Source organism: Falco cherrug, chromosome 2 (assembly GCF_023634085.1).
Source record: "Falco cherrug isolate bFalChe1 chromosome 2, bFalChe1.pri, whole genome shotgun sequence".
Lineage (NCBI taxonomy): Eukaryota > Metazoa > Chordata > Aves > Falconiformes > Falconidae > Falco > Falco cherrug.
In genome coordinates this window covers 81,866,786-81,929,420 of record NC_073698.1, presented here as the reverse complement: position 1 = coordinate 81,929,420, position 62,635 = coordinate 81,866,786, and the positions used below count along the sequence as shown (strand labels likewise).

At 41.3% G+C, this 62,635-nt stretch overlaps 1 protein-coding gene across 4 annotated transcripts; it reads right to left on the bottom strand.

Moving 5' to 3' along the window:
- Nucleotides 1-5,212: 5,212 nt before the first annotated feature.
- On the bottom strand, nucleotides 5,213-60,495 carry LOC102058351 (amine oxidase [flavin-containing] B). Of its 4 annotated transcripts, none has more exons than XM_055701410.1 (16): nucleotides 60,332-60,495; nucleotides 40,326-40,420; nucleotides 39,219-39,356; nucleotides 26,824-26,928; nucleotides 25,991-26,082; nucleotides 23,064-23,205; nucleotides 21,610-21,759; nucleotides 20,812-20,971; nucleotides 19,298-19,394; nucleotides 18,466-18,519; nucleotides 14,180-14,237; nucleotides 13,113-13,210; nucleotides 11,900-12,011; nucleotides 10,215-10,277; nucleotides 9,642-9,802; nucleotides 5,213-6,717 (listed from the first exon to the last, which is right to left on the bottom strand). In XM_055701410.1, the coding sequence occupies exons 1-15, from the start codon at nucleotides 60,375-60,377 to the stop codon at nucleotides 9,647-9,649; spliced, it is 1,566 nt and encodes a 521-aa protein (XP_055557385.1). In that variant the 5' UTR covers nucleotides 60,378-60,495; the 3' UTR covers nucleotides 5,213-6,717; nucleotides 9,642-9,646. The 4 variants fall into 4 exon arrangements, with proteins under 4 accessions (XP_055557385.1, XP_055557386.1, XP_055557383.1 ...); XM_055701411.1 differs by having other exon boundaries at nucleotides 5,213-6,678; XM_055701408.1 differs by having other exon boundaries at nucleotides 5,213-9,802.
- Nucleotides 60,496-62,635: the final 2,140 nt, after the last annotated feature.

Here is a 62,635-nt window from a genome sequence, read left to right as displayed (position 1 = left end):
CAAAGGACGTTATTACTGCTTGTGCTGGCATTTGAACTTTCACGATCAGACCATTCACTTGAAAACTCCTTGGAGCATTTTCATCAAAACATCAGTTAAATCGCAGATGTCTGACCCAAGTACAAAAGCCAGAGCCACTTGCGGGGCTACTACTGTGGGCAGACACCAGCTGCAGACAGCTGTGCTGGAGCATGGCCGGCTGCCTGTTTGCACAGCAGCATGGCACAGCGGGCTCAAGGCTGAGATAAAGGCTGCCATCTTCCGGCTATGTAACAGCAGTATTTCATCACCTCACAAACAAAAATGTGGCAGAAGCTTAACATTTTGATTTGCAGAAAGGTCTCAGTGGGTATTTCTGCACTGGTGCTTACCAGTCCTGTTGGGTACCCAAAATATCAAACTCTGGAATGGAAATACACTAAAAGAAAGGGATGCAAGTCCCCAGCTTCAAGCCCCCGTTCTCACCCATCTCCAAGCTCAGATATGTCATGCTGGAAGAAGCAAAGGCACGCTCCATCCCTGCAGCTTCCATCCCTGCAGCCTCTGTAGCCAGTCCCTGGCAGAAATCAGGGCAATGAAATGGCTGCTGCACCACCCCTCTACTGGCACCCCAAGACTTCTTCCGAAGGGCAGCATGAAGGAGCTGGAAATCTATGAGTACAGGTCCTAAATGCACCTGAACACTCGCCTCCTCTGAGAAGGGGCTTTCTTTGGAGGCAGTTTGCTTTACAGAGATAAATAGAGGTGATGGCTCAAATATGAAAAAAAACCAAACAAACCAAAAAACTCTGAAAAAGCACTTCAGCCAAATGCCAGCTCGTAAAGGAATTATTGGGAAATAACATAGTTTCTAATTTAGTTTAATATTTTTGTTCCACTTCAGGCTGAATTGGCAAGTGGAGGCTGGAGTAACATCTCCCCTTGATTTTGATTAAGTGCAAGCATGCATTTCAATTGTTTTAAGATAATGACTGCACAGCCCGATGGGATATATCACTGCCTCAAACCTGGAATAGAAGTTTCCACATCTGAAATTATAATGTAATTTCTGCTAAATGCAACGCTGCTGTGCAAAGTGTTTTCTTTACAACTTGGAGCATATGCAAATTGGGAGTGAACAGCCTGAGAGCTGACACGGATGCCTCAGTGCATTATTAATACACTTCCTTTTCTTCCCTCCTTCCCATCCAAGCATCAGAGCATAGTCGAGTGCAGTGTTCAGTCCCATTAGACGATCGTTCAGGAGCACACTGAGTCATTTGACAAACCCAATTAGCCAAAGGCTGGTGTTTCTGCTGGGTACTGCTTCCTCGAGCACTTCATCAACAAGTCTTTGCTGCCACAGGGAAATGGCACTCAATGAGACCCCCCCCAAGTTTACTACTGGGGTTCAACGACATTATGCGCTTGGGCAGGTCTGTGTTGGCTCATACCCGTTCTGCTGCAGGTCAGATGAATGGATCACTTAGATTTGGATGAGGTTTCCCAGCCCCACTCCCCCACCCCCAAGTTTTGGGGTGAGCCTGTAGATGCCAGAGTAAATGGATCTGGATGGATACTGATGATTTTGTTAGAGCTGTTCTGCTAAGGAGGGACTGTAAAAATGGCTAACAGAAAATACCCTGTGCACATAAATAAAACCAGCCCTGAGTGAAAGCTAATAATCTTTTACTTCTAAATTAGAAAAAGTATCTCTTACATTCTGTCAAAACACAGAGTGAGGCTGTCTTTGACCTACAATGGATGTAAAAACTCAAAAACTTTCTTTGCCTCTTTCAGCAAGACCAGGAAGAGTGGGAAACTGGGATGAACCAGCATGGCACTGGGTAAAGACGCAGTGGACAAGACCCTTAGTGTGCGTTTCACAGCTTATCACAGCTATTCAAAATTAATTTTTGAGCTTTTTCTAGCCTAACTTCAGAATAGCTTGTTGCTACTGACTGTACAAATCATGCAGGCTAAAGTCAGCTCACAAACCCTCTTACTCAGGTGTTGGTTTTTTTACAGCTTAACTTGGCACTCAGCTGCTAACTGAAGGCTTTTCTAGCAGACACCGCTAATATTCTGACTAGCATACCATGACTTTGTTTTTCCTTCCAATGACCAACAAAACCACTATAGCCTGCCTGCATAAAGGACAGCTATCTATTAATATATTGCATGTGCAGCTGCCTATTAACATGCAATTTATTAACTTGCATCATATTAGATTCACAGGGCCTGCATTATCCCTGTTTGCACTTCTCCAGAGCTAAATACCCCAAGGAAGCATTTAAGTACCTAACTGCCATCAGCAGTGGGTGGGAGGGAGAAGCTGCCCAGTTCGGTACCCAAAGAGTGCCTGTGCCACCTGTGCAGGGCTGGTTTAGGACACATGGCCTCTGGAAGAGCTGCCACCTTTTGGAACAGCAGCTGGATGCTGGACAAGGTGCCCTCAGACACCTGAAAGGCACAAGGCAACCAACTATGCTTTGGCTCCTGAATTGCTCTCTAGGTGGGTAAATACCACACGCCCTTTGAAAACACCTAACCTGGCTATTAATGTCTTTGCAGAACAACTGAAACACATGTGTTAGATATGAGTTAATCCCATGTATATGAAACATATAACTGAGGTACTGAAGTTAGAAGCTGCGTCAGTTTAGGTGTCCTCCCACGCAGACAGCGAGAGAGGACGCGTCTGTGGGGCTCCTTCCAGTCCTGCACGGACAGAACCACTAGGCGAGGAGCCCCTCTCTCCCCGCTCACCATGCAGAGAAGGACCAGCCTGACAAAAACTCTGTCTGGGCAGCCCTGTTGACAGAAGCACCTCAAATGAGGTGGCAAAAACTTGGGCCTTAATGCGTTGGTCTAAATTAAGCAGAAAGCCCCCCCTTGCTTCCTTCCAGTAGCTACCAAACTGTACCTTGGTTCTGCAAAATCTGAGGCCAGTTTTGCCTTTCATTCTCAGATGCTTGGCAGTCCTGGGTTAACGGTTGGACTTCATGATCTTAAAGGTCTTTTCCAGCCTAAATGATTCTATGATTCTGTGCTTTTTTTTTTTTTTTTTTTTCTGAGGCAATGCTACAGGCCCAAGGGGAATTTATCCTGCCTTGAGCCAGAAGGAAAACTCGTCAGTCCCTCAAGCATTTTGGGATTTGCTTCAGATGAGTAGATCAGTATGATTATACAAGGTGAGAGGAAAAAATGATCCTCAGTTCTCATACTGGAAGTGAGTTTTGTATGATTTAGTCATATAATGTGCAAGTATATCCTACCCTCTGCTAAACAATGAGTGGGACTTCTAATTTTTTTCCTCAGGAAATCATATTAATGTTTTCTATACAAAATATGCATTTCTCCTGTATTAATCTGTCCAAATTAATTTTCTGTACACTGGACTGCTGAAAATAATGAAGCGCCCCTGTCTGACGTAGTCTCTTTGACATGCACACTGAAAGCTTTGTAAATAAATAAATAAATAAATAGATAAATAAAAATACCGCTATTTCAGTGCCTCCTCTGAGATGCCACAGGATATGTATGAACAAAGGGTTAAAGAGGAAGTTCAAATCTGACCCAGGGCAGTGATGTTTAAGAGTCATAACCATTTGTGAGCTGCTTTGAGGGCCTGTGAAATGCATTGCTGCTTCTGATACGTTTCTAGGGGACGGATGCTTTATAGAGCATGGAAAGGATTAGTTGAGGGTATTTGCTTTCATGGTATTTATGCTCTTTTATAACTTGTAAGTAATACTGAAAGTTAAGCTTATACAAAGAGCACCGCATGCTTTTGACGTGTTTTTCACATGGATGGTTATGCTTTTCCAAGTATTCATAGACTACGGTTTTGTGAAACACAGGTCCCTTCCCAAGGCTAAATTTGTTCTTTGGTTACATTCTCTCTCTAGCACTAACACCGAGCTGCCAGATGAAATTAAGCCAGTGATTTTTGCCTCTTTTCTTTCATTTTTTTTTATGTTTACACCACATATTATTTGGTATAAAATCTGTTTCTTGCCATGTTCAGTTACAGCCGCATGCCACCTGCCCTTGGCTCTTATGAGCAGCTATAAAACATGTCCCTGCCCATACGTATTCTGGTAAACAAGATGCTGTAAGAGGTATGTTTATGATGGGAGCACTCCAAATCTAAAACAATAAAAAATAAGTCTTAAGTGTAAGGCAGTTCGCTATCTGTATGTGAAGTACTGAGGTCTGAGCAACAGGTCCTGAGCCAAAGCTGACCTCTAGATGAACCTGCCAACCAAACATTTTTTTTCTATAGATATATATATAATCCAATCATTACCAAATATGCATGATCATTAGTGAAAGATGTAGCTCAGATAGAATTTAATCATTAGCAAAGACACAGTGCGTCCTTCCTTGCTTAGAGGCAGGTAGTCAAGGCTATGAAACCAGGCATGTGGCCTTGTTTGCAAACTGGTAGATAAAATGAAGTAGATAAGGAAGATTCCCTTGGTTCCTCCCTGAGCCCTGGCCAGGCTTCAGTGGGATCTAAGCGGAGTGTGAAACCAGACATGTCCGTGTTTGAAATTAGGTGAGCTTGTTTATTCAACAGTATAAAAGCTGGACCTTCTTACAGCGACTTTGGAAACCTCACCTACGAGTGGACATACCGCACAGGGCCTCCAGCTGCCGGGAAAGGCTCTCCAGATCCCCGCTGTGACCGGGGCTCCCCAGCCACTGCAGACCTGGACATGGTAAAGTATTAAGGCAATTGGTGATGTATCTTTCTTAACCACTATAGTCTGTCATATGTAGCAGTGATTAGGCACATTACCTTGCCTTGTTTTATTCTTGCTGTATTCTTTCACTTAATATTTATTTCACTTACTATTCTATTGCTTTAAATGTAAGTAAAGATAAATACACTTCTTTAACTAGGCATCTGTTTCCTTTGTGCTGACCCCATCTATGGGCAAAACAATATGTTAGGAAGAATTATTACCAAATGTGGTTTGATTTTTTTTGGTGTTTGTTTTTTGGTTTTGGTTGAGGGTTTTTTTGGTGCTTTGGGGCTTTTTTGGGGGATTGATTGGGTTTTGTATCCTTCTCTCCTTCTTTACAGAGCTTTCTTTACTGAGAAAAGCTGAACATACCTCACTGGCTTCAGTATGAAATGCAAAATGTTGTGTTACTAAGTAATACTCACCATCACAACCAAGTCAAAAGGGGCTTCCACAAAAGAAAAGCCTCAAACAGTAAATGTGACATGACAATATTTATTGATTCTAATTAAGGTTAAAAAAAGTTCACAGCTGTCAGATAAAAATATCTGCAGAGCCTATTGAAAAGGGAGCTTAAGAAGGAAACCAAGGGAGACAGTCACCACAGAGGCACTTGAGAAAATGCTACAGTTATAAAAGGCACAAAATCATCACATACACAGCATATATATTCCTGCAAAGTGAGGTCACTCTTTTTTTCCAAAACACAGAGGCAGGCATCACTGAACACTGACCTGTACATGACCACAGTAGACACGCTATAAGCAGCAGTCTATGACAACTTTAAACGATTTGACTGTAGAGATACTTTGAAAGCAAGACTGCTTTGGTCATCCCATTATTATCTCTATTGAAGATTAGACTGTAAGATCAAGATGATCTTAAGGTTGCAGAGATGGGAGAGGGAACGTTAGTCCATTTAAACACAGGTCAGGTTTATTTGTGAGCATTTGTAATCTGTGATTTAAGTGGGTTTGCTTCTTGTAAGAGAGCAGTGGCTGATCTGTTGTCATTTAATCCTGGCTCCCTTTTGCATCCAAGTGGTTTAGAGGACATACTTCTTCCTCAAAAATATTTTCACGTCTCAAAAAATAAAAAAAATTAACATTTCTGCACTTCTGTCTACCTCAGTGAAAGAACAGTCCCACTGAGGATACAGGAAGATTATTTTAATAGAGGCCTTTAGCTTCTCCTCCACACCTTAGGTTCCAGTGATGGGCAATGCTAAGACATATATTCAATTGTGATTAATGTTTTTGTTGTATTGACAGCAGATGTACTGTTTGGAATCAAGATCTGCACTGAGGAAAAAATGCACAAGTTAAAGGAAAGACAAGGGGCTGCCTCAGGTTGCTCACTTCCTTGTAATCGTTAAGTAGTTTATACAATTAGCTTTCAAGTACTTTGGTTAACACAGATTTTCATGCCATGACCCAACATCCTTTGCAATACACAGTTGCTATCACCACAGTATACAAGCAAGTAGACCTCTTTATTTTGCAAAGTCTGAAGAGCCTTACAAAATATGCATGATAACACAGATCAGTTCATAAGAGACAATTATTTCCATGGTTGTTCCTATAATACATTTTACGAAGCTGTTAAACTGCTGGAATTTCCATGATAGCAGATTTCTCATCAAAACTTTTTCATTTATTAAGACTATAGCACAATGGGTTACCCGTTAAACCAGACTTCATTCCTCTATTTGAAGGGCTGGCACGAAGGAATTTTAAAAATGTAAGCCACTGCTAACAGTTCCCTTTACCCATGGGAAGCAACTTGATTCTCTACCTACATCAATTTTTCTACCACACTGGCATCCACATACACAAAGTGCCACATATTCCATTTATGTGGAAGATGTCAAGAAAACAGCAGCAAATCCTTCTTTTTAGTCCCGTAGTGGTGATAAACTCCACAGCATAATCATAGCAAGACACGGCTGTAAAGACAAAGAGAGCATTCCTAATGCTTTGGCAGTCTGGAAGGAAGAAGACAAGAGACTTTTGAGTGCTAATACAGATGTTGCAATTCAAAACTCCCAGCTCCATCAGATTTGGCTAGAAATCTCAGGGGATCCAAAGTTAATTTGAGATTTCAAGTTGCACTTACTTATAGTTACGGCAGAATAACATGAGAAATGCTTTGTGCATTTGGGGTTTTTTTTCCTGTTTTTGTTTCATTCTGAAACCAAAAAAAATTTATAAAGACTTTTTTTTTTTTTTTTTTTCCAATTGCTTCATCTCATGAAAAGCTTTGGATATGATTCAGTTCAGTTCTAGCTACATCCAACTTCTGTTTTGCCTTGGATTTTCTGCCCCTGCGGCACACAACATATTCTTGTTAGACTGGGAAAGACCTCTTCCAGATTCAGGAGCAAAGAACTACACACATTTTTGACATGAATAAAACCAATTTATCCTCATTAGTCTCATGGATCTGCTCCCCTTTAGACCTGGAGAATATTTCTAGGGCAGAAGCAGGACTTGAATTCCAACAGTTTTGGCAGAGAAATCATCTGCAAATGCAGCAGTTCTTTTATGTTAAGTATGTATTCACCATCTAGCACTTACAAATATTGGGCCAAGACTTTAAAAATGTCTCCCCAAATTTAGGTTTGACTGTTTATTTGTGGCTTGAGAATTGTCTGAGTTGCAAAAGCTCTGAACTTACATAGTTCCCATTCAGCTTTCGGTTCCTAATTCATTTAGTAAATAAATCACACAGAGAGAAAGCCACACAGAAACACTCTGTGGCAGGTAAATGTCCCAGCCAATTAGTGCTCTATGTGATACAATGAGAAAGGCCATATGTACACTGTTGCACTGTTCTTCTGACTTAAAAGATCTTTATGTCTGAAAAGTTCCCCTATGCATTTTAAAAAGCTGTTATGAGGATATGCATTTGTGATAAAATCCAAGCTGCTGCTGCTACAAGATTTTTAACTGGCACATTGAGCTAAAAAGAATGAAACCTAAGGGTCAGAAATGGATGCACTGCTCACAAATATAACGGCTTTATAAGTAGTTCAGTGGATTTCCATGGGACTATTTGGAGAATGAAGTACTACTCCACACAAGCAAGATCAGATGCTAGCCCAAAAACGTCTGCCTGAGACTGGTGATACAGTTCCTCTACCGTCTGCTCACACTAGTTGCTGAATATATTATTATACTTCTCTCCATGGCCTTTTACTGCAATATAATTTTTCTACATATACATTGGCTGGTTGAAGAGAGAAGTGCAGCAAACAGGCTCAGAATAATTCCAGACATCTCAAACTTCACGTTCTCAGTTATACCCTTGTCTTCCTGTCTGGTGCTGCGCAGATGTAAACCAGCAGAACTACCTGGACAAGGTACCATCATGTTGACAGGTAGGCACCTAAGGTTTTGGTGGTAGGGGGTGTGTGTCTTTTTTTTTAATTTTATTTTCTTCTCTATCTCTCTCTCTCTTTTTTTTTTTTTTTTTAATACATTCTTTGAAAGCTACCAAGCTAGGGTGGGCAGAAGCATTTGCATGTGACTATACTATCCATGGTTCTCTTTCATTTCTCTATCATTTAGATCCTTGATTGGTTACCAAAAGTGCACAGTCAGTACAACACAGCACAGCAGGAAGAAGTGGAAGTGCTAATCCCATCAATATGGTTTCTAGGACAGACTGCAGCTCTGAATCAGCTAAGCTGCATTCAGCATGAAGTGGTTGGGGAGCAGTTAAGTTGAGTTTTCTTCTCAGTTTAACGCTATTGCTATGTTTTTGAGCCCACTGTGCCCTACCAAGCAAGTGACAGCTTCAAGGTGTTCAAAGTATGAATTTAAGTAAATGAAAGAAAGGAAGGAGATAAGAAAAAAAAAAATATGTAAGAGTTTTTTTATGGACAGCTTTACAACTTCCTGGGGTAGGCAGAGGTTAATTTGTTCTCTTGCTATCTTGCAGTAACTTAAGGAGTTAAAAGAGGACCTTGGAGGCAAAGAAATATCAGACTGGGTGTAAAAGCTGTGAAAGGCTCTATCTGTACATTAGCACAAGGTTCCCTGTTCACACTCAGGTCCAACAGCCTGAGCTGCCACACTCCTGTACCTATCAGCTATAGTCTGGAGCCTGCCACATTTCTAGGCAGGGGAGATCTGATCCCACACAGGGACTGATGCGACTGGGACGTGCGAGCTCTGCTGCTCCAGGCAAGTGTGAACACAGCTGGGGAGCCTGAAGCTCAACCACATTGCCAAAGGCAGTAAAAACATTGTCCTTTAACTCACCGTAGGACAAATATACCACTGGAAATATCAGCCACCTATAGCCACACTTGCATAGTAGTATGGATAAATCTAGCCTGACTTGTCCCTTAAGTGTCACCTGGGCTCTGGACATTTGGGTGAAAAATAAAAACACTAAAAAGATCCTTACCAGTAATTTGCATGAACTATTTAATTATTTTTTTACACTATTGATTTCTTCTCTCAGTCTACTACACAGGAAGACAGAAATTCTTTGTTTATAACTAGAGATGGAAGTGCCTGTGAAGACTTGGGAGTTCAGGGTCTGGTTCAGATAGTGTAAAAACAACTGCAAATCTCACCAGAACAGGCTTGGTATTTTGTCATTTCTGGTCTGAGACCTGGATAAAAACCTCAAGGTAATAACACTTGGCAGGGTATCCTAGAAATTCACCAACCAAAAAGTTACTGCTAGAAGTAGGCCTGGATGCAAGGGGTTCTTTTTCACTATGGATCCCCTTCCTTCATCCCTCCCCTCCAGCCTCTCCTCTCTATTATTTTCTCTCTTCCCCAGCCCTGATCTGAATTTGGAAACAGAGAAGTGCATGCCAAAAAAAAAACCTAAAAAAAACCCCTAAAAAAAAAGGAAAGAAAACCACTCAAATGTGAGGCTTTGCATTGGCACCTTTTTCAGTTTCGAACTAGAAGTCCCTTTTTGTAAGCAAATAACCCAGCCACAGCCACAGAGGTGAAGAATGTGGAAAATCCAATCAGCTTTAGCAGTCCCGGCACAGATGGCAAGTTCCTCTCCCAGAAGGTTGTAGTGATGGGCAAAGCTGGAACATCCTGCAGGGAGAGCATCCATTATGAACATAACACTTGTGAGAAGCAGGATGTAAATCAAGAGAGTTTTGCAGCAGAAACGGAACCGAGTTGAAACAGTTCACGTTATCAGGAAGGACAGTGTATCAAAATTTTCTTCTCAGTTAAAGGGAAGAAGAGACACGGAAAGGATTCATAGCCCAGCTAAAAAGTGCAATCCTTTCTAATCCCATGTTACAGAGTTGTCAGATGGGTGCCCCCTCTGGGTTTTGATCCGTTCCTGTTCATGGAAGGGCAGTTTTGGGGAGTAAAGGAAAGTTTGAAAGTTTATTGTGGCTTTTATTAAGTGAACTTAAATAAAAACAGCCAACAAAATTTTATCTCACCAGCAAAACCATAGGAAAAAAATATCCATTTAATCTACAGAAAGACTTACAACAGATTCAGGTTCTGGCTTCCAAATTTCACTGTCTGGGATTTTCCTCATAGCAAACAGTATCTGAAAATAAATAACATTCTCTAGTAAGTACCATTCATTCTTTGAAAGGGAAAAAAAAGCTGGCTTCATTTTGTTTTAAAATGGCATGATGAAGATAACAACCGAACACATAAATTGCTGTGTATTCAAATGTTAAAAGAAAACTCAATGGTTATACAACTTATTTCTGGGGAGGCCTGGTATTTAATAAGACACTGCTCCTAGTGGAAAATAGAAACAGTAACAGGAAAACCGCTCTATGCCTAGTTAGTCCATGCAAGATATTGGAACTTAACTGGTCCCATGGGAACCTGGTAATATGAGTATGACAGAGTTACGTATACACTCATGGCAAAGTGAGGTGTGCGTAAACCAGCTACTGCATAGGCGAGCCATATAGCCACAAGTAGCTGGTTTTGCTAATTTTACCGTGATGTCGGAAGAGGAACAGAATCCTGTAAGTGATGACAGACCACCACTTTCAACCAGAGAAAAGCAAGACTAAAAAGAAAACCTTCACAATGGAAAAGTAACTGTTCAAAGTATCAAAGATACTTGAGATCAGTAGGATAGCAAAAATTATCTGAAAAGAGTCATGAAAGACAGTAAGATTAACTTCTACAGTAAAATAAAACTGAGGTGCTGATATTGTTTTTCCTGTACCAGGCACTTGCAGATTTAAGATTTTCTGTCTTTTACGATGAGCTTTTATTCTAGACAAGATTCCGGGACCCCACCAACTTTTCAATACAGGAACGTGAGAAACACCCTTGCACTAGATTTTAAACATATTTTCCTTTCACAAGTAAACGAGGAAAGGAAAGCATCAAAATTTTTACCAGTCAACCTCCCTTGCCAACTTCCCTGCTGAGGCCTATGAAGGTTCTGCTGCAATGTCCCTGCATTAGAGAGGCTCTGCAGGTTTTCTGGAACAGGTTACGTATAACCTCCAAAAATGGGACAGTTGATCTCTGTCTTTTGGGGCAGGTGTAGGGGCTACACAAACTCTCCAGATCCCTTCCAGGCCAATTTCTGTTCAATTACTGTAGATTTTAGCCACTAGGTTCCCTCCAGCTCATAAAACAGATGGAACTTCTTTTGCTGCTTCATAAACTGCAATATTCCTGGAAATACATGAGGAATTGGCATTTTTTCAGAAGGAAAATATTTTAAGTCATTGTTTAATGACTTTACATAAGGCTGTCTCAACGGCATATCACTGTGTCAATGGTATTGTTGGAAAGAGTTGAGGAAGAGACTAGCTTGGTGTGTAGAGCTGCAGAACTGAGCTGTTCCTAGTGAGGCTAATGGCCGTGATCTCTCAGTATGATGACTAACAAAGTGCCCATTTGGGGGGAAAAAATACTAGGTGAGAATGTGGGATTTCCGTTAAAGAAGAAAGGATTTAGATCCTGGAAACAGAGAAGAGTTTGACGAAATAGAGAGCCCTTACTAAGCATTCCAAATCTAAGTGCAAAACCATCATCCTTTTTGAAGTCTATCCCCTTTGCAGGGATTTACATCCAGATTTCAGAATGCCTGAAGCTATCAACACTCAGTTCCCATTTCACCTCCAACCAGAACATCTTTCATTTTCCATAGGATATTTGACAGTGCCACCTGTTTTGGGCTTGAATCCATACCTCTCTGGCTGCTCTTTCTCCAGCCTGCACGGCCCCCTCCATGTATCCACTCCACTCTGTGGCTGTCTCTGTGCCAGCAAAATAGATTCTGCCAATGGGCTGCCGAATGATCCTGGAGGGGGAGACAAGCACTAAGTCACATCAGCCATATCAGCAAAGAGAACTGAAATCCTTGGGTTAATAGTAGAATAAAAAATTTAAATAACAGTGAGCACATAAAGATAGTAATTCCTGGTAAGTTCAGCTGGAAAGGTAGTCTGCATTGCATTTCATTTCTTACAGTAAACACAACAGTGTTCATATTTACTAAACATTTACACTGCTCACAGGTGTAAAAGACAATGCATTTGAGATGAGATTTATTCTGTCTCATGATTTCAGTTAGTGCCATAAATACCCATGCTAGACATTACTGGCACAGTGTAGCATTCTGAAGTACATCCCCACGATATCTAAAGTAACAAGCAAATAATAATAAAAAAAAGTTGTTTTACTCTATTTTTGCCAGAATTTGCAATAAATACCATTAAAATTACTTTAAATACTAAGGCTTCCATATGGTCTTCAGTACAACTGCTTTATTGCTCTAAGTTCTTTTTAAATTGTGAAAACTTATACTTTAAAAGTAAGGCTATGCCACCACATTAAGAACTATGTATCTGAATCCAATCACCAGTTGGACCAGTAAGCCTTTTTCTCTTTGGTAAATCTTGTTTTCATGCAAAAATAATTATGTCAGAGACGACTGTGTACAATGGCACACTGATTACTATATTAAGCCTTGACTGCTAAACAGAAAGGAACAGTCCAAAGAAATCACTCATCACTGTCAATGTTGGCAAGAATTAATTCACTGCCAGTATTTATAAAATACCAACTAAAGATGTGCTGGAAACGGTAACGCCGATCTCAAATACCCAAAGCTAGTTTTGTAAACAGATTGTGAAAGCTTCCCCAGCTCCCTTCCGAGAACCTGCTCGGCTGTATTCACCAAATAACAAACGTGAATAAAACCCCCTAATGATACTGTACTCATCCATCAAAAAACCCAACCAAGACAAGTGGAAGGTTATGATACTGGCTTAAAATGTTCCCCAGTGATCTTAAAGGTATAAAGAAAACAGTGACAGAGGATTTATGAACCTTTCTGAGAATATTTATTAACTTGGTCTTATCTTACCACTTCGAAGCCCACTATAAATAGACATTGTACCTTCCATACTGAGTCATTATGCCTGGTGGGAAGTAGGCTGTGTAGCAGCCCCCAGAATACTGCTCTTCACACCAGTTCTTCTCTTCATAATGCACTGGCTGTAAAACAGATATTAATCCACTCAAGGAAAGGACAAAGTCCTGAAGAAGCTAATAAAAGAACTAAGGAGACAGCAGAGAAGAACAGCTTATGGTTTGTTGCATGTCAACACCTGACAAAATGAGCACATTTAACAAGTCTCTTAATGCAACATGGATCTGGCACAATAAGCCTTTAGTTTTAGATGCTGCTAGCTATTCTTAAAAAGACCTAGCTAATCTGGCCACTGTAGAACATAATCCTCTTAATCTATCAATGTAAATTTATGCTCTGAGCCATGTAAAGCAATATTAACCTCTGGTATACACATGTATAATGCTTGTAATATATGCATTGGATACAAATATATACTGTTAAAAATGCAAAGCATGGCACTTGCATGGTTCTGTCTACAATATCATGTTTAAAATGATGTAATCTCGAGACTGGTGTCTACAACATTTAAACCATGTAAAATTGCCGTTAAAGGGTAAATGGCATTGATCACATACACTAAGTGTGAGATCACACAAATCCTATCAGGTATTTACCATTACAGGGAAAAGGCGGCAAGGAAAATGCAAAAACACCCCAACACATTCAGCAATGGATCTTAGCAACTAGTAAGAGAGAAGAAACATCATGATCAACATAGCCTGAGGGGGAAAGGCAAGCCTGTCACATTTGAAAACAGCTGAGGTTTATGGTGGTAAGCACTGTGAATGCTACCCATGAAGCTGTACAAGAACATACCTGCCTTTTAAATGTTTCGGAAGCTCATTCTTATCCTCACTGTCAAGCACAGCCCAAGACTTACCATAATTCTCTCCACTCCTCTAGAAAGGGCAGCAAGTGCTCCCATAGAGGTACCTTTTCCAAAAACACTACACAGTGCTGTGCCACAGCACTGCTGAATTCCAGTTTCATTCTGCCCTTCCCAAGCTCAGCAAGTCTGACAAGAGATGCAATGGTTTTGATTTCGTGCTTACATGTAAAGCTTCCTCTGATCCCAGAACCTTTGCGTAGAGCTCACACAGCCTCATCTTCCTGCAAGAGAAGAGCAACAGAAGATTTCTGTGTGAGGAAAGGAGAAAACAAGCCACCTCTAGTATGTCCTAGTTCCAAGAGAACAAGGAGCAGTATCTGCTTGAACTTCAGGTTCCAGCTTTTTGAGATCTGTCTTAATTAGTCAGCCTCTGGGTCACTAGAAATAAACTCCTGTGCTGTGTAAGTGCTGGTTTTACCAGCATTTATGCAAGTTGTTCCCTGAAGATACCTCTAGCAGCCCAAATCCATACATTATCTGAAGGTTCTCCAGACTGCCAGGAAAGAAAAGTAGTAAGTCATAGCAATTTTTTGTCTTGTCACATAGACTAACTTACGGTTTGTTCCTACAAAGATGCAGGTGTTGATAGACTGAGGCTCTCAGGGAATCGGTACTTTATTTCTGTATCTATAAAATTTCCTCCTGTTTCAGTTTATGAGTCTATAAATCCATGAATATACCTCATTCTGTAGCAAACCCCAAGTGCAAGTAAGTTTCTTCCTACGAGTCTTACTGTTTACTGTTAGCTGCACACCAATTCCCAAACACAAGATCAAAATGAAATAATAATTAACAACTGTGAAAAACAAACATCCAAACACAACACTGGAAAGGTGTTTACTTCCAGAAGCAAATCCTGTGCTTCACAGAAAGCCATGCTGGGCACAGAAATAAACCAGTCCCAGCTCTGTAACTGTATGGGCTACGCTTGCAGCTATGTAAGTATACAAGGAAACCGTACCCGTACTGCTGTATGAAGCAACCCAACTATACAGGAGCCCAGCTAAACCCATGAGCAGCTGGACTCAAAGAATGCTACAGAAAGGGGATGAGCACAAAAAAAATAAAATAATAAGGAAACCTGAAGGGCCTTGAAGAAGGTGCCCTCCTGTGCAGGTTGGGGCTTGAGCAAGAAAGTGAAGGCTGCTACAGTTCAGGAAGAGCCATGGGGTGATTTTGCTGCTGGCACATATCAAGCCCAGAAGCAGCAGAGAGGACAGAAGCAGCCCCTTCCTTGTGCCCTGGGGCAGAGGACAAGGGTCACCCTGCTTGAGAAGCAGAAATGCATGGTGACACAGTGACTCAGAGGAGGACTGCAGGATCTATCTACGAACATCCTCTCTGCAGTCAGAATCCAGGCACAGCCATAACAAAAGGGAACATTTCTTCCATATCTCTCTCTCTGTCTCTCCCTAAGTGAGGTGACCACTGTGCCCCGCAGACCACCAGCACCTACCCAGTATCTGAACAGAATAAAGCAATTTTCAAAGCATGATCTAGCAAAGCCTCTGCTGAGGTCTGCCCACCACCTCTCACAAATGCCCACCGGCTCCTGATTTCAGGGCAGGTCAGCACCACAGAGCTCCACAAGGAAGTGGGTTATCACCTTGGGACCTATCTGCTTTTGCTCCTCCCAGCACCATGACAGGGATGAAAAGGACCCCTCTAGAGGTGCCTGTGCCCTGCCTTTTCTTCACATGTGACTTGCAGACCCTCCAGGGAGCCTGGAAATGGCATACCAGAGGCTGGTAGGAATTCTCATGTACGGCCAACTGCAGGGCTCCAAGGAGGTGCAAGTTCACTGCTGTTTGCTAACTACATTGCAAACAGATAAAAGTTAGTTTAATATAACCATGCAGAAGAAAATATTAAGCTTCAAGTCAAGGGCATCTTCAGACTCTTCAGAAATTTCAACCTTGGAAGGAATTATTTATCAATAATAAGGTATTATTTGTCAGGAAAAAAAAAATCACAGAAAAGCAGTTTCTAAAGGATTGAATTGTACCAACAGTAATTTATCACCGAGGATATTCCCACAGTAAGAGCAACCCTTGCAGATGTGCTGGTCTCTCTGCAACATCTGCACTTTTTGTCCTTGAATAGTTTAAATAAATGCATATTTATGGATTGATGGTTAATGCTAGCATTGAACATATGAAGTACACAGCAAGTAAAATCCTTATTTCTTGTCTTTGGAGTCAGCTGTGAAATTGCCACCAGCACTAGATAAAAGGAATGTGACGTCTGGAGCTACCTAGGTAAGGTCCTGTTAAGAGTTGCACTGTGCCCTGAGTGGAAGAAGTGCACATGCAGACACTCAACCCTTTTCCCTGGTTTCTTATTCCATGGCAGCATGTGATGCCATCACCTTCATTGCACAGCTGTGAAAGGTAGGGCACAATCTAACCACTGTAATTACTCATTGGCACCTTGGAAGACGAGCTGGACGGCAGCAGTGAGTTTTATTCTCTTCAGTCTGGCTTAGGCTGTAAAATGGTTTCCATCCCCTCCCACAACTGCTGTTCCCAGCCATGATTTAGGACAGCTGCCATGGACTCTACATCCTGTTCTTCATATGCAAGGATTACCGAAAACCTTACCCTGTCATCAATGCAATAAAGGGAGAGTCCAGCTTGTGTTGATAGGCAAGCACAGCACCTCAGCGAGATGCACTCTTTGTAGGGTGCCACAAGAAGCCTGTCCGCAGAAGAGATCCCTCCCTGCATAGTCCCCATCTAAACAACACAAACTGGTTGCACCCTGAGGGTACACCGGGAGAAGGTCCAGGTTTGCACTCTGCCTTCTGAACTCCAATTTCTACTGGAAGGAGACTTGTGCTCACGTACAGCAGATGAGTTGCAGCGCAGCCCAGTGGGTTCCTGCCTCAGCTGCTTGTAGCCAGGACTACAGAAGCCAGAAAGCTACCCCTGCAACAGGGTACCTCTGCTAGGTACCCATGTAAGTATATTTCATAACCATTCTTTACTAAAGCAAAGTCCTCCTAGTCTATGGTTTGTTCCCTGAAAGACAAGAGTTCAAAATCCTTTTGTTTAAAACTTGGCTGTAAGCAGCAGCAAGGTTAGATAATTGTGCTAATGCTTCTAAAGCACACAGGAAAGCAACCTTTCCTTCATGGGACTTTGCAAGCAGCCAGGACAGCCCTTCATTTCACAGAAGCAGCAACTGTTCTCAAAACTGCAAACGCTTAGTTGTATCCAGTGTATTGACACAGAGTGTAAGACATCATCTGGTGTTTAATGATATTAAATCGATGGTTTAAAATACTGGGCACACTGGATTTCAGAATACCTACACTACCACTATTGTCAGTCACCTGCTTGGGGTCTATCTCAAAGCCTGAGTGCTGAGGAGAAGGCTGCCTTGTCCATTCCTGCCAAAATTAAAAGTATTCTGCAGTATCAGGCTGTCATTTCAAAAGACTGGGACATTGACAGCCCCACTTACACCCATTATCCACAGACTGCTAGACTACCTGCAAACCTAATCCGAGATGACTACATCTTCTCTAGTTAGACTAGCTAGTACTGGAAAAATGTTTACTTGGACACCGTATTTCTTGTGGCATGTTTTAAAAACAAATGCATTTTCTCCATGTCAAAATGAGGCTCTCATACCCACACTCTTTACTTGTAGCTTTAATTTGATCAGATACTGTGAATCAGTGTGATGGAAAAAACTCATTACTTTGTAAATTCTATTTTAGTAATAAACCAAAGAGCTGTACTGTATGCAGAGATTTGTTTCAAGAAGACAGTAAAAAAGACTTTCATCTGTGCCTGAAGGACATTTTTTCCCCCCATAACTAAAGGTGGAGAGCTGGAGGCAGCTTTTTGACCCCTTCATGATGCTGGAGTCTTGTTCATGGCAGCTACAGCAGCCTCAAGGTTCCACTAAGTTACAAATACTGAAAGGATCCTCCAGGGTGATTAGAAAAAAAAAAATAAAAAAATCAAGCATAGTGGCCAAACCTGTCTTTTCCAACAAGCTTTCAAAGAGCTCAGTGCAGTTGCAGGAAGCCAGCGAAACAGCAGGGCAGGGCAGTGGTGGTGGTGTCAGGGGTGAGGCTAGCACTGGACCCTTCCCAGTGAGGGCAGCAGAATATCTACACTACTTTCATATTCAGCAGCTTAAAGCAGTTCTTTTGCTAGAGCCATATAAGCAGAGCAGCTCTGCTGGAAAATGAGAACCAGGACCACAGAGTTTCCCAAGGGCAGGGGCTACCTGCCACATCTGCTGCTGGTTTGTGGGAACCCTGTGGGGCCTTCATCCAAAAACAAGCAATACCTTCTTCCTTAAAGTGACATGTCTGCAAACTGTCACAAGGTTACAGACACATTCCTTCAAATCGGGGCATTTTTTTCCTGCTCTGGTCATTTGTAACAAGATTTTGATGCAGATTCCATGCAGATCTCCAGTGTTTGTGCTTACCTTTCTTCTTTTGTGAGACCTGTCAGCCTTCTACATTTCCGAGCAAGAATGAAGCTGTAGGAAGACCACAAACAATTTACTTCCATTATGTTACTACATTATTTAAAATGCCAGTACCCTATGATGGGATGCTGCAATTCATAATATTAGCTTTTGGGTCTCCATCCAAAATACCCATTTCACCTCGCTGTACAATGTTATTTGCTTTGCCGGCTGCTTGAAGGACTCACTGTGGAAGGAATTACTCTGAGATTCAGGCTAGAATATTTGTATGAGCTGTTTCCCAATGACCTTAATTTTACACAGCAGTGGGTGCAGGCATATAGCAACAAGAGATGAAGCCTGGGATTGAAGTGGAAATTATCATTTAATAAACTTTCTAAGACTGATCATGCTTTCTGGCTGTTTAAAGAAACAGAACCAAACAAACTATAATACTAGAAAACAATTTTTCACTTAAAGAACTGAAAGATTTGGGGGAGGTAAAATATTTGGAGAAAATTTTACATTTCTGCAACAACCCCTTTTTTTCTTCTCCTTCCTTTCCTCTTCTCCAGTTTTGTACTTTGCCACAGAAAAAGGCCAAAGGTGACAGTTAGAAAAAGAAGAAAAACAGAATTTAATTTTTTAAACTAGCGATTAAATCATAGAGATAACTTTTTTTGAAAGAAAAAATCATAGAATATATTCACCACACACTGAGAAACTCAACCCTTTTAAAGTATTAAAAAATTACTATTTTAAAGTGTCTCCCTTCAAAAGTAGCAGGTTCAATTGTTGCCTCTAAAACAAAATAAAAAGGCATTAACTAGACACTTTCTTTGTCTCTTACCCTATTATGGCAGGAAAGCTGCCATCAGGCTTAGTATCATCAAGTGTTAAACCAATTGCAGCATCCTCATCTTCAATGATCATGGTACCACAATACCCTGTTAAGCACAAAGTGTAAAAGAAGTTAGGATCCAGGTAACCAAACGCTGGAACAAGCTTCCAAGGAGTTGTGAAATACTCAGAACTTGAATGGAAAAGCCCTAAACAACCCGACCTAAATTCACCTTGCTTTGAGCAAGGCATGAGACTAGATGACGTCCGGAGGTCCCTCCCAATCTCTGTCATTCTCTGATTCTGATTCTAATACAGGGAGAAATGAAAACAAAGGAAAACAAAATAACCAAGTGACCCACATCAAGTAACAAAGATTAGCACACAGCTCCCTTGCTGATCTGCAAGGCGGTGTAGTGTGGTGTTGCCTTGAGTCAAAGAAGTGCTAGATGATCTCCAGAAGGGAAAGTTTAGATCTGAGATGTGCTGAAAATCAACAATACTTTTCAAGCATCTTTAAAACAGAAAGTCAGTAAAGGAATCTCCTATTGTTGAATTCATGATAGAAAAATAAATTATTCTGTAACCCAGTTAGCAAGGTAATTATTAATTGCACTGAAACAGATTGCTCTCAGATTCTGAAGATGTTCAAGCGCCACTACCACAGTTGTTTCCATATATGACATTAATGTTCATACATTGTTTTGAAAACACAGTTATTCTTACAAGAAGGGTTTGGAGAAAATAAATTGTTCTTAAAAGAAGAACAATGGTGTTAGCAAAGCACAGTATGCATACTAGTGGTTCTATCAGGAAATGGGAGTCACCTCTTGCCAACCCATCCCAAACCAAATAGCCAGAATATGCCAAGATACAAAAGTCTTAAAATCATTCACAAAGATGAAGGATGGATGACATTTGTACACAAATGCAGATGTGGACTCATAAACCAGTGATGAGAAATGGGTGCTATTACACTGCACTTTGTCTTAGATTTGGTACGTTCTAAAAGAGAGCTGAGGAATCATGATGGAAGTATTCAGCATGTAAAGAGAGTTCAGGATGACTGGCTCAGATGGGGATCTCTATGTGAGGACACCTTAAATTAATCCTGCCCAGTGCATGCAGAAGGCAGAATTTCTACAGGCCGATAACCAATGGTATAAAACCTCTTTCCATCACACATCACTTGTACCTTTACATTACTGTACAAGTGGGAGAGACTCATCTCATACCCAGGTGCCACTAAAAGAAAAGGAAAGGATAACAAAGAACAACCAAGGCAATAAGCAACAGGAATGAGTTATCCCTTCATGCCAACCTCCTTCTTTTTATTCCCCCATCCACCCTCTCTTCCCAATCGATCTCTCAAGTTTCTCAAACAAGGGATGGCAAAAATGGCATAGAAGTGTATGAAGTCTCCTTCTAAGGTCCTGCATACTCTAAACTCAAAGTCTGCTCCGTTACCACGTACCCTCTTTCCCCTCTCAGTCACTACTATTCCTTTAAAAAAAAATGTAATACCCTTCTTCCTCCAGAAAGTTTCCTTATAGTACACAATGCACTTGATGACCGAACCCATGGGAATTCGGTTGATGAGCTGGTTTCTCATTGGGGGCAAAGGTGGGTTGAAATGAATCTTCAAACCAAGAGCTGGGGGAATGGCACTGATCACATATTTGCCCTGGAAAAGAAATTATACATAAGCCATTATCCACTACTTCATTCTAAACATACTGCTCTAATGATCTTGGCAGACACCTGGGCAGGCTGCAAGGCGTATCTTCTGAAGCAATTTTGGCATTTAGCATAAGAATTGCAAAACTGAACCCTCACAAAATCTTGCTTGTTAAACAACAAACAAACATTATATAAACAGCCATCTGTTTGAATGATGGGCAGCTGCTCTTTCTCCAATGTTTCAAAAAAAGCACTATGTTTTAAGAGTCCATTGGTCTCCCTTCCATCTGGACTCCTTTGTTACAACTTGGAAGCAAAGCCTGCAATGTTTTTCACAGAAAATCTATTACTAAGCTGCATTTTTTTTTACCTTACAGTTACCCTCTAATTTGGAAGGTAACTGAACACAAAGATGAGACACTAGCAAAGGAAGAGTTTGAATTTACACTTTGCTTTTCAGGCATCACTTTAAAGCTCTATCATTGCTATTTCTTTGACACAATCAGGAAGTGTGACTTCCTCTCAGTCAGTTAAATCTGCTGCATTTTTGTACAGGATTTTGGAGATGTCGAAAAGGAAAAGCTAAAGTTTTTCTAGCTATCCCAGCACTAACAGTTGCTTAAATGTTAAAGGTTTCAGTACCTCATATAATTCATGATCTAATGTTTCCACTATGACACTTTCACCCAACTGGTCGATGTGGACAACTGGCTTCCTCAGCTTCACTCGGCTTCCCAGGCGCTCCATTATTTTCTCACTTATCTGGCCAGAGCCCCCAACAAACTTCCTCTCCTGAAACACAGAAAACAACTCAGCAAAGCAGATTCAGCAGACTGGCACTTGTGAAGGGTGTATCATGAAAAACATTTTGCTTGGCATCGAAAACAAACCCCATTCTTCCCATTGTTATCAAAACATTTTTGGGAAGTTTGGCAATCTCACCAGGAAAACACATCCGTGTTATTTTCTCTTTCGGTGAGCTCCTCAGGTACTTCCCATTTTTGACCACCAGCCAAAACTAGAAGTATCAGCAACTCCATGAGAAAATCCCTTCTCACGTGGTCTCCAAATGGATTTGACAGGCCTGTGTGAATCAGCAAGACTTCTGAAAAGTGCTTAAACTTTTCAGCCCTTCTCTGAGTTCACTCTTACCCCTGCGGAGGTCTGTGTATCAGAGGTAGGACCCCTGATCCTCACAATAAATAACAAGGTATAATGACGTAGCTCACTCCAAAAATATCTCCTGCAGTATATAATTTGACTTAATTTAAACTCAAATTACCTCTAACGTAATACAGAACTCAAACAATATTTTATTAAACATATTTGCAGTTACATTATCTATCATTGTTGATTATATATGAATATTTATGCATTTTAACATGTTTTAATGAATTTGTAATTTTAAGTATTATTTATTATTAAATAATTTGCATTTCCAAAAATACAATTGTTTCTCATACAATTAGTAAATTTTGCATTTCTCAAGTAGAAGATCATTAGGAGCGTCTTTACTTCCTCGAAATGCAAAAGCAGCACTAATGCACCAGATTTCAAACTTTTCAAAGGAGTATCCTATTTAAGCAGGGGTGTTCAATTTCTTCAGAATTATTTTAAAATCTTAAGAATTGTAATCCTTGGAAGCTTGCATCTTTAGGAACCCAGCTCTGGGCTATATTTTCAGTATTAATGTGGAGCACTCTACAGATTTGTGCAGCTAATATTGACATCTCCATTAAGTGCTTCCAAAGTGGTAAGGCTTGCTTCAGCCTCATGACAGAAATAAGCATAAGTAAAACCTTATTTTGTCAGCATGGATAGGCAAAGTACATGTTCTAAACAGAGCCCAAAAGGAAGCCAGAGTCGGGATACAAATCTGCTGATCCCGGGGCCAATGCCTTCAGCACAGGAACAGCCTTCAACACTATTTTGCAACATCCAGATTAATGTGTAAATGAATAGAACTAGTTATCAATGTGCTACTGGCTCAAAATCATGGATGGCTCAGTTTGCCCTCTGAACTAAAATAAACAAGCAAAAGAATGAAATCAAGACAAGGCCTGTCACAAGCCGCAGAAGGTGATGGCTGACAGTACCTGTCCTCCATTGGTCGTTGAGAATATCCTTGCTGTCCCACCACACTGCTTCACATACCACAAAAACCAAAGGGCAGAGACCTCGTGGGGTTCAGAAGTGACATCCACATTCACAAACAGAGTTGCAAAACTCTTGGCAGCACTGCAACAAAGACAAGAAAGTGAGTTAATTTAAAAACTGAAGAAGGGTGACAAGATTGTTTTTGAGTAGGGGAGAGACTGTCTTTGGCAACCTCTTCTTTCACTGTGGGCAAAGGATTTCTTAATTTCAGTTGAAGTAGGAAACTATCAATTCCCTTTATGCAACATTTTTCAAGTAACCCTACAAAAAACTGCTAATCAAGCACTACTGTATTCCAACTGAATTAGGGCTTCAGGAGACACAAGAGCCCATGAAGGCTTTTGTCATTCTATGTTACTAATACAATTTGCTTGTCACCCTAGATTCAGAGCACCTGCTAAATGCCTGCCCCTCAAGCACACAGCACAAAGATTATTCAACAGTTGTCATAAAAAAAGTTAGTGAACTTTTCTAAGCTAATTATCTAAGCTCTCTGGGTTAGTCAGCATCCTCTCACTGCCTGTTCCTCTGCTGTGCTCAGGGAGGGTGCTGCAGATGGAACACAAAAAGGAAAGAAATGTAAGTAGGAAGCCAGAAGCAAAGAAACAGCATATACACATTCATGCAAAAGTCTGGCAAGAAAGGGGAAAGGATACTTTTGGTTCCTCAACTCAGTATTTTAAATAGTGTTCTGGCAGCCAATGGTGATGAACACAGAACTGAAAAAGTGGCCTGTGTCTGAAAAAGGATCATTGCTTTATGAACTCTGGTTGGTGCTTTCACAACAGTTCTACTGAAAATCACTGTATAAACCTATACAAGATTCTGGGGTGCACTAGGACAGAGTTAATTAAGGCTCAGGGAAACATTCCTCCTGTTAGAAGTAAATACTTCCTCTGCCCTCACTCTGAGGAGGAATTTAAAGGGACATAGACAGGACCAGGAGACGCTCTGCTTAACTGCATTGTGATTGACAGGGTCTGAGATTCTATAGGCATTTCATATGCAAGGCATCAGGCAATCAATAACTTCCAAAGCCAGTGCAGAATTGACTTAGTTGCTTCTTTCTTTCTGCAGTCTTTGAACTTTCCAAAAAACAATACCCCCAAAAAAAAACCAAAACACCCACCCCACCCCCTCAGAAATAAGATTTCAAACAGCTGTAGTTCTATATAGAAAAAAGGCATCCTCTGTCCTTTCTAAAAATGCAAAGTCCCACTGAAGTAAAAAGCTGACCCATTTTCTGAAATATGGGTGCATTCTGGCTTCATTCTCGACAGACAAAAATAATACAGAAAATATGTATCATTTTTTGTCTGTATAAACACATACTGTAAAACATGATCAGTTCTGAAAGATATTTTGTCTAATGGGAGAATTACTGCATGCATTTATTAATATTTCATAAGCAGAAGCTATTAGATGGTGGTTAAATTCTCCTAGTTTCTGCCACCTCTCATTGCTTTTCAGCATTTCTGTTCCCCAGTTTTTCCTGGGATTTTACCTAGAAATGGCAGTATGATTTCAACCAAGAGCACTTGGGGTATTTCCAGCCTGCAACTCTAGCCAAAAGCAAATTGGTACAGTCTGTTAGATGGCAGGAAATAGTAGAAGATTACCCTTCTGGATCATTACCTTCCAGGCTGGGAAGTTTCTATGGCATGTTACCTACATCTTGAACAAACTGAGCAAATCAAGCTGAGATGCACATACAAAATCTGAAAAGCATCTTGGAATTAAGGGAGGCTGACAGTTATGCCAATATTCAGGTAAAATGTCAAGTCTTATTCCATCAGAGTTTGAAAAAATCACTGTAGTCCATGAGCTATCAGACCCTGAATGACTACTGATGTGTGGCGTTTTGCTAACTTGTATAGTTCCTTACCAAATCAGAGGTTCAGATGGCCAGCAAAACTAAAAGCATACATTTCTATCTGGTTTTACTAAATATGGACAGTGATACAAATGACAAAGGCTTTCTATATGCTTTTATGCAATTGTCACTCTTGTTAAAGCAAAACAACCAGAACATTAAAAGATTTTGGACAAGAGCCTACTGTCCATTAACAATGATGATGTTTCTCTCTAGAGGCTGGCTGAAGCTGTAAAAATGCCTCTGTTGAGGACAGTGTCAGCTTGAGTGGGTGCTAGCAGGCTTCTGCACCAAGCTCGTGCAGGTTCACGGCAGCCGTGTGTCAGGTGCTTAGCAATTCTGAATAGGTTGCTGTAGAAATTGAATTGATTTACAGCGAGGCAGAATTAATGATTTTTTTCTTCAGCGCGAAGAAAACCAATCAAACCGTCGTTGAATGGCAAGTAAAGAAAAACTGCTTTGATATATACATAAAAACAGGAAGCATTTTCAGTTTCCCTAGTTGGTATATGGTACAGCAGTTAAACAATAGAATGATAGGTGTTAAAGTGATTTAGTGCTATTTCAAGACAAACGTTATTTTTATAGCAATTTGGTAAAATCAGCTGGTCCAGCACAGAATAAATGTGTGTTGTTCCATCAAGTTCGATTCAAAAACCTGCTGTAGCCAGAGCATTCCTCTCTTCAAGGTTAGCCACACAGTAAAGAGAAAAAAAGTGCACGTTACAGATGAAGGTACTACCCATATCCCTCCCCAAATACATTTTCCTTTTATCTTTATTCTAGTCTAAAAAGTTAGGGAAATAAAACAGAATCTACTGTGTGTGCTGACATGTGTTGTGGTCCATTATTACAAGATTTTATCACCCCATTTCTTTAAAAAGGCTGTATTCTAGTGGTAGTTATATCTGTTTACACAGCAGTAACACTTACTTGGAGCTCTAAGGTATATGAAATATAAGCTATTATATTTTCTATCAAAGAGTTTCTTACTTTGTCCAGCAAGTTTTATCTATGAAATCTTGCATAGTCATTTTGTCCCATTCTTCTGCATGTGGAGCCTTCCATGGAGCTTCACTGGGAATCTAAGGAGACATAAAAGAGTATTCATCATCAAATGAATGAGTAGCATAAGAAAGAGACAACAAACACAATCTCATCTTTACATGGTAATTCAGCCTGCAAATTCCTGGCAGGTAATATAGTGAACTTAACAGAGGATGCTTTTAGGGGTTTTTGTTGTTTGTTTGCTTGTTTTAAGATTTATTTATTTATTTTTTATTAGGAGATTTAGAGAATAATTTTAGAGTTATGAACTTTGCCTAGAAAGGCAAACTACAGTGCTGGGGAATGTCTCTCCCATTCGTCTATGCAAGTAACGGCAACCTCTTCCCAAAGCCCAGTAGCTCAGTCAATGAAAACATACGCTACTGGTAACAAAGTAAAATGGGCAAGTTGAAGATGAGGGCAGAAATGGGCATACATTTGAGGTCTACAAGCCTTTTAAACTATTACTTACCCAATCGTCAGGCAAAGTGCTAAAAATCACATGCATAAATCCTAATGTTCATATATTCAGAAAAGCAAAGGTATGACCGCAGGCAGCTTCAGCAGCATGGCCTTCAGTAGAGCCTGCAAGGATGCCACTTATACACACACTCTGACCACCAGTGCACACCAAAATGCATGGCACGATGCTGCTCTTGCCAGTACCAGGTTTGTTCAAACTACAGTAGCTTTGTCTGCATCTTAGCCCCATCTTCACTCTGCCCCTCATGGAGGTAAAGCTGAGCTGAGACAGTCAGCTACAATTGCTCGTGCCATACCTCCTTTCCCATTTCATCCATGGTCCTCCATAAGTTGTTGTAGTCCAGGTAGGCCAACGGATTCCACATAGGAGGAAATGGACCTTTAAAGGGGTAAGACTTACCCTACAAGATGAGAAACAAAAACATAATCAAAACTAAACTCCCCCATAAATCATGGCTTCTATGCATGGGAAGCTGCACCAAATAGTTAAGTGTTCACTGGAAGGAAGTACAAATTTAATCAATACATGTTAACAGCCTCTGACAGATTGTGTCTGTGTGCACACGCAGAATAAGAGGCAGTGGGCACAAACTGAAACATGGGAGGTTCTTTCTGACCATCAAGATATACTTTTTCACTATGAGGGTGACCAAGCACTGGCACAGGTTGCTCAGGGAGTTTGTAGAGTCTCCACCCTTGGAGATACTCAAAAGCTGCCTGGACACGGTCCTGGGCAACCAGCTCTAGGTGACCCTGCTTGAGCACGGTGTTTGAACATGATGACCTCCAGAGGTCCCATCCAGCCTCAACCATTCTGTAATCCTGTTATTCCGTATGTGCGACTGAAGCGTGATGCACAGTTGATTTAAGTCAGTTGTGTGCAGAACTGATACTGCTTTGTATCTTCAAAGCTTTATACTGGGCACTTCTGCAGTAGAGTCACTAAGATCAGACCAAAAAAGTGAGATGGAACAGCACCGCACAACTGAGATGAAAAACTTGCTATTTGTTACTGAAAAAAACCATATGTTACATTTTTTTCTCCTAAATGTTCACGAAAAGACTGAACTGTTAATTTTATTTAGTGGGCTTTTTTTTCTTTCAAAATCAGACAAAAGCAGCTGTGATGAGCTTTACTACACACTAAAATCATAGCTCAGAGACCTTCCTGGAAAAAAAAAATGGTTTCTGATAACATAAAAATCCCCAGCCCTACAGAAAATGTAGCATTTACTATTAATGACTCATTCTTCCTATCCAACACCTTAGCCATAAATTCCAGAAACCAATAGTGTGACCAATACAAATGTTATAATTACATCGTTACATACTTAATACTTAAATGTTACATATCTCTATCTCCACTACTAGATATTCAGAAAGTCTAGCTTAATTATGAGTACAAGCCAACAGGTAATTTTAGAGCTATTTTATTCACATGGGATCTTTCTGGCTGACTATATGGATGGCAGCATAACAGTTTTTAAAATTCAGGGAAAAATGCTCATTAGCATTATGTGGTTACTCATTTTTTCACAGTGTATTCTGGACTCCATAAAATAGATAAACAATACAGGCCATATTGTGTGCCACATCTGATTTTTCAAAACTTACATTAAATTATGTATTTAAGCGGGCAGTGCATCAGCATGACTGTCAGTTGGTGGAAGTACTAAATTCTAATAGATATTTGACTCAACGCCACACCGATTCATCACTAAAAAAATATTTACACTAGCTTAAAAAGAAATACTGCATCAAGATTTAATTATTGAACCAGATATAACAACAACATTGTGTCTTGCTGAGGAGAAGTATGCAAATACCACTTACAGAAAGGAGTGGCAGGCTTGATCTGATTTAGCCTCTATTAATAATGTGAAGGAAGGGACAGAGATTGTATTATTCAAATACGCAGCTGTTTACAAGCACCAGAAGGGACAGTAAAAGGGCACAAAGGGATCCTGAAAGAGTAAAAACTCGGTCCAGAAAAAACATAATGAGATATAACCTAGGAAAATGCCGGCTAACAACTTCGAGGAATTCTAATTCAGAGAGAGAGATACTTCAAAAGCAGTAAGACCAAAAATCAAACATAAGGAAAAGAATAAGAGAAAATTAGTTTACAAAAAAAATCCCAGCAGGTTAGAAAAAGTGAAGAAACAACGGCTTTTTCAGCTAGTATTTGTACAAATGCAGAACTCTAATAGAAACCTTGTCAGAAACAACAAGGTAATGAAAGTTAGAAAGTAAAGTGTGGGAGGAAAGGATTTCATTCTTTGGTACATGGACATATGAAGAAGTAGCTGCAAAACTACAATTTCATTTTGCAGTGCTTTTGAGGATAGATTATGGTTTGTAAAATGCCAAACATCAAATTTTAAGAAGTTTTCAAACAGCAGTTTTGTCAGAGCCAGAGTAGATGTCCAGTCACTCCATGAACCAGAGGCACCAAGGCTGAAAACCTAGCGTCTTCAGTTTAAGAATGGACATCACAGCACACGTTCACATACTCCAGAAAATAGAGGATTGGTTTTGGTTTTGGGTTTTTGTCTGTTTGGTTTTGTTTTGTTTTCATTCAGCATGGAACAAAAGTGCATTTCTACAGCTCTTGTGCTCAACCATACTAAATACATTAAACTGGAATCAGGAAAACACATACCCCTGTAGATGGAGATTAACTCAGCAAGTTCCATTAGAAACATTGGTCCTGACACAGACGTTTGGGTACTATCAGGGAGTCTCTCAATATGAAATTAATTTGAACTGGGGCATACCTTCATACTCTGCTGCCAAAGGGCTATGAATGAAAAGCAAATGCTCTCAGACTCAGTACCTTCCTACCCCAGCTAGTAACATCCGAACCATGTTGGTAATTACCTCTTAGCCTTTTTGGGCACATTAAAATTTTGTAACGAACTCCAATGGCAGCAAGAAGTCAGTTCTACTGTGCCGCCTTCTGAACACTGGAGCCACCCTTCACTACTCTGAACACCATCTCGGTATTCCAATGACCAAGCATATCAGTTCGGTTTTAATTACCTCGCATTTCCCAGATTTAGGTTTATAAAAACACATATACTGCTGTGCTCAAAAAAACAGGACAGTATCAGACTTGTTTATTCCAATAATTGATTTTGTTCTGAGCTTCCTGCTCTGCCAGAGGCAGTCCTGAGTTATCCCCTCTGAGTTAACTCAAGTCTTATGAATTCCCTGTAGTGCTTCCTCATGAGTGCACAGCTAAGAGACACAGAAAACATGTCTTCGTTTCAGTATTCTTCTATTTCACTGCATTTGAACAGCTGAAAGGGAAATCTTAGGTATGTCTCTTGTGCAGAAATCTGGGATGACAAGTCCCATAAAGCATAAGAACAAACTTCAATCTGGAAAAATCAAAACAATCATCAAAAGTTAGGAGTCTCCTCTGAAAGTTACTTTCAAGAGCTCCTAAGACTTTACCTAAGGCCTGATCCTTACTTCCTACATAGACAAAACTCCAGGAGCTGTCAGCGTTTTGTTTGAGAAGAGACTGCAAGACTAGGCTTTACACAGAAACAAAAATAGCAGTGCTACAGAAAGACTACACATAGCTCTGAGCAGTCTCCAACAAAATTAAACGTTTCAGCTCTACTTCTGATGAACTTGCACTTATGCAAATACAACCACCTTTTTGATGTTTAGGCAAAATTTGCCTATTTCCATCATATTGTTGGGAATAGCATTCTCCATTACTTCCTGGTTCTTTAAAATCTCTAAAGAAGAACACAACACAGATGAAAAATATGCCCCAAGATGCTCAAAATATTTCCTTTTCAAATATTGTTATACCAAAATCAGAGTAGTACAAAAGCAGCAATAATAACCACCTCTTCTGATCATGTGACATATTTTCAACACTAGTATATAAGGCTCAGAAGTATTTCTTACCTTTTTTTCTTTTTAAGGGCTTAACTGTACTTAATACAGACACATACATTTTTTAGAAACCATTTCATGATGCCACTTGCAATGCTTCCAAAGACAGAACACCAGCATCAGCAGTTAGAGGTCTACCTGCTATTGTATGGGTCACTTGCTGCTTACAAAGGCTGTTGCCGCAGTATGGGCTACAGCATACTGAAGAAGCTGAAACTATAGGGAGGAAACTCTTGCAAGCCAGCTGTCTCAGGAATAAACAAACAGGGAAATGAGAAATCCAGTGTTTCTCACAAATATTACAATTCCCAGTAGATTTTCTCATCCATCTGTTTCACGTCAACCAATGTTTGGCTCAGTTATACTGGACCCATGTAATATAAGTAGTACAGAAATAAACTTTCTGCATACATCAGCTCTGTTTCAGGTCAAATAGTTGACATTAGAAGTGGGTTATTACAGGGAGAAAAAACCCCACAGCATGGCAACTGAGTATCAGTAGCCCCTTGAACATCAGCCCCAGCATCCGGGAGGGCATAGGGACTGGATCCCACACACTTTCTCCTGTCAGAGTGAGTAGATGATTAGCTGAGAAAGGACATACTCTGCCAGGAAATACCACCAGTACCTCAATGCAGAGTAGGATCTCAGGAGAAAGTCTGCTTTTGCAGGCACAAGGCAACTTCATGCTCCCCTAAACACTACGTACCAAGGCAGTGCCTGAGTGGGATGCAATACTGTGAATTGAAGCCCCTGGTGCCAATGATCCATGCATTTTTTATAGCACAGTATAAACATCTTATAAATACAGTCAGCTTTCATTGGAAGAAACAAGATGGTATGGTGCATTCTCTGCATCGCTGCATGAGCACAGATACTCCCTCAGCTAAATCGTCTAAACCTTGGAGTAACTGATGCTAACTTCACCAAGATGTCACTCTGCATGTTAATTCACAGTTACATAGGTTTATAGGCACATAGTGCCCTCTGCTGAATCACGGCACTGGTACCTCACGCATGCCTTGGTCTCTCAACTTAAAAACCTAGTGTCATTCATGTAAAGCACAGAAATGTTAAGATACAAAGATGTGAGAAGGAAAATAAGAAACAGAAAAGCATCACTTCAGGCTGTAACTCTGTACCTGTCTCTGACACTCAGCTTTTCATCTGCTGCCCTGTGGGAAACTATCCTTTCAGTTTGGTTTGTGGGAGTGGTTTTTGGTTTTGTTTTAACCCATAGCATCTAACAATATGTGTCTTTGGGGCTAAGCCTCTTGTGTAATCATAGTTCTCAATAAAACACAGCAACTAGCTGGACCAAGATGAGAGGTATACAGGACTACTTGGAAAACTGTAACAGTGTTGAACTTCATTAAAGTTCCCTTCTTTGAGAACTGTTCAGGAGCTCACATGCTCAGCTGTTTACAATACTGCCAGATATCCTACAGGTAAAAAGATATACAGCTTAGAATATATAAACGCAGCACAAGAAAACCTGGATAATTAATGGTGCAAAGCTACAATATTAAGTCACACCAAAATATCCTCCAAATATCTTTCAATATCTAATTTGAGATTATCAGCCATGGATGCCAGAGTGTTTTGCGAAATTTGGTCAGCAAAAGTAATTCCATTTTAAGTGTAGCACAGCTAGACATATTGGCTTGAAACATGCATCCTGAAAAGGAAAGAAGATAATTGGGAACAATATTATAGGAATGATGTCCATCTTCACTCTGCCATATCAGCCATGCAATCCCTTGAATACTTGTCTTTCCTGAAAAAAAAAAAGGCAGAATGAGAAGAAAAAAGCCAACACTGAAGCGATTTAGAAAGGGAAATTGAGGATCTGTTCTGAATTTAAAAGTGAATATAACTATTTGTTCCAATCAGCTGAGAAAAGTTAACTGAGTCTCCTTCCTACTAGAATGGGATTTTTTTTTGGTTTGGACACTAAACCCATCTTTCCAAAAAGCATTTTGGTGTCTTGTGAAACACAGATTTATAGGGATTTTGTTTCTAAACACTCTTTGAAACCAGGCCTGCATGTGGCTTTCAACACCTAAATTAAACCTAGCAACAAAGCGGATAAAATCAAGAGAAAACTTCTCAGTACTTCTAGAATTAGTCTTAAAAAAACCTTCCTTCCACTCCTAAAAGCAGGTAAATGGGCAAAAATTAATGGGAACAGGAGAAAAGAGGAGTTTCATTTGGGAGAAAGACATTAAATGAGCATGTGCTCCTAACATTTCTGAACATATGCTCAGCACACATGCTCTCTCACAACTAAACTACTGCCTTTAAAGCAAGAGTAACACTGGCCTCACTAGTTTTGTTTCTGAGATACTCCAGGTTATTAAATTTCTTGCCTAAAACCAGTGAAACCTCACATAAAATTTTACAGACGTGTGAAACCCAGTATGCTCAGCCAGATGTTCCTGTATGAAATACACATTTCTTTAATTGTTTTTCTGTAGACCTCAATCAACTTCTCAAGGGAAACCAAAATTGGTTCTTACAATCAGATACAATTGCTTGTCTCCCAGCAGCCTGAATTAAAGAAGCTAGGTGGGAGCATAGCTCCTTTTCCTTATCTCCAAGGGAACAGACCCTGGAGTCTGGGAGAGTTAAGACTGAGGAAGTTTCTTTCCATTCGGATTTAATTAAGAAATGCATACTTTATTTCCAGTTCATTTCTCTTACCGCTTTCATCCTCGTGCTACCATTAGGTCACAGCTGCCAGTCTTCCAGTCAATCTGCTTGATCCATAAACATACCTTGGAAGATCTTGCTTTACAGTCTCCTTTGACAGAGATCACTTTGCAGATTTGCTGTATATAATCTTGCTTCTTTTAGGCTGCTGTAATATAAATATTATCTATCTTTTTTTTAATTAAAAAGGCCTAATTATGAACTTCCTTCTTGCAATTACTGCCAGGCGGCTAGCACAAAAAAGGAAAGATGCCCATTTATTTACAGGGCAGGTTCAATGAGACTGAATCATGACCAGCCTTTCCTACACTCCTGCCAATGACTGCTCTTCATTCACAAGCGAGGACATCCTTTGTGGGAGTCTGGAAGATGCCATCACCAGCCTCAGCCTATTCAATCCTCAGACTCGCTTTTGAGGCTACCAGCAAATTTGATTAATGATGCAGCATCTTGTGACAGGAATGCCCACATCCTCAAATCTAGTAAAGAGTTAAAATAACACAGATGTGCATTCCAGTAATAACACCTACCAAGGCCCTGTAGTAACTTAACATCTTTGAATTTACTTGGCTTCCTTTTCAAGACACCAGATGCCCAGCTTCTGAAAGATTCAGAAGTATTCTTCTCAGTTCTCCAAGGTCTTGCTTACAAATTGTCAGCAAAAAGGGGAAAAAACAAAAGATGTGATGTCATTTTGCCTTGCTTAAACTGATGGCAACTGAGAGTCTCACAGACTTTCCATTCTCTGACTGCACTCTAATTAAGATATACAATGAAAAATGAAAGCATTTTTACCTAGTTTTCCAAAGATCCCTTTAAAGCTCATGGGCTCTATACTGCAGACTATGACAGGAGATACTGTCCTTGGATTTCCAGAGAACAGGACAAAAGCTTAAATAAGGCACATTGTTTAGCTTCAGCACACATATCACTGATATTACAGAAGAAACACCACTCAGTTCTATAACTTTAGATACAGCAGTCACTTATCCAGCTGCTAATTAAATCCCAATACAACATGACCATCACATTTTTTATTCATAAACAAGACCACATCTAACTGCATTTTAATAAGCACAATAGTGCTGAAAATTAATGACACCCAAGAGGGCTGAAGAATTTTTTTTTTTTCTGCAGATCTGTTGTAGATCAGTATGTAACCTGGTGACATTAGCACAGGTTTATGGTCCTAGTCAAAAGTACTGCATATGTAAGACTAAATATTCACCCTGTTGCAGACAGGGTTCACATTGGTGTTCTTCCCAAAGATGCCAAATGTACATACTTGTATGAAAGTGATGCTAAACTTGAAGAGGGCAGGACATGCATTCAGACACCTCTAGCAAGAGCTGCTGACAGATGAGTATGAGGAAACTCCACCCTCTTACAGGGAACTTAATTGAGGCAAAGAGGTATTGGCAAGTTGCTGTCAAGAACCTGTCCAGTGACTTGGGAGGGCTTGCTTCATGTGTCACCCAGCATTTTATCCTCTGGATGCGCGCAAAAGACAGACCCCTCCAGGTATATGCAATGCCAAGTGTTCCTTTTGGTACTAAGGAAACAACTAGCAGGACTTAATTCAATTATAGCCACATGAGGATTGTTTCAGGTGTAACACACGGTCAAAATAGCCAGCTACTTAAGCCAGCTGTTAGCGTTATCCGCTGGCTGCAGAGACAACACAGAGATTAAGAGGAGTAAGTGTTACTACCACTTTCTAGCAACTATGCTATAATCTGGGGAATTCCAGGAAGGATCACAGTATTATCCCATAGCAAGTTCTGGTGGAAAAAACATCTAGAAAAAATTACAAGGAGCAATAATGGCAGTGGGGGGACATCTACCAAAGACTAATGATGCTATTTTGACAAACAAGCTTTGTTGGTCTAACGTAGCCAGTAAGGAGTCTTGTTGCCATTCTCTGTTGCCAGGTTTTCATGCAAGCTCTGCATCAACAAAAATGGGATCAGAGGATGTTCAGATGGTACCACAGCAGGACAAAGAGTAGATCATCCTTACTGTATATGAAGGAATCAAGTTCTGAAAATATTAATTTGGCAAACCAGTCATACAAAGAGATGTTTCTTCACACAGGTTTAGGGTAGCAGAGTAAACCAATTCCACAGTTATCTTACTTGGCAAAGGAGCCTGTGTTACACTTGATAACATTGGTAGATTTGTGTTTTACAATGCAGGAAGTTTGCACAGCTATTGGGACAGCACAAAAGTGAAGGGCAAACTGAATTAATGAAGAAAATATGTTGATAATTAAACCTTCACAATAACTGACATGTTTTCATATTTCAAGACTTGTTTCCAGGGACTGTTAGATGGCAAAGGTAAACATTACCTGGACTTTATGTACTTTGGTTTCTTTTCTAAAACAAAAGCTGTCATTTTGGTGAGGAAAATAAACATACTGCAAATTTACCTATCTAAGGCAAGGTCCTGAATGCTCTCTTGGGCAGCTAAGGAAAAGTCTTATTTTAAAAGTGTTTTACATCTGCCTACCAGTCCAATGGGAAGACTGTTAGATGATGACTTCTCAGATAGTTCTGCTTTTGCTTCTTAAATTTGGATTTATGAGCCTAACTTCAGTTATACTATTGAAAAGCAGTGGTGTTTGAAGCAGCAGTTTGCCTACCAAATGCTACTTGCATAGCTAGACTAATTTTTCAGCTAAAGCTGATGAACAAGTATTTACACAAGTGAAAAGAACATATTGATGTCCTTTCAAAGACCATGAAAAAGGGTGCTTAACAAGTGGAAGGAAAGAAAAAAAAATGTAGGGCAAGATGTAGGGCAAGAAATATAATTTTGACTTTCTGTGAAAATATCACGCACAATATAAGTGAGACCAAGAATAATCTCACAATAGAACCTGACATTAAAAAAGATTAAAAGGGAAAAAAACACACAACCCAATCATGCTGGTAAAGCCTAATTAGCAGAGACCCACCCAGAGATCAACAAAATGCATTCTTTTCATTTTGTAGTACAAAGAAGCTGCATATATTATTTGTATTAAAAAGCCTCTAAAATGAATTTAATTAACTATGAAAGGCTTGATTTTGCCTTTGGAAATATGTAAAACCAGCAGCTGATTTTACAAGATGCACTGTGATGCCTAATTGTGTAGTGAGAGCAGAATTAAAACCTTTAGGTTTCATTGCCTCTCTGGGTTCAGATAATTTTGTGGTCCAGAATTTAATTGCATTTGGCCACAGTCACAAAGCTTCAGTCAGCGTGTGGATTCAAATCCACACAGGGGTGACAGACCTTTGTATATTTTGGAATCTAGTTTGCACACTATGACTTGAGAGCACCACTTAGATTGTAGGGAGCACACGAGAGCATTGTCCATTTGCAGGGAAAGCATGGGCAAGCCACATGGCTGAAAGTTTGAGACCTGTAAGGAATGTATTACAGACACATGAAATGTAGAAGGCTGAAGATTATTACGCTGGTTTGGCCACACAACGTTGCATATGTTAGACATATGTGCCCATGCTGCAATTATTTAACTGTGAGTAATTCTTCAACAATGTTAATACTTTTTCACAGTTGTATAAACACAAAACCAAAAAATAAATGAAAGATTTAAAACAAATGAAACTAGGAGATTCAAAGGAGGTGCCACTGACTGTGGAACATCTCGTCTCTTTACCTCCTGCTTGGCTACCAGGGAGTCCTGGCACACACTTCTCTCCCTCATCTCCTCAGGAGCTCTCCTACAGGCAGTCACATTGGGAGCCTGAGACCACAAACTGCCTAAATCCAACCTGCAGGCTCCTAGCCTGCCTTGGGAGCAACTCAGCCAGCAGGTGGGATCTCTCTGCTTGGAGACATTCAATGCTTGACTGGGAAGGGCCCCAAGCAACCTGACCTAACTATGAGGTAAACTCTTCTCCAAGCCCACAGCAGAGTAGGAGCCTCCAAGGGTCCCTGCCAGAGCCACTTTTGCCATGGCACTATGCCTTACACAGAGCCAATCTCACACATGCCTGTCAGCACTCAGACCAAGACACCTGCTCGCATCAAATTGCCATGGATGCTTCATTGCCCAGCATATGTAAGTGCATAACCTGTCATCTGTGAGCATCTCTGTAGGTCTTAGCACAGGCACATGAGTGCTGGAGCAATCCCAGGCCCTCAGCCTCCCTCACAGCTCCCCCAGGATCTGTTTGCACAGATGCTGGCCTTAACCAAAGTAGCAAGCACCCTGTATCTCCAGGCTTGGATGGCTTGAATGACTCCAGGAGCAGAGTGGCTTCACCCAGCTCTGGATTTCTGGATACAAGTCACACTACTGTATAGATTCCCGGGACTTGTGTCCTAATGCCTTAGTGTCCCAATTCAAGGCCCTTTCTACACCCAACATACAGACAAAGCCAAGGCATGCCCCTCTCCAGCAGCCTGGGTTACAGCCCTGAATGCCAGCAAGTTTCCTCCCTGGGTAGGGAGGAAAGCTTAGAACCTTGACTAATACCAGCACTCCCCATCCTGGGCCAAAAAGTATCCACAGATGATGGCAAAAAGCTATGTGCAACCTCTGACACTTCATGCAGTAAGACACTTGTGGTCAAGAGAAAGACAGACTGTCCTTGACAAAAGCCCAAACTTTTACTTTTGTGCCATTTGTTTTCCTCACTCTAAAAGCCTATTGGAAAACAATAGGCTATTTCAACCTGCATAGTATTACCAATATCTCCTCACAAGCTTGGTTCCTAGAGATCCTAAAAGAAAATAGGGTCTAGCTCACCAAATAAGCAGCCACTTATTTGTGGTTAATAAGCTAACAATAGATCAGGCCAACATGTCAGCTTCAGCTTTGGCTTCAGTGACTTCTGGCAGCATTCTGGAATGTCTCCATGCTAGGCCAGCAAGGTTGTCCTGCGAGCTGGTCATCCTGAATGGCCACGTCACTTGTCTTCTAACATTAAGGTTTCCCCTCATGGCATGACCTCCTATTGCTGTTGAGGAGACTCTGAAGGCTAAATAGTGTGAACAAGCAGAACATTTTGCTTTGAGGATGACGACAGAGGCACATGAAAGAGAACAGTGTGGATGTACCCACCAGTTCTGCCACAGCAGAAGTAACTGTGGACAGTCACCACAGCAAATCCCTTTGAGAACATACTTTCTTAGAACAATTGTGTTCTAAAAATGAGTGGAAAAAATATTGGAAAATATATGACAGAACACCTTTTCTCTATTGCTGTTTTTAAATCTGTCAATGTTTTCTTTAACCTTTGATCAAGCACAAACTACTGTCTCACTAGTATTTTGCCAGTCATTGCACAATGGCTTTTCATAAGCATATAATGAAACTCAGTGTTATTTTCCTCAGGACTAATATAAAAATTTTCCCTTCTGTGGGAGTGCAACACTGCTCTATATCAGAAGAGGAGAAAGTATGCTCTTTTGGAGAAAGCATATTACGAATACTAAGAATATGCGAGCTTTTTAACAGCTTTGCCATAGCTGTCCTGTTTCAGATTGCGAACAGATAGTTTAGATCTGCCTGCACCAGAATGGCTCCCAGAGCCTTTCACAACGACTATTACAATGCCTTTTGCTACTCTGCATGTTAGCTTTCTCATCAGCAAAACCAGACTTAACTCTCATGTTCTTTCAGTTAGGATAATAATTGTCACTGGTTAGGAAGTCCTTCCCGAAAAATATTTCAGCCTGATGGAAGATACTTCTAGGACTTCTGAAAGGGAGTTTTAGACACTTTGGGCAGTGTATATGAGAGCTGACCTGTACGAAAGCATTTACATTGTTTGTAAACAATGAAGCTTTTTGAGAGCTTTTAAATAAGAGCTCAGACCTGAACCAAGGCATCAGCTAACAGGAGGCACCTACAGGGTACACATGTAGACGTGCATGCATACAGTAATCTGTAGGAGTTCTTCATTACCAACATACATATTTTCCTCCCAGAAACTCAAATAATGCATATTTAAACAGGCACACTCCACTGTAGCATGAATGGAAAACAATGAGAAAGGAGATCACTACAACTTGCCTGTCTACAGCAGCACACCTGAGAGCATCTTACCTTGACATGATGTATCAGGTGCTCGTCTTCATTCACTTTATACGTCTCTATTCCTAACTCTTTAGATAACCGCAGGAGACGATTTTGTGTTGGCCCCACATACGCTCCTCCAAGATCCACATACTTAACTTGATTATTCTAGTTTATCATAAACAACACACAAGGGGGTGGGGGGGGTGGGGAGAAGGATTAAAAAAATATAAGCCTTATGTAAATAGCACACAAGTTAAAAGAGCAATTCAGATTAATTCTTTGCAATTCAGATTAATTCTTTAAATGAAACACTACCAAAATATTTTGGCCAAGATTCCTTCCCCCATGGAAAATTTCAGTTCTTTGGCAAAGTTCTCGGCAATTACTGAAAATCTCAGATAAGGAATTCATAACTATCTTAGCTGGCCTGTTGTTACATTACAGCCTGAACAAACACAAAAGGAGAGAGCCTGACAGGCACAGAGAGAAGGCCAGAGACATCCGTGCAGCTCTTGCTCAGTCGAGCATCTCACCAATGACTAGTTCAAAACAGACTGTACTAGGAAGTAGCACAGGTAAGGTTTTCTGATGGACAAACTGGGAGGGGGTCTCCCAGGTCCAGGCAGGGCAGAAGGTAACAGATTGAAAGGAGACATGCTGGTTCTAGTTCCCAGCCCTCCCTGCCATTCCTCTAGCCTGTGTCACTCCTCACAGGGCTTGTTACGGTTCAGCTCAAGGCTATGGTTGGCCTTATAGCTGTTTTTTCATAGACATTTCTCCTGTGTCTCTCCCCAGGAAATTATTTGGAAACTTAACTAATCATGTTCTCCTTCCCAGAGGAAAGGACTGATGAGTCCAGAGCCTGCAGATAACACGGAAATATTCTCTGCCCACCATCATGCCAGTCTTTCCCTACTCTTGCTGGTTACAATATCAAGAAATTTCCCACCTGCTAGTGCTCTAGAAATTTTCCCAGAAGTGGGTCCTCTAGCAGGAAAGATAAATAAATATATTTATGTACACTACTCATATAGTATGTGTATACTATACACCATACACGTGTATAATTATACATATGTATAGCATATACTGTATGTACGTATAGGTAGTATAAATGGGTTTGGAGATAATTACCCTTACAGTGAAAGTTCTTCCACCAACCCTGTCATTGGCTTCCAGCAACACCACATTCAAGCCTGACTCAGTCAGCAGTTTGGCTGCAGAGAGACCTAAAAGATAACAAGAAAAACAAGGAATATTTCCATATATGCGCTGCATGGCTTTTGTGACTTGATGTGTAAACACTTACGTAGGTATCCATCCAAATCCTGAATTTTTCATTGAAATACTTTGCCAGGGGGGTAAGGCAGAATTACAAAAACCACAGTAATCATGAAATGGAACTGAAGCCACATATTAAAACAGTCTGTGGTCAAATTTTATATGTACTGAGCATCTTTTGCACTCCATGCTCAGCTCTTCTGATGCATAAGCCAGCATTTGTAATGATAGTCATCGAGTAAGGCAGAGAACTTGGGCTTTCTGTTTTCTAGCATCAGCATGTCTTCTTTTGTAAACCCCCCCCCCCCCCCCAAAAAAAAAAAAAAAAGAGAAGTGAAGTGAAGTTTTATTAGGACTGTCCTAAATTTCAAAAGTTTTCCTGTAGCTTGTTGTATGTGTCTGCTTTCCAGTTTGAATATTTTGAAGCACATTAGCAAAGTTCCCACAAAGCCAGGTCACAGGTTTCTTCTGAAGAACATATAGTCTGACTCAGAAGAGACAAAATGTGTGCTTGTGTGTGGCAACAAGAAGAGAAAAATATGGCTAAGTCTACCCCAAAAAATTGTTTCATCCCTCAGCTATTTTCTTCATAATACTTTTATTTCCATCTTGCAATTCTTTTAAGATGAGACACCAAGAGAGGGAACAATGAGAATACAGAAGGGAACATATAATTTTAGTTCCGATGCCCTAAATCCTTGATTGCAGAGAAAAATATTAACATCAGGCCCTGCAGCAAGTGTGTCAAGCTGCTATAGGAATGAAGAGAACAAGAAAGGGTGCACAACACAAAGGGAATACAGCCCACAACCTCTCAACTTCTTAAGATCACCTCTGCCTTTTACTTCAGCACACGAACTGAGATTTGTATAAACTGAGGTTCTTACTTTGGCCACATGTGAGTGAATTTCTAGAGGGACAACAAAGTGTTATATTCTAGAGGGTTGTGTCATCTTCTTGAACTGCTAGGATGTGTTGGATAAAGTTCAGCACAGGCCAAGCAAGAAGCCTGCGGTGGGATGACCTTGGCTGGACACCAGGTGCCCACCAATCCACTCTATCACTCCTCTCCTCAGCAGAATGGCGAGGGAGAAAATAAGATGAAGAAAAAAAACCCCAAAGTTTGTGGGACAAGATAAAGACACTTTAACGAAAGCAGCAGCAGCAAAAATGGTGCACACGGTAGCAAAAGAAAACAAAATAAGTTATTCTCTACTTCCCATCAGCAGGTGACGTTCAGCCGCTTCCCAGGACACAGGGCTTCAGCACACATAGTGGTTGCTCCAGAAGACAAATGTCGTAAATAACAAATGCCCACCCCCCCCTTCCTCCTTTCTCTTAGCTTTTATATCTGAGCAGATGTCATATGGCATGGGAATATCCTGTTGGTCCGTTTGGATCAGCTGTCCTGGCTATGTTGCCTCCCAAGAACTTGCCCACCCCCGGCCTACTGGTGAGTCACAGGGAATGTTGGAGAGCCAGGCCTGACGCTGTGCTGGCACCGCTCAGCAGCAGCCAAACCACTGGTGTGTTATCACCACCTTCCTAGTTACCAACACAAGCACAGCACCGTGAGCGCTGCTGTGGGGCTCAGCCAGGGCCATTACAAAGCCATATACACATCATAGTTCAGCTATCCTTTCTGGCTCTCTGCCTTGTTGCCATCAGAAAGCAATCAGTTTCTTCTCGGTGCCCTAGTACATGCAGTTTTTGAGAAGGATTTGTCCAAGCAGACTGTTCCAAGCATAAGGCAGCCATGGAAGAAATGGCAAAAGTGCTGGCAGGAAAAACAGATGGCCAGAGCTAGCATGGCAGGACTAAATATAATGATAATGAAGAAAATACAGCACCCCTGGATAGGGAAAGAATATTAATGAGAGCTACTAAAGGTGCTACAGAACATCCTGGTCATCAACTAGCGGCTTGGGAGTAGGAGAACCAGGTCCTGTTCCCAGCAGTGCAGTGGACCTGCTGCACTATGCTGGTTAAATCACTTAAGCTTTTTGTTTCCTTATCTGTAAAAAAAAAAGAAACAACGATATAGACCTATCTGTCTAAAGGATCTGACATTGTCTGAAGAAAAGCAGATGTTTCCATTAAAAGATCATACTGTCCTGCTTTTATTTCTAGTTTCATGGGCTTATTTATCTTGGGTTTTCACATGAGTGTTAGTGAGAAAACCAGTAATGACACTGATAAATGTCTTTCCATACTTCCTTATTGAGGAAATTATATTGCAAAAACATCTGGCTGGATCAGTGGCCTTAACTACACTCACAAATATTTGAAGATACCAAGGAAGAACAAAATACAGAAAACAGTTATGGTATGCAAACACAAACCAGTCCTTCAAAAAACTTGCCAAAAGAGGTTGGGTCCTGAAGGAAAAATAGTCCACAAAACTCCTAAATAAATCTAGCTTACCAGTTTGTTTCTTTTTTAAAAAAGTTGCTCTTCAAAAAAGATAAATGTTTCAGTACTTGGGATTGGATCAACAGTAGTTATTAATAATTTAGAGAATGAATGCATAATCTGAAGGATGTTGTCACTGCAGGCTTCTGTTGTCTTATGCTAACAGGTACTGACTAATCAATTAATAATACTCAGTTACCAACACTGATTAAGGAATATGAAATTTGACTTGCTTTATTAAAATCTAATGAATAAACATTTCAGTACAGCTGGGAACAAAGGCAGTTTAATTCCCAAGAGCTGAGCAGACAGAGAAGCTTGTGAAAGGATAGCTCTCTAGACTCAGATGAAATGCAGCTGATTCACAGCGATCAGCCCAGATACCACCTCCTTGTTTCCTTATGCACCTTTCATCCACCCTATTGCACCTATGTACTATTTACTCCCTACTGTTTGTTTTGGAGCAGGTGCCACTATTTTTTCTTCCCATACATTCACAGATGTACCTGTTAAAGACAGGTAACAGTTTACCATTTCCTGATGCAAATAAAAAAAATCCAAACAGTGTTGAGGGGAGGATCAGGCTCATTACTATCTCGCTGCCATCCTCCAGCAGCTCAGATCTCTGCAGAGGGAGGGATGTGTCCTTGGGGTTTGACCCTATAGTGGAAACCGTGCAGTCCACAGGGCTCCCAAACTAAGCACTTATTGACCACTTCTTTTCAAGAGCTAGTGGTCCACCCCCTTCTTTCACCTACATGACAGCTCTGTTCTGGTCCAAAGTTTGTTGGAGAAATTATGCAGATAATTGCTGACAAAGGCAGGAAACACAGTCAACCTCTAGCTCCTCCCCTTCCTCACCACAAACGTGTAACTGGTGAAAAAGGTGGAAGAAGCAAAGGCAGAGTCTCAGGAGGGTCAGATGGCACAGTGAAGAACCAGATTAAGTCTTACAGCACGCACAGTACAGGATAAGGCAAGACTGCTGTCACAGATACCACATTACAGTGCAGTATTGACAGGTGAGAATGATGCTATTTTTGGTATCTCACAAATTTGGAATCACAGTACTGCCACATCACCCCATAACTGTTCCCTGGAGCTGGACTCAAGACCCCAAATGGGCTCTTGAACTGTTACTATAATAACAGCAAGAGGACTCGGTGCTGCACAAGGAGAGCTCTGAGCCAAAGTGATACAAAGGCAGATAAGGTGCCAGGAACAGCAACAAAAACATATTGAAATGGGAATGAATACTAGCACATGAATATTGGGGCACAAGGTCGAGGTTTGCTTTTCAAAAACCAAAAATTGTTGCAGGAAACTTCTACAAACCACAGCTGCTTTTCTAGGCAAGAGTCACAGCAGCCTCTCTGTGCTTAATACTCCAATTGCTGCAAGCAGAGCAGGCACAAAACCTGTGAAGCAAAACCTGGAAAAACCTATCATACATGATATAAGATCTCTTCTTGAGAAGTGCAACCCTTCACAAGTTTCACATTTCAGCACTGCCTACGGTTTACCTCTTTGATCTCTTGCACATCACTAACAAAAGGCAGATCTTTAATATTGCCCCCATTCCTCACAAAAGAGGCAAACAGGCACATTCAAATACAAAGTTCATCCAAAAATGTGACTGATGCTGTTATGCTCCCACTTTGTGCACGATATTTTGCCACCCAGTGGCACCTTCCCCTCCTCCCAAGAAGCATTTCAACAGAATTAGATCTGAATTGCAATATAAGGGCTCAACCACTTTTGCCACCACTTCACAGAGGACAGTAATTGGGTCCAGTTTCCACTGCAGGTCAGCTTTCTTCAAGGAGCAACAGAGCGCCAAATATATATGGCAGAAAACATATGGTTAAGCAGCCTCAACTGCAGTTCTGCTCAGAGAACTGATAGGCAGATAATTAATGCAAACAAAGAAGCAAAGATGATTGGTCTTATTTGAATCCCCTGACTGAAAATACCATTGTGCTTAGAGGAAAGCCGGCAAGACTTCATCCGTCACCATAGCAACCTGGTACCCAAGCACTGCCACTCGGAGATACTGGTGAGAGATTGTCTCCCCCAGAATTTCACAATGCAACTTCAAACCACAAAAAACATTTCTCCATCGTGCAGCACTGCATTCACACAGATATTACTCAAATGTAATAATCACACTAATTATTACACTTCACCTTCAGTTTATTATTTCATCTTCAGTTCCAGCTTCTTTCCTCTGATACCTCTGTACCTGCTACACATCTTAAATCGCACCATCTGATTAAACAGCTTCATTATAACCTCACTTCCTAACATTAACAGCTTTCTTATATTAAGAGAACAGCTAATTAAGAATATATTTTTTTTAAAACGGTAAAATCTTAAATTTCTGTGCGAGGGCAGAATCCAAGCACATGTTTGGAATATAAGGGCAGAATCCAAACACGCATTTGGACTGAGAAATGTGACAAGTCATGTTTTTCATCTGACCCCCACATATTATGGACTACAATGAAGCCCTACAATCAAACACATCTGACTACCTAAAAAAACATTTTAAAGTAATTTTTTTTAAATCTGATTTAAATTTTGTAACACCACTCTTGATTTTGCCTGGAATCATCAAATTTACTGAAATACCCCTTTTACCTTAGCATTTCTGCAAAATTTTCACCAGAAAGGATATGATTGGAAGTTGTACCTCTGATACATGTCCAAATGACACTTGTGTCTTTTTCCATTTAGGTTTTGGGTGTTTTGGTTTTTTTTTCCGTAGAACACTTCTGTCATTCTCTGGACAGCTAGGCAGCCAATACACAACAGCAAGGCCACCAACAAGATTTTATTTCTTCCTTGGGCTACACCCAATTCCCTTACAGCATATGAGGGACAGGGCAGGTAGCCTGGAGGGGTTTAGGTTATAAAGCTGTAAATAAAGTTTATTTCTGAAGGCGTTCCTGCAGTTCCTGAAGTACTTTCTCTGTAATATTCACTACTTTATCATGTTCCGCCTATATTTATTATCTCCTTCCTCAGAAAAAAAAAATCTCTTCTCTACATATGTAATTATAAAAATAATCTACAAATTCTAAACTCTAATTCATGTAGGGAACAAAGAAAGAGCCTGTAAGCCACTGCCATTCATTTACTAGTGTCTAACAGGGCTGTCAAAAAATTTGTTTATCACCTTAAAAATTTCTCTCTGAAACTAAAATTGTAAGTTGAGCAGAAATAAAGGCTGCCATCGTATTGTACTAACTTGCAGGTCTTATTGTAGAACTTCCATGTCTCATACTTATATTTCCTCAGATCTGTAAAATTTGCTGATTTTTCTCTCTCCTCCTTTGTATTTTTTTATTTTGACACCAAAAGTATGTTTACAAAGTACTGCCCAGGGGAGTTTTAACATTTATAACAGATGTCAGACACTTGGGCTCTGCACACAAGTATGGGCTGTATGTGTAGATTAGAAACATCCAACACTTAAAATAGGCAAGAAGCTTATATACCTTTATACCTTTGTTGTGCTTCCACAACTTGGATATACATGTGTGAACAAGCTCTACACTGGCTCGGTTAACTGCTGACAGCATCCCCCTTGACATCATGTGTTTGAGCAGTGGCTAACACCTGGTTTTCCCAGTGTATTTGCAGGTAACAGCTGCACTGCAAAGTCATCCTCCAGGCAGTCACCTGAAGGCTCAAGCAAGTCTGCATGAGAAAGGGCTGCCATAACATACCTTGTAAATAAAGGCAAAACTGACGAGTTTCTTGAGGACTTTTTCCTGGCTTTCAACTGTTCAGCTACATCTAAATAACTGTCTGCCAAGATGTCAAGTAACAGCTGCTTCTTCACCCAGAGCCAGTGGGCAGAGCAGCCCGCAGCACCCGAGCCTGAGCCTGAGCACCCTGATGGGATCCAGGGCAGTAAACAAACACAGCATGAGGCTCAACAGGAGGGATCTGTGACAAAATGTACCTTGGAAATGGCATCATACTTTGCCGCAGAACAAGCACAGCCTTGAGGTCAATGGACAAACTGTGGCATGTAAAAATGTTTCACAAGACTGATAGCAAGAAAAGGAAACATACCATATAAACAAATAAGAGCTGAGTTCAGGGTCACTGAAGTAAATGAACTCAAGTATTTCTTAACATAATTATTAAAAAATATTAGTCAGACCACCTTTGTCCATGGACATTTAATATTTTGAAGCTGTTATTTTAGAAATGTCAGGATTTATATTATTATTATTCTTGATCGGGAGACTAAGTCTCATTTTGACCAGAGGGGCCAGGAATTTAATTTCTTTTCTTAATGAAAGTGGTGAGTCTCACAAAAATCACAAAACCTGAACTAGCTGAAATGTTAAGAAAAACCAGCAAACCTGTAAAAAAAACTATAAAAAGTTACAGAAGCTTGTATCCCTGTGGGATCACATGGGAAATACAATTTCCCTCACTATTAGATTTCTTTATACGGCAGCCTTACCTACCATCTCTGATGCTCAGAAATACATACAAAATGCATACAGCAAATAAATTAAGTTTGGCCAAAACTGATGTACTGTACCCAGTGAAACAAAATCCATCAACCCCTTTGTTACTGATCAACACAGCTGCAGCATTTGACCTAGGGCAACAGGAAGAAATAGAGGAATATGCCCCAAGCAGTTGAGAGAAATTGTGGGGGAAGCAAAAATCCATTCCTTTGACCAGGAATACTTTCTGGGTAAGTTCCTAGTATCTAAAAATCGAATCAGTTAAGATCCAGTGGAAGAATCCTGTTTGCTGTTGCTTAGACCTAATTACACTAAAATTCAAATAAAACCCCTCTTTGTTTATACTCGGGGTTTTCTGACTTCCTTTTAAGAGATGTCCCAAAACCACCATGTTCAGTGCCACTGGTGTAATACTGTTTGTATGCCACTGCGACACTGAAGGGATGGAGGGCAGAACAGAGAAGAGGCATGTTCTTATCTGCAGCTAGGCAGCCATTTTGCACCAGTAGGTTTTCTCCTTCAAGTCTTCTAAAGTTTCTCTATTGCATTACTGTGTTAGAAACTGCAGTTTAATAGCATTGCTTTTGTTTGTGTTGGCTGCTCTAATGAACACAATCCAATTACTGCTTTTCCACTGAGAGATTGAATCTGGCGCTGGTTACCTTTACTTCTGTCACTCATCATTAGCCAGCTAAAATGTTTTAATTGAAATAATGGCTTGAGACAATAACGCTTGTAAGGCATTACAGATAAGGATTGTAAGCAAAATAAAAAAACCAAAGCAACAAATAAAAAAGCAAAACCAACATTGGCCCAGGGTCTGGGTGACTTAAGGTGATACAGGCATTTTTTGTAATTTTCATCATGTTATAGAAAGGTCAAGGGATTTTGCTCTTGTGAAGAATACTATCCCTTTATAAACTCGTGAGCATGATACAGAATTGTAATGGGAGCACCGCAACAGAGATAGCTAAAAGCACACTGCCTGAAACTCAGTTCACATCAGGCTGGCACACTGCTATCAAAAATGGTGAGCATGAACAGTGGTCAGTTTTCCTGCTTCACTGATTTCTTAGTCCTCTGCAAGACAAGGTACACAGCATGCAGACTGCTCCAAGAGTTGTCTAGGTGACGATACTTCTGAAAAGCACAGGGCTACAAACCTGAGATACCGCAACCTGACAGTACCTCTTGTTAACTTGGCCCCACACCTACATCCATATGCTTTCAGGGTGAAGGTAACCTTTTAACTTCTCTAATTTGGGCAACCTTTACACAGGTACTTTAGATATCTGACTCAATTTCATGGAAGAAAGTACAAAAAATATCATTCAGAATCTAAAAACATGGTAGAGCTGGGTGTCTGTACATTGTCACTCTTGGATATCCTCAATGTCTTACCTTCACGTGCTGAATAGTACAGTGCAAGGTATCAAAGCAACTCTTTTTTGATACAAGTATTTTGACCATGGGGGGAAATACTCTCCGTTCTTAAGCTGTTTCACTGTGCAGCAATGAGTGTGATTAAAATTAATATCACTCACCTACAACATTCAAGAACTTAAAAAATAATAAAACAATACAATTACCATTTCACAAACCCCCAGGAACAAAAAAAAAGACATTATCGATCTGCCTATCTGCTTAAAACGTACATTTACGTAAAATATTTGTACAAAGGACATAACATTTCTGCCTAGGATACAGTGCTCTATGAGCAAATATAATTTATTTCGGTTAGCCTTTCATTGTCTAGCCAAGGCAATGAGTTTTGCTGTCTGAGCACTGGTTCTGTAACCTTGTCACTGAGGTCAGTATGAGCATCCCCATGAGTTAATGTGACTTTATGTAAGCATAAACTCTAGTCCCAACTTCCTGTGATCTCTTCACCCTGGCAGTGCTCTTAGATGATTCATCCGTGGTGCAGGGAGCAGTATTTATTAAACAGAGTTCTTAAAACCAACATTAAAAACATTCAGTCTACATTTGCCCCAGGCATCGTACCTGGTTAAGTGATACAGAGCCTGGCCAGCTACAAGCAAGACAAGCAAAGTGGTGGTGCCTTAAGCTCAAGCCCTGCCAAGCATGGCATGAAGACAGCTTTTTGTGTTTGAGTGGAAACCCAGCACCTCCAGTGCAGTGGTGCCCAGGCTCAAGTGCTGAAGCCACAGCTGCTCTGTCCTTGCCCAGGGCTTCCCTTTAGTTTCCATTGCATTTTTACATTTGACATTTCCAGTGAAACTTGAGATTGACAAAACTGGGGACTCCAGCATTTCAAAGGATGAGAATTTCTAATATCAATAATTTTCCCAGCATTCTGTTCATTTTATGGACTTGTCAGGTCTTACACATGGAGCAGTACACCCATTCAGTGCCCACCTCACACTTCGAAAGCAAGAGTCAGGAGCCTGTTTCTAGGCTTCAATCAGGTAAAAAAACCCAAACAAAATAAACAAAAATCCCCCAATCAAACACCACCACCACCACCCCGCATTCTGCATATCCTTTTGTTATCATCTGTACTGCAGTATTATCTCACACTTTCAATCGCGGGGCCTCCCTTGGCTTAGGTCATCCCTTTCTGCTAGTTCGTAACCCAGCTGCCTAAAACCACAACAGACAGAGGGAAGAAACTAAGGAGATAAAGAGGACTGAGGAGGCAGCGGTACAACAAACATACCATAGCACTGAACAAAGCTTAGCACAATGAACTGGCTGAGGCAATATATGGGTAATTTACTAAAAGCATCCTTTTAGGCATTACTATTATGAAGACATATACAAGCAAATAAAATACCAGTCAGATTCATTCTGAAAAAGTTTTGCCTTCCATATACAGCAATGTGGGGGAAAAAAGACAAAGCTAGGTCTGGAAAATTTTGCAAAATTATGCAACAGTTGCCTCAGAAGAGAATTGCTTATTTGTTTTGCTGTCTTGCATGTTCTCCAGCAAGGAATTCATTTTTCAGTTGCCCAAGAAAAGTAAATGCTCAAAATACATAATTAGATAGAAGATGTGAACTCAAAAAATAAACACACTATAATTCTCATATCTTGATGTTAAAAAGTAACACGATTTTCCAGATTTCTCAGTATCTACTAGCGTTCACCTAGAGAAGGTAATTTCTCATGGCAGCTAGCAAAGCCCTCAGCAGAGCCACCATGCCTTCATTCCATGGCTATCCATTTTGTTTCACGTTTTCCTTGATCTTCAGCTAACTATTTTTAACAGCTAACCCAGCTGCACCTAATAATTATGGATTTATATTGGACATATCTCAGTGTCACTCAAATATCCACCAAGCCATGCACCAGTGACCCTCTGGAAATTCCTATCATCGTCATGGCACACATATACAAGTAGGTAAGCACACACATGCACACACAGGCTAGACACTACTAGCTTGAAAAGTGTACAAGGATTTGTGAACATTTTATCTATTTGAGTAACTGAAAAACAAAGATGAAACCCAGCATTTCCCAGCATCCTGTATAATCACTTTACATGCCAGCCAGCTCTTTGCTGATAGCCCAAACAGACCACTTCATTTCTTGATGGCCAGCTCAGAATGAGCCATTCCCTGGCTGAGATACCAAAGGCTGAGAACATAGATGTGATTCAGAGAAGGCCAAAAGGGAGCTACTGAATAAGATTTTCAAGTGACTACAAGTGACTATCTTCCCTCCATCTCTAAGTGCAGGCAGGAGAAAGCTTGAGCCAAACAGCTCATAAAAACATCAGCATTATGAAAGAAAAAAATTCTACCATTAGATTTATACTGTTCTGATATGTGTGGGGGAAAAAAAGGCAAAGGAAGCATAAAGGAAGAGAGAAGTACCTAAGATGTAAAATAAAAGAATCTACACTCTTTCCTTTCCTCATTTGTGCTCACTATTTAGCTTAACTCACTGATTCAACCTCTGGCCAAGCTAGCCTCAAAAAAAATTAACTTATATTGGAAAAGAAGAGGTGTCTTGCTCCAATATTTAATGCATTCAAACACAGATCTATCACTCAAGCAAACAGGGTGCAAGTTTATATGCAAGCTACCCAGGAATCATGACGCATAGTATGAACCGGTTGTTCAGTCGGCTGTTGCTGTGTGCAGTCAGCCAGACAGCATTCAATGTTTTATATATGAATTATACCATCAAGATAAAGACCAGCTGGCTGGGAGGCAGGAGGCTATACAGGCATCTCTCTGCCCCACCCCCTTCACTCCCAGCTGAGTTATATCGTGGAAACTGAAAACCATGAAGCTGAATAGTACAAAGTAAGATGAACAAGTTTCAAATGAATTAAAACTTCATGGAACTCTTTAACCACCTGAAACATGCTGAACACTGGTTGCCACCATAACCTAATTCTTGTAAACTGCAAGATGCCAGAGGCTGTAATGAACCACAGCCAGGCTCTTCAGTGTTAAGCCAGTGTTAAGAATTAGCACATCTATGATATATTTTGCCATACACACCAGTTACCAGAAGTAGTGCAGGAGGTCTCACACTTTCTAGACTGGACAGCCCTTTCTTCTGGGAATGGTCTGCGCTTTGTGTTGCCCCGTCCTGTCCCCTGCTCTCCTTTCTTCTACACAAGCACACATAGACCCCCTATGAAAATCCTGATGCCCATCATTTCCTTGAGCAGTTCCTTGCTCTCCATCCATAGCTGCTACTGCTCCTGATACCATCAAGAACCCATCCCACCTTAAACTGAGTCCATCCAGCCGAGTCCCATGGGGCTGTGAATGGCATGGGGACAGCAGCCCCACATGCTTGCTAGTGAGGTGGGAACATCAGTCTGGCAATAGGGGCAGCATGAAGAAGGACATTGGAGAGAAGAGATGCGGGACAAGAAAAAGAAGCATTGAATTCCCTTGGGCAGCTTTGTCCCTGAAAATATTTCACGCTCTCTTTGGAAGCCTGGTCTTCCCATAAATAACATTATCACCATTTCTTACGTCAATGAAATTCCTCTGTGGCTTGACAGGCACTTTCCAGCATCTTCTTTTTTGCTGACTTATCCAGAACTCAGGGTCTCCACAACGATGAAGACCATTCCTCTTTCTATTCCCTTACAGAACTCCAGCCCCAAATATTGGTCATAATAATGGTTTGTGGAATAAATGAAGTTCCTAAGGGACTTCACAGTGACATTACTTTTAAGCAAGTTGTTTGAACAGAAGACTAACAAGACAGAAAAGGCTGTGCAAAAATACAAGTGCATAGGTGGGTTATTTAAAAGAATGCCAGACATTCATGGTTAAAATACCAACACTGACCAGTGAAATCAGCAAAACCAACCTTTAAACAAGGATCATACAATGTAACAAAATATAAATCTTAGATACAAATCAGTCCATAAGGAAATAAAGCTAGTGAATTACATGAACGATCACATTTTGACAAACCATCTCACAAGGCAGCAAGAACCTTAATACCTGACATAAGTTTACAAGGATGAAAGAGGTTATCAGCCCAGAAAGAAAATAATGTTAAGTTCAAAAATGGCTGCGTAAAAATTAAATTATTGAAACTGTAATGAGAGGAGTGGAATTTCCTCAAGAAATTGAAGGCGCTGGCTGAAGCTCTGGAGTCCTCAGTACAGGAAAGACATAGAACTGTTAGAGCAGCTCCAGAGGAGGCCACAAATATGACCAGAGGGCTGGAGCACCTCTCCTGTGAGGAGAAGCTGAGAGGGCTGTGGTTGTTCAGCCTGAAGAATAGAAGACTCTGGGGAGATCTTACTGCAGCCTTTCAATACTTAAAGAGGGCCTGTAAGAAAGATGAAGACAAACTTTTAAGCAGGGCCTGTCACAACAGGGCAAGGGGTAATGGTTTTAAACTAAAGGAGGGCAGATTCAGATTAGCTATAAGGAAGAAATTTTTTATGATGAAGGTGCTGAAACACTGGAGCAGGCTGCCCAAAGAGGTGGTAGACGCCCCATGCCTGGAAACACTCCAGGCCAGGTTGGATGGGGCTCTGAGCAACCTGATCTAGGTGAAGATGTCCCTGCTTATTGCAGGAAGGTTGGACTTGATGACCTTTAAGGGTCTCTTCCAACCAAAACCATTCTATGACTCTATGAATGATGACTGATTTCAGAAACATAACTGAGAGCTTTGCAAGTGCATCAAGACAGTCTCTGTAAAGGAAAACCAAAAGAAGGTCCTCAATCCGCTATGGCATTGCTCAGCAAACTTTTGTAACTATGGTAAACTTCACCATTGTATCAGTGCACTCTGCGAAGTAGCTGCTATCGAACTGACACAAAACACAAAGGCAAGCGAGTCCTGTTCTGGGAAGGGGCAGTGAGACAATATGGCTTTTTATCTTTAAGTGACAGAACTACTTAACTACAGTTGTCAGTTCTGCTACAGAGAAGGAAACTGCGCCAGTGGGAAACGTGCCAAAATTATCCAGATTGTTTACATACAGAATAGTAACTTCTGAAGAATAAAAGCCTTCTCAACTGACTAAATTATGAATAAGGCCTAATTCATTGTCATTAACTGTGGTGTAAGACATGTAAGTACAGAGCAAACTTGGTTTATGATACTACAAGCAGCACTGGAAGTTTACCTGTGGGACTATCAGCTCACATTGCTCAGGCTGCCTGCTTAGGCAGTACAAACATGCCTACTTCACTTTTTGCCACAGTTCTCCACCTTTTGATAATACCACCCCCACTCACCAGCTGTGCTTAAATCCTTACATCCTCCTGAGATCATGTTAGACAGCCCAAACACTCCCAGGACGGAGCCAGGGCAGCAGGCTGCTCCTCACAGCCCCTGCAACTGCAGGCACTGCTATTTGACCTGGACTCACGTCACTGTGTCATTTGACATCTTACTGTTTGCTGGAGACTGACCCTGAGGTTACTCGCTACAGGGGAGGAAGCATGCTGAATTATGTGTCTTCAAAATTACTCCTGTCCTTAACAGCGCCAAGGAGTAAAATGAGGAAATCAAAATTCAAAAGTACACAGAATGTGATCTTTTGGTAATCTCTTGATGCTACAAGAAAATTAAAGAAAGAAAAAACTACACAAGACAGAGGATGCAGGTGTACATCTGCTGTGAGGATGACCAAGTAAACTATTTTTAACTGTGTCATCATGGAAGAAGAGCACAAAATTGAAATGCTTACTCCTTCCATGTTACTACCTTTGAACTGCAAAGCCAAAAATATCCCAAGACAGGAAGTTTGCAGTGTCTATGTTAATATACAGTGCAGAATAGCAAATCTGCAGAGTAAAACAGTTGTATTCTGAATACCCAGTATCCATACTATATACATTAAAGGGGCTTTATTTCAGAGTAGCTCTTGTATGACCCTACAGGCTGAATCCCCATTAGGGATTGAAGCTCAAAAGGTGAGCTCATAGAGCATGTCTTCCCATTTGGTTTTATGCAAAAAGGAATCCAACGAGTATGCTCTAAGCCTGCTCTGTGGTGCACACTATAAAGCAGTAAGTAGCATCAATCAGATTTGCTCAAGGTACACACTTGATCTGACCAATACATTAATGCAGATGAATACGTACCACCACCAGCAGTGTGATTAGGTTCTAGTCAAGTGCTAGACTAGACTGACAAATCTACCCAACTAAAAGCACCACTGAGGCTCTTTGTCCAAGTAAACAATGCACTGAACTTTCTTACATAGTACTTTCAGCCTCTCCTGTCTCTACTGTTGCTGTCAAAAGAAGATGCAATTCAGCAGTAAAAATAAGAAGATCCTGTGGACTTACATAAACTGCTACACACAAACTTGGGCTCTCCACCAGTTATTTCCATAATAGCTACCCAGGAATCCCTTGCCCAAATTTTTGCTATCCTAACTGACCTTTTTTGCTCTTTCCAGGGTGGTTTTCACATTTTTCTGAACAGACTGAATGAACTTTCCCTAATAGCACCCTTTCATAATGATCAATTAAGCTAATGGAAAAGCTCTGAACCTTGGCAGATGAGATAGCTCCTGCAGGTAGACTGGAAAGCTTCTTATCAAATCAACTTTCAGACCAATCAGGAGGCATCAGTCAGTAAATTAAAAGTGCTGTCCCTGCTGCCTAGGCTACCAAACTGTTTCACAACATTATGCAGTTGCTTTCTGTCGTGTTTACTGTATATTGCCTTTTTTTTTTTTTGTGAAAAAAATATCTAGAAATCAGATGGGAGGTTCCACCTAACTGCCTCATACTCCTTCACAGTAGCCATGAGAATAGTTGAACACAAAAGGAAGAACCTCCTGATGGCAGATACAGAGACATATGACTGAAAATGTGAGCTAGGAGCTTCATCATGTCAACTGACAGGGAAGTGCCCTGGATTACCTTTGCTGCAGTGCATCTCAGAGAGGGTGGTATCCCTCGGAAAGGGTCACAGTCCTTCCACAGACACATCCACTCCATTTCACACATTCACAACTATTTAATCCATGCCCTCATTTTGTTTTGATCTGGGTTTTTACCTCTCCAAATGGGCATCTAGTATAGGAATCCTAGGCTAGTAACGTTCTCCAAAAATAGTGTCTCATTTGGTAAACTATCTTTTCAAAGGAGGACTATTATGACATTGTATATTACTACCACAGAGCAAAACTAAACAAGTTACTAGCAAAGATTATGCACCTCATGTATACTTTTCTTACAACATATTCCAGTTTTGTTTTGAAAAATAATTTTGCCCTCTGCTTCAGTCTATTTTAAAACAGATTGAACATCTTCAGATAATAGCCCCCAAAATACCTAACTTGGTTTTGTTTGTTCTGTTTTATTTTGGTTTTAAAGTAATTTGAAACTGGCTCACAGATGCAGTGAGCACTACTGTAATTATACAGCATATTAGGTCGTCTCATACAAATACAAAGCAAGGCTTAAGAAAAAAAGTACAGAGCACAGTGGCATCTCAATAACAGAAGAACAGGTATCTAAATATTTTAAGAACCTAATGTCTGAATAGAAATATTTTATCTTACAGTAGGCCACTAAGTATACTTCAAATAACATTCACCCTAATTAAGAAAAAGCTTCACCTTTCAGGGAAAAAAAATATCTGAATTTGATTGTAAAATCTGTGCAACAGAAATGTAAGAGAAACATTTTCTTAAGTAAGACTGGCATAACATTAGGATAAAATCTGATAACTTCTTTGAAAACAAAAAAAGGGAAGAGGTCCTCATGGCAAAAGCAGGGACAGGAAGGCACTTTTGAAAACACGTGGAGAGTTTTAAAATAAACCTCCAAACAGATTCCAAGATTTGATTTTAAGAAAATCATTGGTGTCTCAACTAAGAAGATAAGCAAGCTTGATGACACAACCTCATAGTTTTCTCATAGTCTTTTCCGTCCTCATGATTAAGGAGCCCTTCAAAGAGAAAGAGACAGCTCTGAGCAAACAGAAGAACCTGTCATGATGCAAGTTCCAGCTCTATGAGGACCTGTTATGTTTCTGATCTAAATATTCTTTCATACCAGGCATACTACACACTGTGTGTGGCTAAGTGTTTTCATATACACATTTTTAAGTTGGGAAATTTTCTTTTAAAATATTCCTTTTTAATCTATACCATTCACAAAAATTTGAAGGCCAGCAGGTTGAGGGAGGTTATCCTCACCCTCTACTCTGCCCTGGTGAGGCCACATCTGGAGTGCTGTGTCCAGTTCTGTCCTCCCCAGTTCAGGAGAGACAGGGAACTACTGGAGAGGGTCTGGTGGAGGGCTACAAAGATGATTAGGGGAATGGAGCATCTCCCTTACAAGGAAAGGCTGAGAGAGCTGGACCTGTTTAGCCTGCAGAAGCGAAGACTGAGAGGGGATCTTATCAATGTCTACAAATATTTTAAGGCCAAGTGTCAAGAGGATGGAGTCAGGCTCTTTTCAGCAGTACCCAGTGACAGCACAAGGGACAATGGGCACAAACTGAAACACAAGAAGTTCCATCTGAATATGTGGAAAAACTTCTTTACCTTGAGGGTGGCAGAGCACTGGAACAGACTGCCCTGAGAGGTTGTAGAGTCTCCTTCTCTGGGGACATTCCAAACCCTTCTGGACATGATTCTGTGAACCTGTTCTAGGAGAACCCGCTTCAGCAGGGGGTTAGTCTAGATGATCTCCAGAGGTCCCTTCCAACTCTGGCCTTTCCGTGATTCTGTGACTTCAGCAGAAGTTTCACCCATAAAACAGAATCTACTCCTTAGTAAATCCTCCTGTTCCTCAAAGGTCTTCAATTAGCATCAACTGTACTGAGATGATCTGAAATCTTCAGAGAAGCCACAGACTTTTCTTGTAGACTTGAAATAAATTAATGAAGACTAAATTTGAGTAGATTTTCATTACATAACACTTAAATTAGCCAGTTCTTTAGGTTTATTCTTTGCTTTTCAGCAAACCTGCAATAAAGGACACTGAAAATGATTCAGCAAAGTAATTAACTTTAGATAAAACATCAGCCCCTTCAGAGGAGAACAGTGACTTCCAGGGTTGTGAAGGACTCTGCACTGCTATTCCATTATCAGGTTTTTTTACTCTTTAAATTTTAGACGCTACTAATCAAATCTGTGTAAAATGACAGGCAGAACTGCTGCCAAAGAGGCTCAGAATACTGCAAAGGGACAGCTTGCATTAACCTAAATAAATAGAAAAGAGAAAGCTGAGTGGCATCTCTGCAACCTGTTTGTTCACGTTCTCACATCAGCCCAACAACTTTTTTTTTTCTGCTTTGCTTACACTGTAGCAGCTAACTTGAGCACACCTGAACACTACCAGAGATTTCCACTGGCGCACAGCTGTGCACCAGCTGATGCCTTCCTCACCTAAAGGCAGTAACAGTACAGTCTCAGGTGGCTCAAAAACAGTGACTTTCTGAAGGAACGCACATCAAATCTGGAGCAATAACAAACCTCCAAGGAGCGACCCATTTTAAAAATCACATGGTTCATTCTCCAGTGGACAGAAGACGTCTCTGTAGCAGTTTGGCATTTAAGCAGCTTTCAATCAGAGCAAGGAGATAGAAAACCATAGTTTCACCACCTGACTGCAAGGTCAATGATTTACAGAGAAGTGTGCAGGCAGAAGACAGAGGTGGATCAGGAGTGGTAACTAGTAGCTAAACGGAAGTGACTGAAGAAATGTGCTTACTCATTAATAATTTTTGTGCACGTGTATTTTTCCAGCCTCTGTGTGAGGGCAGGAGAAAAGTTGCTACAGCATGAAACCAAAGTGCTTTAGCGAAGATCTGGTGTAAAAAGAAGTAAATAGAAAAATGGTTCCTTACACCCCCTGCCACTTGCTGCTGTCTGCAGGTAGCAAACAGTGAAGCATACCATATGGCACAGCACTGCTTCTCTGTTCCGACTGCTCTTTCAAAAAAACCTGTGTGGGCTGTGCAGGCCTGCCATGAAAATATTCCCATGGCAACCATGAAAAACAAGGGTATATTAAAAGCTGTTACACTAACCCATTCAACAGAGGAAATGTAGCACTACGGCCATACAAAAATACCACACTGGAAATGTTTCGGTTTAGAAGGCATGAATAGTTACCACTGGTTAATCTTCTGTAATTGACTTCCACTGTGAGACATGGTCTCAGTCAAAAACTAGCCATACCACTGGGTTCAGAATCAACTGTGCAGTATAGAAAAGCAATGGTTAATTTTTGCTAATCTCATAAACATACTTGAAACATTCAATTATTCGGCAGTTTATCAGAGAATCATCCTTAGGAAATAATGCCAATGATTTTGTTCACTGCATTTTGTATATCATTCAAATTGCACACCTTAATATAATGGTTAAGCAGACATCTAGAATTATATATAAAAAATAGTTGAAATTAAAAGCCATGTAAAAAAAGGATGAATAAATTCATGTTTTGTAACACATCTCGAGTAATTTGTTTGCAGCTTGGCCAAAGATATTACTTGGATCTGTGGATGTATGCATACTTATTACGCACTGAGGAGATTAACATACAGCACAGGAGCTATCACACTGCATAACTCCCAATGCTAACAGGCTAAAAAGCAACTGTTTTGATATGTCAATGTCAAAGACACAGGAAAAAAATTATCTACTGGCCATACACAATTTATTTGGCATGTGTGTCTGAAAAAAATGCATGAGAGAGAGAGATTCACTCTGGGCAGGCACAGAGGTCTTCTAGCCAGGATTAGGTTAAAAGAGCAGATGGCCACTCCATGCAGGATGGCTTACAGGCTGCTGTCCATTCCTGCTGGACTGATCATGCTCTCAAATCCACACCTGTCTGAGTGAGGAACTAGAAACTTACTGAACAACACAACTCATTTCAGGCATTTTTCCTTTAAGCGTCTACCTGTTCTAAACAGACGACACCCCAAGATTTAAATTAGTCCTATATGACTGTGACCAAGGGCCTCTGCACAACAGCTGTGGGTCAGCGCAGCCACAGCACGTACAGCTTCACCTGCCCAAAACTTCCAGGGTCTCCAGTAAGGATTACACAGGCTCAGGGGATGCTGGGGCTGGACAGTGGAAGAACCAGAAAAATAAAAAAATAATAAATGAATAAAATAAAAATTATCGAAATAAAAAAATAAAATTAATAAAATAAAGATTAAGAAAATGCTGCCTGCACCATGCGGCATTCAGCCTGAATTATGGGGACCGGACTCGGCCAGCTCCGCCGAGCGGGTCGGGACGCGCTCGCACCTCGGGCTTCCCGGAGAAGGGCCGCCCCGGCCGGGGAGGAGGCGAGCACCGGCCCCGCCGCCGCCGCGATGCTCCGTCCGCCACGCCGGGACCGCCGCCCTCCCCCGGCCGGCCCGACCGGCCGCTCTGCGGGGCACCCGCGGCGACGGCGCCCGAGCAGGCTGCGCCCCGGGTGCCGCCACCCGCCCGGCGATGGGTCGCCGCAGGCTCGGCGCCTCAGGGGCTGACAGGACCCCCCCGCCCCGGGCCGCCGGACCCACCTGAGATGCCACCCCCGACCACGACCACATCGTAGCTCTCGGTCATGGCTCTGCCCCCGCACCGGCCACTCGCTGCCTCCCGCGGCGGCTCTGGGCTGGCTCCGGCGTCGCCCAGGCGGACCCCACCTCGCCCCGCCCCGCCTCGCCGATGGACGCCACTTCCCGCCGCGTCATGCGCGGCCGAGGGCTGGCGGCGTCGCGTCCCGCCGCGCACCGGGGGCTGCGCCGGGCCCGCTGGGGGGGGGGCCGCCCGGGGCGTGGAGCGAAGGGGTCCTGCTGAGGGACCGCTGACACTCCGGACATGGGTGACCCCTCGCACCGGCCTCACTCACCCAGGCGAGAGCCACAGGTGTTGCTGTTTTCACTCCTGCCTCCCGGAGGGTCTGGAGGGGCAGCATGGCCCTGGCTGAGGAGCGCAGTCCCCGAGGTGCTGCAGCCACGGGCTCACCATCCTCCGCTCCCCAAAAGCCATGGGAATGTTGGAGCCTGTTTCTGCACCCTCTGCAGCCACCCAGAGGGGACCTTTTGCTGCCAGGGCTGGTGGTACGGACTTTGGAAGACCAGTTAGTGCTTTTCTTGCATGTCGCTCAAAATGAGCTGCGCCTTGTGCCAATACAGTTCATGATGCTCCATGGTGGCATGCATCAGTGCTCCTCCAGATCAGCCTCCACACAGAGTGGTCTGCTGTGAGCCCCAAGAGACACACACATAGGGAAAAGGACTGGCTCATCCAGAAGCAACAGTGTCATCAAATTCACCCAGAGCCTTTAGGCTGGTCCCCTACACACCTAAACGGTGTTTTCTGTTGCTTCGGTTTCTGCTTTACCATGGGGTTGTCTCCAGGATAACTGGCTTTGGGGATGGTCAAAGCATGCAAACGTTCCGTCAGGCCTATCTGTACAGATCACACCAGGAGTCATGTCAATCACACCTGAACTTCCACACTCAGCAGGCTCAAGGCAGAAGGCACCCAGCTCCAAGACTCCTCCGAGCCAAAGACACTTGTTCAGTCTGTGTCATTCTCCAGTTCCTGGAGCCACACATCGAAAGAAGCAGGACATGAGAGTCTGGACAGGATTCCCTGTCCCTCTTCCATAATACCTAAAGCGGTAGTTTATGGTGTACAGACACAGGGGCAGCTGTGATGGGAGTCACAAATATTGATGACAGTAGGTGCAGTCCTGCCTTTTGGGGGAGAATGGGAGGGAAGAAAATGTAGGGGTCAGGAAGCAGAATAAAAATAGGTCTAGATCAACTGTTTGGAAAGCTAATGATCATTCATGAACCATCCTTTTACTTCTGTGAACAGTTCTTTCTCTGTGCGGTTCCTTGTGTCCTGCCTAGGCATTGTGTGGCACTGTGCTGGCGGACATGGGCCAAACAGTGCCAGGAGGTGTGCTAGCAAACAGAATTGTCCTCCTCTACTCAGCACTGGTGAGACCACACCTCAAATACTGTGTTCAGTTTTGGGCCCCTCGCTACATGAAAGACATTGAGGTGCTGGAGCGTGTCCAGAGAAGGGCAACGAAGCTGATAGTTTAGAGAACAAGGCTTGTGAGGAGCAGCTGAGGGAACTGGGGTTGTTTAGCCTGATGAAAAGGAGACTGAGGGGAGACCTTCTTACTCCCTAAAATTACCTCTAAGGAGGTTGTAGCGAGGTGTGTGTTGGTCTCTTCTCCCAAGTAACAAGCGACAGGACAAGAAGAAACGGCCTCAAGCTGCACCAGGAGAGGTTTAGATTGGATATTAGGAAAAAATTCTTCACTGAAAGGGTTGTCATGCACTAGAACAGGCTGTCCAGGGAAGTGGTAGAGTCAGCATTCCTGGAGTTTTTTTAAAAACGTGTAGGTGTGTCATTTAGGGACATGGTTTGGTGGTGGACTTGGCAGTGCTGTGTTTACAGTTGGACTCAATGATCTTAAAGGTCTTTTCCAACCCAAACAATTCTATGATCAAAGGGCACTACCTGAGCTTGTGTCCTGGACGTGCTTAGTTTGCTAGGACACCTCCATCCTCAGTCTCATGCACAGTGGATGATACTTTGTGGGCACTAAATTTGATGTCCAGTGCTAATGCTTTAGCATCTTCTTGACACCCCAGGATGAAATACCCATTACCTTAAAACTATACTGTCTATTGGTTACGTTATATTTTCCACAGAATTCTGGAATGGTTTGGGATGGAAGAGACTTTTAAAAATCATCTAGTCCAACCCCACCTGCCATAGGCAGGAACATCTTTCAACAGATCAGGTTGCTCAAAGCCCCATCCAACCTGACCTTGAACATTTCCAATGAACAACTT

Excerpts from the sequence above, each read along its gene's own strand:
- LOC102058351 (XM_055701408.1), bottom strand. The coding sequence starts at position 60,377 with ATGACCGAGAGCTACGATGTGGTCGTGGTCGGGGGTGGCATCTCAG. Across the intron at positions 26,929-39,218 it reads ACCTGATACATCATGTCAAG|GGTAAGTCTTACCCCTTTAA; the intron begins GTAAGATGCTCT and ends CTCATCTTGTAG. Across the intron at positions 21,760-23,063 it reads CAACGACCAATGGAGGACAG|GAGAGGAAGTTTGTTGGGGG; the intron begins GTACTGTCAGCC and ends TCTGTGTTTCAG.